This window comes from Pteronotus mesoamericanus, unplaced genomic scaffold (genome assembly GCF_021234165.1).
Source record: "Pteronotus mesoamericanus isolate MK-2021 breed Mesoamerican mustached bat unplaced genomic scaffold, CSHL_Meso_final scaffold_99, whole genome shotgun sequence".
NCBI lineage: Eukaryota > Metazoa > Chordata > Mammalia > Chiroptera > Mormoopidae > Pteronotus > Pteronotus mesoamericanus.
The window spans coordinates 3,255,498-3,326,958 of NW_026555330.1; the positions used below are offsets into that span (position 1 = coordinate 3,255,498).

General features: G+C 47.2%; 1 protein-coding gene and 1 long non-coding RNA gene across 2 annotated transcripts; one reads left to right on the forward strand and one right to left on the reverse strand.

Moving 5' to 3' along the window:
• Window positions 1-1,795: 1,795 nt before the first annotated feature.
• ATP1A1 (ATPase Na+/K+ transporting subunit alpha 1) lies at window positions 1,796-29,260 on the reverse strand. The gene is made up of 23 exons (XM_054564929.1): window positions 28,994-29,260; window positions 19,187-19,291; window positions 18,524-18,583; window positions 16,605-16,808; window positions 15,850-15,963; window positions 15,284-15,418; window positions 15,056-15,173; window positions 14,345-14,613; window positions 13,654-13,852; window positions 13,258-13,367; window positions 11,541-11,675; window positions 10,903-11,095; window positions 9,461-9,636; window positions 8,397-8,533; window positions 7,490-7,640; window positions 6,774-6,942; window positions 6,478-6,632; window positions 6,005-6,128; window positions 4,712-4,857; window positions 4,469-4,599; window positions 4,217-4,318; window positions 2,506-2,597; window positions 1,796-2,148 (listed from the first exon to the last, which is right to left on the reverse strand). The coding sequence occupies exons 1-23, from the start codon at window positions 29,003-29,005 to the stop codon at window positions 2,120-2,122; spliced, it is 3,066 nt and encodes a 1,021-aa protein (XP_054420904.1). The 5' UTR covers window positions 29,006-29,260; the 3' UTR covers window positions 1,796-2,119.
• A 291-nt stretch (window positions 29,261-29,551) lies between these two features.
• Window positions 29,552-35,558, forward strand: LOC129063675 (uncharacterized). The gene is made up of 3 exons (XR_008528398.1): window positions 29,552-29,627; window positions 34,259-34,326; window positions 35,223-35,558. It is a non-coding gene; the product is annotated as an uncharacterized LOC129063675 (long non-coding RNA).
• Window positions 35,559-71,461: the final 35,903 nt, after the last annotated feature.

Genomic DNA, 71,461 nt, shown 5'->3' on the forward strand with positions numbered 1-71,461 from the left:
CATGTCAGGAGAGTGCCAGCAGGGCCGTCGGGGGGGCATATTAGAGGGTGGCCTGGGGGTCCATTGCAGATGTGCAGGGGTAGAGAGCAGCGGGGTCCTACCCCTCAGTCGTTTCTGTAATGGTCCTGGGACGATCTTTAGCTACGACAGACAGGGCTCAAGTAGGAGTTTGTGTGTGAAGATGCAGAAATGAGAGCAAGGCTCCCTCTCTCTGGCTGCTTCTAGAAAGCTTGGAAAAATCGGCCCAGGAGGAGGCGGCCTGGTTTTGGTACCAGCTGTACCCAACGCTTATCTGGTTTCTCTAGATTGAATATTTGGCTATAGAGCTTTTTATTCAAAGCACTGTCAACAGAAAGAAGGCAGAAATGTTCTGCCCTCCCTCTGGGTGTTCCCGGAAACCTAGGCTATTTAGAGGTGCCTGGGAAGCCTGGCTGGGAAGCTATCTGGGGTCATCTCCAGAGCCTCCCATCCCACGCTGCCTTAGGTCAGGCAAAACCCACGACCTTAGTCACAGTAGTGTGTTCACTGGTCAGCTCGCCAGGGGCGCCAGAAAACAGGCACGGGGCGGTCTGGTTCGGGTCATCGCAGCGGAGTCGGTGAAGTGCAAGACGCCCCCAGGGAGGACCCAATTTCCACACATCTCCTGGCCCTCTGACCCTGAGGTCTTAGTGAAACTTCTATAGCTTCATCCTAGTTCCCTCACATTGGGCTGAACAAATTGGCTCTTTAACGAGGGCTTGCCTGAACATCTAGAGCTCATCCTGGAAGAGAGGGCCCGAGAAAAGAGGGCAAACCAGTGGGTCAGACTGAGAAGTCACGGCCCAGCTGGCTGGGACGGTGGCCGGCCAACATGTGGGAACTAGCCGCTCCCCTCCCATCTGCCTGGAAGTGACCAGCGCTCATGAGCTGCAGATGGTCACTCAGAGGCATGAGCAAGGAATTAAACCTTTTCAGAGCAAAAAAAAAAAAACCAAACCACCTGACCCCAGTCTCAGATCAGCTGGCATCTGATGATCACGGTTTGGTGCCAGAGGTAAGGCCGAGCGCCGGCCTGCAGCCGGGGCAGCCCGGAGGTGTGGGCAGCTCACAGCTCCCGGGACGGAGCACCGAGCGGCGAGACAGGGTGCTGTTCACACTCTGAGAGCTGGAGGCGTTCTCGGACTTGACCCTGAAGTAAACACGTCTCTGTCACCCTGAAGTGCCTTCTGGCACATAACTGCTTTCTGAGATGGAGCTATGTGATGCTAAATTAGGAACGAGTTAAGTGGAAGGGAGGTGCTTTGTGATGCGTACACAGAACAGGTGTGTAGACATGCATGGGTTTCTGCGGCTCAGACTAACTTTGGCCTGGAGACACTGGAAGCTGGTGTGGTGGCCAGAGCGAGACAGTGGGCGGGGCGGGGAAAGGGCCGCTTCTGCTGTTGTCTGCACTGAGCATCTGAAAATCCTTCTGGGGACACGTATTCCTGTTGAGGAGCAGAGGTTAAGGCAGCAGGGGGCGGAGGTACAGCCCACCACAGAGGGGGCCCACAGCGAGGTGGGTCGGGGGCTCAGGCACTCAAACCAAAGGCGCGCGGGCAGGAAGTGTCCTAGTGACTCAGGATCCCCCAGAGCGCTTGTTAAAACCAATGGCGGGGAGCTCCTGGGCCAGGGGCCCCAAGTTCACGGCGCTGAGCTCCCAGGCGAGCCGATGGGGCTGCTGGCCCAGGGACCCGGGGCCGGAGCCGCAGTGCCGCACCGATCCCACAGCGCCGTCTGGGCCACCGAAGTGAGGAGGGCACAAGACAGATTCCATTATAATAGCCATCTTTATTTGTAAAAATCCAGATATAAAATGTATTCTTTCAGTCTTTCCATGATATCCTTTTTACAAAAACAAAAAGGCACATAAAAACCTTCCCCGCTGTCATTCCCACAGACGGATGTTTGTCAGGCAGCCCTCCCCCCTCCCCCCCATATAGCTACATGCTTCATTCCAGGACGTCTCGCTTTCCCCCACATGCTTCGGTGCTTTCCTACCAGGGTAGAATTCCAAACTCCAAGACTGAAGTACACAAAGAGGGGGTGGGTGAGGGGTGCAGAGTGTGGCATGTTGCTCCACGGCGTGCAGGACGGGGCTCTAGTAGTAGGTTTCCTTCTCCACCCAGCCTGCGGGCAGCAAGGGAGACGGGGTGAGCTGCAGCGAGTCTTCCTCGCTCCAGGACCCCACTTCAACAAGAGACCTCAACAGAATTTATCAAACTGTTTTTAAGAATATTGTGTTAATTGGGAAGATGGGTTAGATTTCTGACAAAGTTTCCATTGCATATTTGGTTTATACTTGATTGGTTTTAAAACTTTAAGATTTAATTTTAAGGATGGAATTGTAACTGTCGTCCATTCGTCTGATGGCCTTGGCCACTCAGGAGCAGCAGAGGGAGCCCGGACACTTCACAGGAAATGTAACAAAAGCCCCCGGACCTATAGCCCACCCTACCCCCAAAACTAACAATGCCTCTGATTTACCTCCAGGGCTTCGCCTGATGATGAGTTTCCTGACTTCGTCATACACGAAGATGAGGAGAGAGTACGGGAAGGCACAGAACCACCAGGTAGGTCTGGAAAAGAGGCAGGTACCAATTTAACAGAACGCATACAGACACCCCGAACATGAGACTGTTGCTCTGTGTGCCACGGTCTAGAAAAGCAGAAGAGATCAGACTACAGACTTCATACAGGAATCCACGACCCAGCCTCAGTTGGGTTTGCGAAAGAATCAGTTTATTAGGCAAGTTCAGGTTTATATTTGGTTGACAATCCCTGGATTTTTCATTGACTGGACATTTTTCTTCCCTTTAAAGTATTTAAGAAGCTCAAGTCATCTGCGTGATGCTCTTTGAAGATAAAGAACTGCCAGCTGGGTCAAAACCAGCTGATGCACCCCCTGAGGTGAGTGAGGCAACCTGGGGACACTGAGCTGTGTGGTTCCGAGCGCCAGACCCAGGGAATGAACAAGCAGAGAGGCCCTAGCAGAGCAGAGGCCTGCGGGAGCCCAGCGTGGCGGCCACAGTCCCCAGGGGAGACAGGCTCCCCGCGCAGCCTCCAGTGGGGGGCCACGCTCTCTCCCCTACCGGCTTTCCGCGGAAGCGTGCGGAGGACTCTGTGCCTGGGCGGCACCTGGCAGTCACCCCTCCTGTCCTATGTGTCCCCCCTAGCAGCTAATGGTGTCCTCATTTGACTCAGGCACCAGAGTAACTAAACCCCCTTCCAACTGGGCAGAGCCCGGCAAGAGGTCCTGGGGCCTTACCCAGCGGCAGTGTGATTTCCCTGTTGGCCTGTTAGAGAGCTTGGATTCTCCTAGCTTCCTTGACAGACAGTGGCCCCAGGCCCCAGAATTCACTGGGGCATGGCTTACTCCTATTGTATGCCCCCTCTGAGCAGGGCGCTGGGGATTCAAAGCCAGAAACGGACTGCATGGCCCATGCCTCAAGAGTTACAATTTAGTGGAGAGCAGAAATGACGCGTAAGTAACACCACAGAAGAGGTGCAGTGGCATGCGCCCAGGAGGGCGAGAGCGCGTGGGGACAGGCACTATGGAAACCAGCCTTACCAGATCCACGGGTGGGGGGAGAGGGCAGAACTCGCCAGCCCTAAGAGTGGATGGGGACACAGACCCTGGCTGCCCCGAGCCCTCCCAAGAGGACGTCAGTGGGAGAGGTGATGGCGACAGGCCGGGCGAGAGCTAGTACAGGTGGCTCCGAGCGAGAGCGGGGAAGAACGGTGCTGTAAACCACAAGCGGGTGGTGTATGGGTCCCTACGCTCTGGGGCTTAGCTTATTTTGATCAAATTGCAGCTGCTAAAGCTCAATCAGTTAGCTGACACCACCACACCCACTCGGCATTTCAAAAAGCTCCTGGAGTTTGTGGTTAAGTCTGTATGTGATAATGCAAGTTCATCAGAAGTGCAAAGCTGCTGTTTAAGGCAAGTCAAGATGTGCATCTGGGTCCCCCACTCCAGGACACACCTAGTAGCTTCTAAAGACAGCTGGACCGTGGCAGGGCGGCAGAGGTGGCCCCGGAGGCTCGGCCGTCTCTGCGTTTGCTGGTCTGATTTGCTGATGAGCCAGCCTCTCCTACTTTTCCACCCAGAGGAATTCTTACACCCATCACCCTCAAGTTCTGCAAACAGCAGCTACTGATGCACGGGTACGGCAGGAGCAGGAGGAGATCGACTTACTTGAGGGGGTACATCCTTAGGGCAACACCCATTCCAGGGCAGTAGGAAAGGAAAGCAGCAAGGGCCGTCTCTTCGAAGAGGCCAAATATTAAGATCTTGTTCCTAAAATCAAGGGGGAGAAAAGACTTAAAATACAGAAAAGGACATGGTGCTCCCCAAACTACACTCCAAGAACTTTGCCACGTGCTGGGAGCTGGGCTTTTCACAAAGGGTTTGGAAATGAACCAGGACCCTGGAATGTCCCCTACTCACTTCATCCCCTGCTGGAAGACGGAGTTCCTCCTGGTCTTACAGATGACCAAGTCAGCCCACTGCACCACCACAATACTGACGAAGAAGGCTGTGTGGCAGGTAAACTCCACGATCTTCCTCTGCTCGTAGGTCTGAAACACAAAGGCGGACAGCTGAGCCCGGCCCTTTGCCCCTGTGGCTGACGGCTGGGTGGCCACCGGCCACCGTCCCGAGACTGGAGGAGCTGGGCGGAACCTCACTCACCCACTGCTGCCCGTAGCTGTCCTCCACGTCGTTGATCCAGCGGTCATCCCAGTCCACTCGGATGCCCAGCAGGTGAATCGGGAGGAAGCCATTCTCAGCCAGAATCACGAAGTACGTGAAGAACCCGCCCAGGGCCTGGATCATACCTGAGGTTGGAAAAACCACCAGCTGAATGCGAGAGCCTAGAGGGAGGCACCCCCCCCCACCCTTTGCCCGACGCTGCGGCAGGCCTGAGGGGCACAAAGGGAGGCCTTTGTCACCGGCTCATAAAGGTTCAGGGCTGTTGCCCGCTCATTCACCAGCTGTGACCAGTGGGCTGGAGGTCCCAGGGGCACACTCCTTGCCTGGTGGCCCCTCTACTTTGAGCCACTGTTTTAGAGCTTAAAGGGGTAAGACACCTGGGCCCTGCTCTTCAAAACCACTGCTGTTATCTGCTCCTCTGCTACCGAAAAATCGCTTCCCTACTTTTTAATCTCTGAAAAACTGATTCCCATCTCTCAAAAGTCGCAGCCTTTGCCAGCCACCGTGGAAGCAATGAATGTGGTGCTTGCAGGGCCGTCTCCCTGGCATCTGAGCCAGCCTCGCCCCTGCGTTCCTCAGGACAGAACTTCCCCACACACGCTGGACCTAGGCTTCCTTCTGCTCAAAATGAGGTCTTCCTGGCCAAGCCAGGATGGGCTCCCAGCCAAAGATGCCGTTGTCAGCAGCTGTTACATTAATCTGTGCCTTATTTCCGTAACACACAGATCTGTTCCACTTCCCCCAAGCGCCACAGCGAGGCAACCCACGAAGCCACAAGAGGCTCATGGTGGCTTAACCGGGTGCCCCTATAGGAGACTGGGCGGAGGATTTGGACCAAAGGCCTTTTCACTGCCCACTGCCTCGAGCTCCCACTCGCTGGTCAGACACCCCTGGTGGAGCTGAGATTAAGGACGGGGTGCGGGGGTGGGGGGGCGGCACGCAGGGTCACTGTTTGGTGGTGAACTACCAGCCATATCTTTAAACCTGTGTAGTATCTTCAAAGCCTATGTCTATCCGAGTTAGTGATGATGGACATGGTGTAGCCCCAGGAAGAGGCGCCTTGGAGGTAATGCAGTCCCTTGGCACGGGGCTCGGAGGCGAGGGGCAGCTGCCTCCTCAGGCAGAGCTGTACTCTGTGCAGGGAGCCTGGGCTGAACTGGAGTTCCCACACCAGTAACTGGGCAGCCAGTTCAGATTTCTTCTCGCGTGAAGGAGAATTTTAAGCTTCCCCCAGTCTCGCCAGCTCCCCGCTGGGGGCCGTGAGATGCTCACCAATCTGCCCGTAGGCCATGCTGATCAGCCGCTCGTTCACCAGTTTGTCCGTTTTGGGGTTTCTGGGCTGTCTCTTCATGATGTCACTCTCAGCTTGCTCGTAAGCCAGGGAGATGGCAGGAACCTGGAAAGGAAGGGCTTTAAAATTATCAAAAACCGGGACACTGACATTGGGACCCTTTGTTATAAAATCCTTGCCCTCCCTTTAAAAAATCTGTTTTTCATACCATGAGCTATTACAGCCCCCAGCCACCCCATCCACACAAAACACAGCAACATTAAGCAAGAGTCCCGTCTGAGCGGTAGTGTTGACAGTCGCCCTGAGAGTAAGTAACATTGCTTCTCTGAGGATGGCGACGGCTCCCGTGCATTCCTCTTCCTAACGGTGGTCACGTGGACCCTGGGAGCACAGTGCCGAGCACTGACGTCGCCCCTACACACTAGGCTCTTTGGACACTGTGAGATTCACTTACCATGTCCGTGCCCAAGTCAATGCAGAGGATGGTGACGGTCCCCAGTGGTAGTGGAATGTTTGCAATAATAAATATCAGGAAGGGGGTAATCTCTGGAATGTTACTGGTTAGGGTGTAGGCAATGGATTTCTTCAAGTTATCAAAGATCAGACGACCTAAGGAAACAAGATGTTTTACTGTCTAGCTTCAAGCGGGAGACTGAACACCGCACACGCCCACCCCACACTGCGCAGAAATGGATGCGGACGGGCAGCACCAGGACGAGCTTTTGGAGGACACCTGAAATGCGCTCTCACCTTCCTCCACTCCAGTCACAATTGAGGCAAAGTTGTCGTCTAAGAGAATCATGTCAGCAGCTTGCTTGGACACATCTGAGCCAGCAATCCCCATGGCAACCCCAATGTCCGCCTTCTTCAAAGCTGGAGAGTCATTCACACCATCGCCAGTCACAGCCACGATGGCACCCTGCCCGAAAGAGAAGGCGTGTGGGTGAGGACCATGGCATCCCAGGACGCAGGAGGGGCGCCGCGTGCCTCCACCGGCCTTTCCTCACCCCAGATGCCGATCCTTTCCCTCACAGCCGTCTCTGCCGAGAAGCTGCGCCCACACCGCAGCCTCGAGGCAGCACAGCACACGCTACCACCGCCTTTTAACGAGGGTCGCTCACAGGCAAGGTCTGGGTGAATGGCACGCTGGAAACCCCACTCTTTCATGCCCTCCCGCCCCACCCAGGACTCTTCCAGGGCCTCTCTCCTGGCCAGTGTAGACAGGGGCCTGGCCTGCTCGCTATTCAGCCACCGCTGAGACTCAGTCTCGGGGCCACGGCACAGTGCGTGTCTCTACTAAACCATCACCAAGGTGTCCTTTTCTCTGGGCCTGGTGCCCCTTACTGGCTCACGGGCACTGAGTCTGGGAAAAGCCTGGATGTGTTTCCACCGCAGCCGCTTTGCCTTTTGTGTGGGCCGGAGCTGCCCTCACCACGGCCGGCAGCCCGGCCTGGCTGCGCGCCCACCTGTCTCTGGCAGCCTTCTACGATGATGAGCTTCTGCTGAGGGGAGGTCCTGGCAAACACGATCTCGGTGTGGTGCTTCAAAATGTCATCCAGCTGCTCGGAGGTCATGTCCTTGAGGTCACTCCCGTGGATCACGCAGGCCTTGGCATCTCTAGGATAGGACCGGGGAAAAGGGTCACCCATCACTTCTCCAGCATGATGCTTATCCCCAAGTGGGGACGTTGTTATACGAGGCAGAACATTCCGTAAACAGTGCAAAGCTGGGGTGGGGGGGGGGGCGGGGAATGGGGATTTCCCCCAACATTTGAAAGCTACATTTGAAAGTATTTTGTGGGTTACAAAGCATTTTCATATATATCATTTCATTCAAGACTCACAACCACCTGTGGGGCAGACCTGTCTGTTGTCTTCCTTCCCCCATTTTTATGAAAGACAATGTGGCCAAGTTTTAGACAGGGGCAGAGCTGATGACAGACCAAACCCTCCCCTAACCCCTGGAGTAGGGTGTCTGTTTCCATTTCTGTTTTACTTTATTGCCAGATTTTCCCCTTCTTGACCTAAAAGGTACCTGGGCAATCGTGCCTTCCCCATTTTATTTCGTTCAGTGGACACCTGGAAATGACAAGGTGCTGGGGAGCCGAGCTCGGTGGCTGACTGCAGTGTGCGCAGCCCGAATCTCAGCTTCCCAGCCCTACAAAGCGGAACTAATCCCTACCGCCCAGGTTACAGTATCAAGTGCCTAGAACAGTAGGCCCCACCTAAGCGTTGGTGACTGTAACTTGCTACAGTTGCTTTTTGGAGCCGGAGGGGCATCCTCTACCCTACACTACAGAGCCAGGCTGATGATCTTCAATCCCCGCCATTTGCACATCCAAGGCCGACTATGGCTTTGAGCGTCCTGCCTTACCTGGGGTTCACCTGGTTTACTGGGATGTTGAGGCGGGCAGCAATGTCCTCTACGGTCTCGTTGCCCTCTGAGATGATGCCCACACCTTTGGCAATGGCTTTGGCTGTGATTGGATGGTCTCCGGTGACCATGATGACCTGCAACAAGGAAGAAGACAATTTACTGCATGTGGCTGCTGAGCAGGTGTCCGGAAGGGGCCTGTAAGTAGGAAAACGTTACTGTTGAGGACGATTCAGCTTGGAAAAATCAAAAGGAACACAAACAGAAACACATGTCCACAGAAAGAAAATACAAAGCCAATACCAGATTTTATCTGGTACATGATCACGTAGAATACACAATACTTTTCCTTTCACACAGTCATAAAATTACTCAAATTTACCCAGACCAGTGAAAAATGATAGAAGTCCAATGCTGATGAGGCTGCAGGGTAAAGGTGCCACACGCACCTGGTCAGCATCCTCCAAGTGACCCAATTTGGGGGGGAGAGCAACACATAACAAGAATTTCAAGTTGTTACTACTCTCTTCGATGCAGTGCTTATATTGAAAATACACTTAGAAGAATATAATTAGTGATGGGGGAATAATTTTTAGGGTTTTCCAGGGCAGTATTATTCATGAGAATAAAAAAGAAACAAACCAAACACCCAGCAAGAAGGAAGACTAAATGAACCACCCAGTATTAAGATGCTTGAATAGTAACCCACAGCCTAAAAAAAAAAAAAAAGAAAAAAAGAAAAAAAGAAAAACCATTTAATTAAACATGCAGAAGGCATGCTATTTTTTGTATGAAGCATATTTAGAATGCAACTATTTCAAAATTTAAAACCTTACCAAGTTTTCTGTTCTTTATTTGCTCACATCTTTCCCCAAAAAGAATTTTTAAGAAAATCCCTCATCTGTTAACACCCATTTTAATACCATTTAGTTTTTTTTTTTTCTGGAGGAAACGAAGGTTTTGGGGGAAAGGCTATCCAGGCGAGAGACCCAGCAGCGGCGAGGCCCCGAGGGGCAGCATCTCTAAGTCAGGGCCCCGGGCACCAGGAAGCAGCCCCAGCCTACCTTGATCCCAGCGCTGCGACACTTGCCCACGGCATCAGGGACGGCAGCCCGTGGAGGGTCAATCATGGAGATGAGCCCGACGAAGCAGAGGTTTTCCACGGGGAAATTCACATCATCGGTGTCAAACTGGAACCCTTCGGGGAACTGCTCATCCGGCAGGTAGAGGTGGCAGAAACCTGCGAGGCGGGTGGGCGGGCAGCCTGTGAGCACTGTGGGCGGAGGCGCAGCCGGCCGCTCACGCCGTCCACCTCTGAGTGTTTCGTTTGGACTATTTTTAAGTCTAGTTTTGTAACAGAATGAAAACTTTGTTTAACACATACAAATGAGAGTCATTGAAAGAAAAAAACACGCAGAAGACTATCACAAACCTCAAAGGAAGAGGAATTTAACATGGAGAGGACAGGGATGCCATGAACTCTGAGCACCAGGACCCAGGGTCTTAGACCTGCCCGCTCTGTTCTGAGATTTGGCGAATTGCATAATGATTTGTCCCGGCTTCCTTCTCCGAACAATCGAGGCCACATCTCTGCTCACTACCCATTTAAAGAGACGATGTTACTGAGCGCTGGTGCCAGCCATGGTGCCAGCTGCTTTGAAGGTAAGTGCAGCTCAGACATGCTATGGCCCAAGGGGTTTATCATCCAGAGTCACGATGTTCAGGATGGTCCTTTCCTTTCGATATTGTCTGAAGGTGACAACATACTTTAAAAGTGGTCTAAGGTGCTGTGAGGGTTCTTGGGAGGTGCTTCTACTTTGGGGTGGTGGATGGAGGTGGAGAAACAAAATACTTAAGAGTACACAGTGACCTTTCAGCTGGACAGAGACGTGGAGACACCTCACGTGGAGGGGGCAGGGGTGAACCGGAGTATGGGGCCAGGCCAGCAGGTCGACGTCATCTAAGCTAAGCTACCTGTCAACCTACCAAATCTTATACATGCCACTTTCCCAGTCACACTCCACAATGGGTGAAAGCACTTTTAATCCGCAGTGGCTCACAGTACCCCAGGGCAACAACTGATTGTTCATCTGATTTATGAACTGATGGCCCATGGTCTATGTAAATGGGCAACCCTTCTGTGGCCATCAGGAAATGGCTTATTCTAAACGCCCTAGGAATTCACTGTAATTTTGCTAAGTTTCCAGATCATGGACATAGCACAAAGGTTGGATGGATAGTAAAACTTTTCTCCCCGCACCTTGCCTTTATTTTGGCAAAGAGAACTGACCAGCATGAGACCAAAGGTCTAAGTATGAGTCAGAAGCGAACCAGCTGGAGTTTGCGGCCCATGGTCCAATACACCAAACGTCTCTCTGGCACTTGCTGTTTTCACAACAGGGGCAGGTGAAGCAGGAGGAGGACTGCTCGGGGGAGGCTTACAGGGAGGCCGACACGGCCGAGAGGCCGACTCGGTGACTTGCTCTGTGCCCGGGGCCCCACGTACCCAGCACGCGCTCGCCCAGGCCGCCCAGCTCCAGGTAGGCATTCTGGAAGGCATCCTTCATCTCCTCGTCCAGAGGCTGCTCCTTGCCGTGCAGCAGGATGGAGCTGCAGCGGTCCAGGATCCTTTCCGGGGCGCCTTTCATCACCAGCAGGTGCCGGGGCTCCGACGTGTTGGGGTTCTTATGGATAGACAACTGGAAAGGGTTGTTCGGATATAAGTGGGTATGGCCCGTCCGGAGGAGCACAGCGCTCCCTTACCCTTCAGCATGTGTCACAGAAAAAAACCAAGGCCCCTTGTTTCTGAACTTGGAAGTGCCTCACGCCTTGGGACATACTGTGAATTCTATGGAAAAACCAACCTATCATATTCATAAATTCCTGACATGTTCATACCCAAAATGTTCCCAAAGAAAATGTTTCAAAGGAGGCTTCATTTATCCTGCTGATACTCCAATAAATTAGGATTTTCTATATGTAATCAAGGGTAAAATTCAAAGTTAAAGCTTTCTTTAAAATAAAAATTCCGAATGACTCCTCCTCAGAAGGCATTTATGCCTGTAAAATTCCCCAAGGGAGGCCAGTCCTGCCGCTGGTGCTCTTTCGTCCCCCTGCCCCCCCGCCGGGCCCCACTCTGCGGACCTGGTACTTGTTGGTGGAGTTGAAGGGGATTTCCACGATCTTGGCGTATCTCTCCCTCATCTCCTTCACGGAGCCGCAGCACAGCTCGATGCACTTCAAGAGCGCCGACTCAGAGGCGTCGCCTGCCACGGCCCTCTGTGAACCAAGCGACATCTGTTAGTTCCCCCACAGGGCTCCCCGGAAGCATTGCTGCAAATTAGGGAATAACGGCCAGGAATGCACTCCGCTTGCGTCAGAGGCAGGGACGGCAGGGCAGGACCGACAGTGCGGACAGTCACCCGGTCCCCACGGCCCTTCACTTGCCAACCCACCTCCGCATTGGCTTCAGGTAAAAGAAGGGCGTCTGAAGGTGTCACCTACCCTTGGGAGAAGCAAGACACACCCTTCCAACCTACTTTAGCCTATTTTTTGTCTTCCTCTCTCAAAAAGTCTCAAAGCCAACACTATTCCTAGACATGTATTTCTGGCTATGAATCTCAAAATACCTAGTGAGAAAGTAAACATTGACAGTGGTCTTCATCGCCCTACAATTTACAAGAAAACGCCTGAGGTTCTCAGCAGTGGGAACAAACTGTCTGCACCGGGCGCAAAGCAGCGACTCTGTATTCTAAACCCAACTGTGGAAAAATATCTGGGCCTGGAGCATGCGAGCGGGAAGGCGTCCTGGCTGCAGCAGAGATACCGTCAGCCAGCGCTTCAGTTAAAATCCACGTCAGGCAGCGCATGCTCAGAATGCCACGAACACGGCCCCAAGCCCTGAGAGACCTAGAATACATCTCAAGATACCTTTCTGGGGCTTTTACATCACGAAAGATTTGATGCTTGTGAGTCCCTGTGCTCACAGCCTGCAGCATTTCTGCTGAGGCACAGAGCAGGCGCCTCAAGTTTCATCCTAAGATAACAACACCCTCCGTCTATCAATGACAACACAATCTCCTTGAAAGAATAAAGGAGCCAGCCCCGCTGGCACGACAGAAGCCACCTCAGTCCCCTTTCCGCCCCTTTCTCTTTGACGGTTGGGTCTCTACATGGACCTACCATAGGCAGCCTGGCCAAGGACAAGCTAGCCCCAGGGCCTCCCTTGTCCCTTGTCCCAAGAGACAAGAAAGGCTCTTTCTTGTCCCCAAGGACCTTGTGCAGCTCATGGCCTTTCTGACATTGTCTTCACTGGGCAACACAGTGAAACCTCATGAGGTTGAGCTTATTTTTGCATCATTAGTAAGCAAGCTAAGAACAAATAAGATAAGAGAAATAGCTGAGCTATTTTAAGAAAATAAATGGCTTAAGGGATTTACTGGAATCTACTGTATCCTAACGTGCAAATGCGATTATGGAGTCACACAAGTAGCCCTCACCATCTGCTAGGTTAGGTGACAGCACATGAAATCAGAGTAGTACAACTGCATTTTATTAATCAGGTTCCCCCCAAAGATCACCGCCCCACTCCTCCCACCCTTCTCTGGTCAGCTTTGACTGTAGATTTGCTTTTTTCCATACTGTATGGACTACGGTACTGTAAGCACTTCAGGATCTCCAGATGATACAAGTTACACACAGCAAAGCCCCACACAGACCATCCCAGTGTCCTACAAGCGTCGGACTTACAGATCACAGAGGTCATGTGCTTTTTAATAAGATCACTCGCATGGTGGTTCTTGTGTGCTACCTACACCCCCCCGCCCTCCACCCCAAGGCCAAAAGGAACTCCTGGGCTTACCTTAAGGATGGGGAGGTTTTCTTGGTTAGCCTGAAACACGGCCCTGTTACAAAGGCCTGCGATTCTGGAGAGAGCGAGCCAGGTGGCCGAAGACTTGTCGAATGAGACACCTGAAGGAAGTCAAGATAGGAAAATAATGCATTAACATTGTATTCAAGTCCCATAAAAAGGGCAAACGACACATCTCACTTTCCAATTAATGAAACAAGTCGGGTTTGGGGAATTTTTCAACCACATTTGTATGGCAAATGCAGTTTTTAAGATGCAAAACAAAACTAAATAAATAAAAATAGTAAAACCTACACCCTTGACTCCTTACCAATAAAAAAAAAAAAAAAAAGAAAAGTAATATGAACGACTGAAGCCCAACGTTGGGGGAGGGGTCTCTGGTCTTACCACTCTGATTCTCTGTCGTGTCGGCTTCATGGATCTGATTGTCAAACCACATGTGGGCCACTGTCATCCGGTTCTGAGTGAGGGTTCCAGTTTTATCTGAGCAGATGGTGGACGTGGACCCCAGGGTCTCCACGGCTTCCAAGTTCTTCACGAGGCAGTTTTTCCTCGCCATGCGTTTGGCAGTGAGGGTGAGGCACACCTAGAAGACGTCAGGAACCAGATCACTCCCAGCTCAGCCGGGGTGGGAGGCTAGGCAAACTCCACTACAAGCAGTTTGTCTAAAATTCACTCTCCAGTCTTCCTCTGAAGTCTGAAGAAATAATGGTTACATGCATAGGGGGCATTCCCTCCCCCAAATAAGCACTATATTAAGGAAAGTGAAAATCCAAGATTTAGCACTTTTGATTTCCCCCACCCAACCCCAAGCTCTCCTTTCTCTGCTACGCTCTTCTGGATTATGTGATAATACAAGAACAAAAGCCATGCTTCTGGGTTTACTATCTTCCATATAAAAGCACAGCAAGGCCCTCCCACTGCCTAACCCTGCCATGTGGCTCTGAAGAAAATCTATATAAACACACAAGAAAACCTAAGTTGGTGGTTCCCCAGGAGAGGGGAGCGGAGGAGTCCTACATGCATCCAGGCTGACTCCACTCACTCTGCACAAGCCCTGCTACCCCCAGCCTCTTACCGTCACGGTGGCCAGCAGACCTTCGGGCACGTTGGCTACAATGATACCGATGAGGAAGATGACGGCCTCCAGCCAAGTGTATTCAAGGATCAGCGAAAGGATGAAGAAGGACACCCCCAGAAACACAGCCACCCCCGTGATGATGTGGATAAAATGTTCGATTTCTGCAGCAATGGGAGTCTGGCCGCCTTCCAGCCCCGAGGCCAGTGTGGCGATTCTCCCCATCACGGTGCGGTCCCCAGTGTACACGACAATGCCGCGGGCAGTACCTTAAAAGGGGGCGAGGGGATGGTACCAAATGTTAACAAAGAAGGCCGAGCCTGCAGTTAGTTACCTGGCATGGTTAAAAAATAAGGCGCAAACAGACATCAAGGGCTAGCTCTTCGGTGCTCTGTGCTGTTTGTTTGAAACCGCAGAGCCTTTGGCAAAGGGATTCCCTCCATTGGCAGGAAGTGGCTCCCAGCGCCAAGCTGAAGGAGTGCAGCCACAGAAGGGGCTGGAGGGGAGGGAAGGGGAAACCAGCCACAAGGTTTCCCAGGTTCCCTGCCAGCAGGTGAGCCACTTCTGCCCTCTGCCCGACCGAAGTGGTCAGATGCCCAGTCAATAAAATGAGAAGGGAAATTATCGTGTCTACGATTTTTTTTTTGGTTTTGTTGTTAATGATTAAGACAAATGCCATGCCGCGCTGAATAATGCCTTCAAATGGTCTACCTTCAACGCAGTTGGTTGAAAAGAAGGCAATGTTCCTTGTCTCCAAGGGGTTCTCGTTTGTGAAATCCGGAGACCTGGTCTGGGGTTCTGATTCACCGGTGAGTGAGGAGTTATCCACCTGCCGGTGAGAGGAGGAGTGAGTGCCGTGTGAGCGCGCCGGCCTCGGCCCAGGCTGCCGGGCCGCTCAGCTCCCGCTGCCCCACCGGCGGGGGCGCTGTGCCAACCTACCTTGCAGCCGTTCGCAGATATGATTCTGAGATCCGCAGGGATCCGATCCCCGCCTTTCACTTCCACCAAATCCCCGACGACGACATCTTCTGCATTTATGCTCATTTTTTCCCCATTTCGAATCACCAGGGCTTGCTTTGGAGGGGAAAGTTACACCATTAAATCAAGACAAAAATAGATACCAACACAGAGGTAGTGTCCGCGCACACAAACAAAAACAAGCTACAAAGTGATCTGCAATCCTAATTATCTGAATGCATAGCAAAGATATTGTTAATTTTTATGTGTATGAACAGAAATATTATTCATCTTTTTATTTGTGCAAGTTACAAAAGCTTGCTTGACAGTGAGCTAAGCCACCGCCCTCTCATCCCTATCACATGTGCCCTCAGAGGGAGGACAGTCACTTTCTGGGCTGCAGGAAAAGGTCTCGTTTGGGGTAGGAGGTGAAGGCAACCCTCTCGCTGACCGAGCCACTGAACTCTTGGAAAACCCTGAGCTTCACACTAGTTTCTGTTCTCAAGGCTGTCAAGTCACCCGAGGGGAAAGGGCAAAACAGCAGGTACCTGTGGAACCATGTTTTTGAAGGATTCCATGATCTTTGAACTTTTAGCTTCTTGATAGTAGGAGAAACAACCAGTTATGATGACGACAGCGGACAGCACCACACCAAGGTACAGCTGAGAGGGGACACACAGGTTAGGACCGCACAGCTCTGGGTAAAGCACTGGGAACATTCAGTTAATTTTTGACAGAATAAAACAGATTTTCAACGGAGTCCAAGGCTTCAGAAACACAAAACTCATGTCTTTGTATCTTTCTGAAGAGCAGGTACAGGAGAGCCCAAAATGGAGTCACACAGGACACTTGGCTGGTAAGACTTTTGGAAATGTTCTAGATAACTCATTTTCTCCTGCTTTACTAAAACAAAGATGTTTTGGAACAACATGTGACTTTTGAAAAATGGCTACCAAACATCTCGAGACACGTGTCATGTGCCACTATTAAAAGCTGCAGTTTGTCATCTAACGAATGGCAGCCAGACTTGGGCCAGGACCTGAGCAGAGCTACCGATTCACAGCAGCAATGTGCAGGGTGGACGTCCAGCCCGCAAGAGCACCCACAATCGAGAATGGGAGAAGCAAAGAGAAACCTTGATCGAAGAATGGGTGGGTTTGAAGGCAAGAGTTGCTGACATTACTCTTCCCCGGTGTTAAAAACCATCAAGAAACTAGAGGTAATTGGAAAAAAAAAAAAAGGGCAGTAAAGACCAAGAGGATACCTATGCATACCCAATAATCCACATGAATAGAGAACTCACATTATCATTCTGAGGTTCCTCTTCCGTGGCAGCTTGGATGCCATAAGCCAAGAAACAAAGGATTGCTCCAATCCACAGTAACATTGAGAATCCCCCGAACAGCTGCCGACAGAATTTTACCCACTCGGGGGTGGTGGGAGGGGGGGTGAGGGCGTTGGGGCCGTCGCGAGCCAGGATCTCAGCAGCACGAGCACTGGTCAAGCCCTGAAAAGTAGAGGAATACAAATAAGACAAACTGCTCCAGTGCTTAACAAGGTAATGCACTCACCCAAAAGCTGGAAAGCTGCCGTAAAGGGTTTTGGAGGAATGTTCCCCAAGCCCAGATAAAACCAATTCTGACGGCGACCCCCAATAACAGCCTGCATTGTCTTCCGAACCCAACACCCAGAACTGAAATTGTTTTTAAAATTGATCCATGGACAAATTTGAATCCAGTCTGGTCTCTTCTAAGATGTAGATAATGGATTCCCACTAAACTGCATTTTTACCAAAACACTACCTATTTTAACTAATTGATTCAGTTTTGCAAATTAAGAACTTGGAATTTTCTGTATATTGAATTTGTCAGGGAGGAAAAAAAAAACCCTGTATAAACATCAAAGGAGGGAAAAAGATGTCCATAGGAACCCAACCTATTACTGTGTTAACAGCCCAGTTTTAAATATAGAACTTTGTCCTTCAGATGATATTAAAACAATGGTCTAGCAGGGAAGGGTTCACGTATAGGCATACTTTAGCTACCCCACCCACCCCACCCCAGCAGCTGTCATCTGTGAACTATTCACTGGGCAGGTCCACTTTATTTTCTACATGGGCCTTAACACCAAGATTACTGACAGCAGACAGTAGACCCAGTTTCTAACACAGGGGAAAACGGATACTTTCGTACTATTGAAATACCAAGTCAGAAAGAAAAGACATCCAATTGCCCAAAGTGTCTGTCAATATTTACATAGTTTGGACTCGTGTTATTTTTACTATTTGAGTTAACTAGGGAGCATGGGGAAAGAGTCGTAAGGGAAAATGACAATTTTCCCTTTTTGTTTAGGATCCGCCCTTCTCTGCCTCCCGTTCATGTGACTGTTCACGTGACCAGGGCGGAACAAAAACCACCTCAGGACATCTGAGTACTATCTGTGTCTGGTGCTTTAATCTAATTAATGTTGAATTCTCACGATAAGTCTTTTTGGGGTATTAATCTCATTTTACAAGCAGAGAGGCAGATCCACAGCATTTGAGTACACTGACCTAAGGTCGCAGGGGACACATTTCAGAGGAACCGAATGAAAACAAGTTGAGGGACCCACGTGACGCGCTCCGAGCCTGCCTGACAGCGCCTGTGGGCCAGGCCTCCCTGTCAAGGCTGCGCCTCAGCTCGGCACCCAGGCCAGCATGCCTCCTTAGAACTTGGTAATTTATTGAGACAACACCTACTTTATGGAAAGGTTTTCCTGAATGGTGTTTAAAAAAACAAACAAACAAAAAAAAACAAACAAAAAACGGCTTCAAATAAATGACCATGGTCCTGACATACATACATCGATGAGCTGGCTGGTAAAGCGCCAGAATTTGAATTGCTGGAGGAGTCAACTCAGTCTACCCACGTGTAGGAGAGGAGAGGGACGACCCGCAGTGGCAAGGCTGGGGCAACCCCGGCTCTGGGGCTCTCCCGCTGCGAGCCCCAGGGCTCCCGCCTAGGGGACCTCATCTACTGTAAAACGGGGGAAACAAGGGCACTTCCAAAGTTTCAGAGGAAGCAACATTTTTTTAAAAAGTATATAAAAGACCAAGCTGTGCGCACGGTACTTAGTAGATACTCAGATGGTGGCTGTCCTTATGCTCCTCCTGGAGTCCCCAGGGCCAGGCCTGTGATGGGGTGGGAAATGGATTCTGTACAAAAACATTTCAAATAAACATACTCGGTTCAAGTCTGTTCCATATTTGCGATGAAGTTCGTCAAGGCTAAGTTTATGGTCATCCTAAGGAAAAGCAGAAACAAACGAAAAAACCAATTAAACATGGTACTATTAAAAAAGATTTTTAAAAAGCATTACCCCTATCGTTAGGCTCAGTAAACAAGCACTGCTTCAGTGCAGGTGTTGGAGTGCTTTTCATCGCAGCCGCATGGCCCGGCAGCCCCAGGGCTACCCGCTGAGGGGCTCCTCCCCCGGCGATGGCCAGGTGCAGGGCCTGCGGCGCACCATCCGCCTCGGGGCGCTGGCAGTCCTCCCTGCCTTCTCTGACGACCAGGCAGAATCTAGACGGACTGCGTCTGTGGGAGCCTCCACAGCCCGGAGAGGCTGGAGGTTCCCAAAGCCAAAGGCCCATGACATCGACCACAGTTCCTCCGGTTATGCCACAGCGGTTGAATGACTTTTCCAACCCTCTGACAGCTTTTACACGAAAATTCTCCGTATCAATTTCTCTAATTTGGTAAGCTCTGTGCAAGTGCAATGATCGCTTTACTTGAAAATAAAGCGAGTGTCTGACTGGGGAGGGAGGGGTGAATTGTACATGCGAAAGGTCAGGTGCAGGCACTTCAGAAGTTGAGAACAGAGCCGCTCCTCCTCCTAAGCACTCACCATAGAAACTTCTTTCTTCAGTTCATCCATATCCCTCTCTTTCTTGACCTTTTTTTTGTCGCCATGCTCTGAAACGGCCGCAGGCTCATATTTATCACGTCCAACCTACGGGAGAAAGGGGGAAAGATGCGGTCAGATACGGAAAGCGTCTTGAAACCCAAGACTGGGGGCAGGGGATCCCAGCCGTTTTCAGGACAGTCAGCATTCTGGACAGTCACCGGGATGATAGGATCCTCATGGAAATTTTTGTACCAGATTGCTCCATGCTTAGCAAAGCAATGTACTATTAGTATGTAGTATTAAGGCCGCCATTATACGCTCAAGACACGCCGTCCGCACCCCTGGGCAAGAAGACCAGGTCACAGTAGAGGCCTCTGAAGGACCCCGCACTCACTTCCACGGGGTGAACAGGGAGCGCGCTGCGCCGTCAAAATCTCTACACCGCTGTCTTCCTTCCATCTTCCCCACTGGAAGGATGAAGCCATCTTTCCATTACTGACCCAGAACATCTGCCTTTGCCTCCTGAGTCAGACAGACCTGCTTTTAAAAGCCTGGCCTCCACCGCTTCCCAGCTGTGTATCCTTGGTTCAGTCACTAATTCTTCAGTTTCAACTCTTCTATAGCATGGAGGTGATAATTAAGCTCACTTCATCTAGTGTTTGGGAGAGGACTCAATGACATAACATGTTTAAATACTAGTTACTTTTACTGAAATTCTAAGCTTTGCAAAGAAGTCTTTAAGAACCAAATTTAAATATCTTTAGGGTCCATGTAAGATCTTCTCATTACAAAGTCAGACCGAGAGTCCTTAATACTCTTTAAATGAAAGAGCAAAAAAAGGGGTCCCCACTCCAACTCACAGCCTGGGGGGGGGAACCCAAATGAAAGTCACTGGAAATGTTTTGACATAAGCAGGATGTAGGAAAAGCATGCGCATTATCACAGAATTCACAGGATCCACCTACGCCTCTTGAAAACTGGAACAATTTTTAGAGAAAATGTTGATTCTATAGTTCAAAGTTAGATTGTTCCACACTCCCAGCCCACTTAAAATGCTTGGGCTTATCTACACAAAGCTCGACCCGGTGCTGCAAAGCCCAGTCCGCGACCCAGGCCTTCGCCCCAGACACGCCCCCACCATCAATACCACCGACGAAGGGCAAAGAAAGGAGGTGTCCGTAATGCTCTTAAAATGGACGGTCTCTGCTATTATCACTTTGTGGCTCTCCCTTACTCGTTTCGAACTTCCAGAACTACACGGCCAGCTGCTGTGCTGACTTGCCAATGCAGGTTATTACAAAGCCATAGTAGAGGTATATTTCCAGTCACAGCTGATATTGTTGCAAGTAAATGCAATATTCACCTGGACTTTCAAATACCCTCTTAAGACCCTGCAGCGAAATCCTGCCCCCAATCTGTTGGCACTGCCCACCTGCAGAGGCGGGTCTGTCGCCCACACGGCTTGTGCAGCTTCTGCAGCCTTGTCTGCAGTGTCCCTCAACTATGAGCGCCTTCCAGCAGAGCACAATTCTTTAGTTTCTGCCTTATCTGCTAAGAACGAAGCAGGTCTAAAGATAGCCAGCATTCTTGACATTCTCTCCACTGTGGAGCAACTACCCAAGTTAGTCCTCTGTGCACACAGCCCCTGGTGCCAGCTGAGAGCAGACAGACAGACACAAAGGACAAGGCTTCCGCCCGGGAGGAGCCACTGTCTAAAACGGAATGTTCTTCATGTATTTAACGGGAAAGCACAACGCTGGAAAATCATGTTCAAGCCACTGGCTCGGGAGTTCTAAGACGGTGTGGTCAAGTTTGTATTGGTTTCTAAAATACGGCTCACAAATCCTCTTCATGTAAGTGGAGCATCATTAAAATATATTTAATTTAAATATATGAAAATCAGAGTTAAAATCCCTCTGCCTCACCATCTGTATGCTTTGATTATTCGTAGACTTTCCATATTTTCTGCTCCAAAAAGGGGGGAGCGAATGATTGGAGCAGCCAGGCCCTGGACACACACCAAAGTCTCATCCCCATTTATAAAATAAATACAGTATCTTGCCTGCAGCTTCACAGGTACCAGTGGTTACGTCAGCTGAGAGTCAAGATTCCCTAGTAACCCACTCCTTCGTCACTTCGTGCTGTACAAGGCATCGCTTCAAATAAAGACATTTGTGAAAGAGATATGGGAAGTTATTAACCTGAGGGTTTTCCCCCTCCTTCAAGATGTTCATTTTTTCACTAAAAAACATTTGTCCAGAAGACCAGGTGGCTTATACAATTCTTCCCAATAGCAGTTGAACAGTAGCTGATCTTTATGGGGAGCAAGTATTACTTAAGTGCTTCTCAATCTCGATCATTACAGTTTCAAAGCAGCAGAATTTCTGTGTATGTGCCTTTGTGGGCGTGGGTACGTGTGGGGTTAAAAATGAGTAGGATGACAATTTGATAATTATTTCTTTTAAAAGCATTTTGGAAGAACAAAGGTCATGGCGGGGGCGGGGGGCCCTGATAAATACAGTTTCCCCAACAACCACAATGGCCTCCCTGCTCCCTGAATTCCTACTTTGTCAGGTAGGAAACTCAGTTCACCTGTCCCACTCCCTCAGGGGCTGGGTGACTGACCCCCAAGCTCGCCCTGCTCCATGGGAGGGCCCCCGTGGGGCAGGCTTGTGGCTCTAAGGAAGGGCACGATGGAAGTTCAACGTCACACCTTTCTCAGAAGGGCCACTTGTGAAAATGAAGAAGTTGGCTCTGGCTTTTTTTTTTCTTTTTCCATTCTAATTTAGGAAGTAGGAGGTCACAACAAGGGCAGGGGCTCTCCCAGTGTGACCAGCTTAAAATGGGTCATTACTTAGTCCTGTGATTCCCAGGGATTCCATCTTCTTGCGGATTCACTCTCCCGAGTTTGCTGCCGTTTGAGCTGCGTGGCGGGAAAGGGTGCCCAGGACAGGAGAAGTGAAAATTCCTGCCAGGCGGGGCCGAGGTGAAGCCACATAAGAAGGTTCACTCATTAAAAAAAACGTAAACGGGACCCTTACAACGAGTGAGGCATCCCTACCCCTTCCTCCTCTTCAGCAATTAACAACTGAAAGGGGGTACAGTGGGGGACAGATACGACAGGTCCAGAAGACAAGCTCCAAACTGTAAAGAGGCACACACAACAAAAGCGCACTGAGGGTCGGGAGAGAAGGTTCCCTCCCCGAGGTAAGCCCCTTCTGCATAAGTTGAAGCTGCCACCCAAGCCTTCATGCCCAGCTCCGCTCTGGGCCTCCAACAGAGCGTCCTGGGCTTTCCCCGCTGCGTGCGCTATGGAGGCTCTGGCCTCCATATCCATCCTGTCTATCAACACCGTGCCTTGGGTCAGCAGGGAGCTCAGAGGCCTTCAGCCTTCCAAAATCCCAGCTGAGAAAGTACAGCGGGTTCTGGGAAGCTAGGCTGTCCACGCCCTTTTGACAGTCCTTTAAATTCGTCCCCCAGTCGTTCTGACTCTGCCTGCCAGCTACAGGACCTGGAACAGCCAGCCTCAGTCTCCTCATCCCTAAAATGGAGTAACACTTGGTGTAACTACGACAGAATCTAGAGAAGGCATTCTGACTTGACTGTCTGACTGCTCAAGACATCCAGTCTGAGAACAAAACACCTAGAAACTGCACTGTTTCCAAAACCCACAATCAAAAATTCTGGGTGAGTAAGAAAGGCCACGGGCAGGTCCAAGTAACTGCCTCAAATGCAGCCCATTTCAAAGCTGGCCCAGAGGGCCCTAGAAGTGGCACCTCTGAGCCCGGCTGGGCCAGTCTTGCCTTAGCAGGGAAGTTGGGGGCATGAGCCCGCCGGTGGCCCAGAGGCAGTGGTCTGGGCTACAACCACCCTTTCTGTAAGCGGTGGTGGGGTTCCTATCTTCCCGGGATCAGACATTATTAAATCAGCAGCAAACACAATTCTCTCTGTCAAGGTACTCTGCAAAGTGCTACAAAAAGGTTATAACGGGGTTTTAATTAACAAATAAATTACTGCCATTCCTTACTACGAAAATTCCTTTAAACCGCCCCCCCCCCAAAAAAACCAACAAAACCTCACTGAATATTTTTTATTTTATCTTATCAATTAAAATCTACAGAACATGTACGAAATGATCACACCCAGTTCATTAAACCTCCAGTTGTTCCTAAATGACTAGGTGGGTAGTTTATGTACAAGGAATTTCCTGGCCAGGTATCCGAGGACGAGATGGCTGGGCTGGGAGGACACGGACTGCCACCGACTGCGGTGAAGGACAGCTGTTCTCCGCACAGCTGACCCGACGGACCACCTCGCCTTCAGAGTTCTCTCACTGCCGGAGCAGGTCACGGAGGCCAAAGCGGCGGGTCTTGTGAGCCTGGCCCAGTACCTCCGAACCTGGGCCACCGCCCAGCAGCCAGCAGTGGGCACGGGTTCCGGCACTAGCCAGTGGGCTCCCTCGGCCCCAAATCAAAGAGTCTTGGCCTTTCTCTCCCCATCTGCCTGTGTGTAAATTTTCCACCAGCCTGCCAGCCCACCCTACCAGCAAGTTAGTATACATCGTCCACGACTGGAAAGAATTCTAAAATTTCTAAAGAACCAATGTACTTTAGACTTCCTTCCTTTTCAAACTTGTGCTGTTTTTCCAATTAAAAAAAACAAAACAAACCAACCCTTCTTTTCAATGGGGCACTCTAGTTCCGCATTAGGCACCTGGGCCATTGGGAGTTAAAACCTCCTGCCTGTTCCGTCCACCCACGCGCTGCCCTCCTCAACCCTTTCCCATGTTGCCAGTTTGAGAGACAGAGGCAACTGGCAGGAGTGTTGCAAGTGGCCTGAATCAATTCCCAGGAAGCCCTGATCACTCCCTGCAGGTAGGGGAGAAAGTCACCCAGCTGCCAGGCCCTGGGGAACTGTCATGTCAGTTGAAACAATGAAACAAATATGGCACCACGGAAGCCTCCAGAGGAGGATGAAAGAACACGAGCTAACCCCTGAAGTGCTCCCGGGCACTGGGGCACTGCCCACACGGTGACGGCAGACCCATGACACGGGACTTTTCACTCTGATTACCAGGCCCCCAAACTCAAGTCCCAAAGACAAACGCAGTACAGCCACCAAGGGCCGAGTTTTCCGATCACCAGGTCACCAACAGAAGCTATCTAATAGCTATTACTAAATGGGGTTTGAATAAAACCAGATACAAAGATAATTCATGTTCAGATATAATTCACTGTAAAGTGAACTAAGGAATGAGGCCTATTGGCCAAAATTCCCTACGCTCAGGGTCCAAATGAAACCAGAGAGAAAACTGCAGGGTGGGTGAGGGGGGTGGGGGAGCGGGGCGCCCTAGTCTCACTGACAAAATTGGCTCTTCCAAACATCAGTCCAATAAATGTGAAGAACTCCTTGTGGATTCCTGACAACAGATTTCAGCACAACTAATGAGGTGAGTCATATGCGAAGAACAGTCTCTCTCTGATTCCAGCCAAAGAATACACTTCCTCTCACACGCTCAATTCATGGCAACGTGAGAAAGTTCAAACCTGACTTGGTTACTCTCCTTTTCCAAAAATGTCAAAAGGAAGGAGAGTTAAAAAATAAAAAACCCCAGAGAGTGGACTCTCAAATTCTCTTTACGTCACATTCCGGCTTCCTGGACATGCATTTTCAGCATCACCCAGAACTGGACAGCTCTGGCAGGGGTGAGGGCACTCTCTGCCCGGCGTTTGGCCGGCCAAACACAGCCGCTCTGATTACTGCGAGCCCATCTGATCTGACACTCGTGTTTCTTCTTGGGGCCTGCTGCCTGGCACAGGGCCCCAGGCAGCTAGACGGAGGCGCCACGCGTGTTCTTACTCCTTCCCATCCCTGGGGGCTGGAAAGCCCATTTTATTCTGCAGGACTTCAACAAAGACTTTAAAAACATAAAGGACTTTAAAGTGAAAGTAGACGCTATTAAATCGGAGGAGATCTGCAATGTCAGATGACACTTCCACTTGGCTTTCCTTCGGAGGGTAATAGCATTTCTCATGATTTTGAATCCTTCTATGTCTTCCAGGGGAAAGAGCACAAGGCTAACGTGAAAACCCACAGCTGGTAAAGGCTTGATCTCCCAGTGCCCACTCCAAGCCCCAACGACAACCACTATACACACGTGCCCTGCACGCTCTCTGAACAGAACGGAGGTGGCTCTGCTTGGTCCGCAGGTGTGTATTCTGCCTAAGGTCCCCCCCCCTTTTTTTTTTTTAAAAACCTCTTTGTTTTTAATTGAATAAAACTAATTTTACTTACTTTTCCACACTAAAATCCTTCAAAAATTTCACTAAGGCCTATTTCTTTTTTCTTATATTTGGATATACTTAAAACATAGCCTGACTTGCACAGACACTTCTCTGTTAATTTGTTGCTAAAATAATCAGAAAATGATTTAGGACAGTCCCGGGACAAAACATGGTTGTGTACCAAGTCTGCTGTGCTCCATAATGTTGAATTCTTTTTTGATTTTTAAATGCAATTTAGGAACACTTCCAGAGGCCTGCATACTTAAGTTTCAGCCTTCACCTGGATAAACATTTTCCTGGATTTTTTTTTTAAACCTCCATTTTTTTTTGGGGGGGGGGGGGCTGTCAGGGTGAGCCTACTCTCAGTCAGACTCTCAGATTTATGATGCAGACCTCCCCCCTTCTCTCCCCTCCCACCCAAAGGTGAGTCACTGGTGTGTTACAAACTTAGGGGCACAGAGCACTACAAACTAACAAACACTAAGTTACCAAAAGAGGATACACCCTCAGAACCCGGTACAAAAAGAGCAGAGTGAGCGGGAGCTGTCACACTCGCACTGAACGCTTCCCGGGCAGAGGGTATGACGCAACCTGGACCCCTCCTCTGCCCCAGTGCTAGTCCCCAGTTCCTCCCGGCCGAGGGCTGCACTCGCTGGCGGCCAGGCCTGGGCACCTTTCCACGCTGAGGACTCTGCCTTACAATGTTTTCAGTCTAAAGTACTAGCTTTACAGCCGCCAGAGATTTAGTCACACCTTCAAGTTGAGCTCCAAAAGGGCAGCTGATAATGTTACCATACAACCAGGATTTCTGCTGACACGCGTATCCCTTGTGTAACCTTCACCTGGACCTCCCCCCCCCCCCCCCCCTTTTAAATCACTACTCACAGGCTCTGATTTCTTTCCTGGGTAAGTAACTAAGTTAATATTCAAACAATGGAGAACTGCAGTGAAGGGCCGGTGGCATCCTCCCCCACCTCGGCGGCCCCCCCACCAACCTTTTGTGAACTTGAGAAGGAGAGGTTCTGTGTACCTTTGACTAAACAGTTGTGGGTGGTAGGCCTAGCTGCAGATTAAGCCAAGTCACTGGCAAAAACACCCAAAATGAAAAAAAAAAAAAAAAGACAAAATCCTATTTCATCCAGGAATGATTCAGCTGTTCTTTCATTTTCCTAGCAAGAGCTTAGGAACTTGATTTTTAAGGAGAAATAAAATCACCTGAAACTCCATCAAAATCTAGGCCCCCAGTGGTAGTGGGACGAGGAGGGGAAGAAATTAACAATGACCTTAAAAATTAGCTGCCAGCACAGGCTTCCTGGCTAACCAATTATCAGCAGGGCTTTAGTCACCACTCCACCCACATTTTAATCCTCATGTGGAAAAATCCCAACGTTTCAGCATAAAATAGCCTTCTGAACATTTGGACTATCACAGTTAAGTCCCTGGGGGCAAAAAGGGTAATTTTATCCCAGGAGAATCATCACACACACCTCCCCTTTAATGTTCAGATTATCAGAGTATCCAAAATACTAAATGCAGCCCAGAAAATTAGCAGCGCATCATCTTGTGTTACTCAGCTGTAATTCCATGTTGTGTCTGCTGGCCACCAGACATTTTATTAGGATCCGTAAAGCATCCTGGCTGACCCTCTACAACGGATATGTATTCCTGTCTTTACCACTACTGCACACGTATGTGGTTATGAAAGAGACACAGGTAGACGGACATAACTTAGTCACTCAACCAGCTCTCTAGTCCATTCAGTGTCACAAATACCCCAGTTTCATTCGAAGAATGACTTTAAGAGTTCCGCACGTAAGGCAATGTTAAGAAGTGAGTGTCTGTTCAGGCTGGGGAGGCCGCCGGCTGTTCAGGAATTAGGGACATCTGGTGTGTCACTAATGAACCATTTGACCTTGAGCAAGTCACTTCACCTTCCTAGGCCTCAGGTCCTGTCTCTGATATCCACACCCTCCCACATCAGTCATGTCTGGCTCAGGAAAGAAACTTTTATTTGAGGGGGCTGGAGACAGAAAGGAGCTTTGAAGAGCTTGTTGAGAGCAATGACCGAGGGTTTGATGGTAAGGTACAAACACAGGCCACTAACCCACTTTCCACCGTGGGGAGTAACAGGCTGGCACTCAGCTCTTGGCCTTCAGCTACTTGATGGGGCCAGCCCTCCACGTTTTGTGCTTTTAAGAGATACAAGTTGGGCATTCTCACGTCTCCCTCCCAGGTCTTCCGAGCTGTTCAATCACCTCCTTCAAAACCCATTTAGAGTCAGGAAGCACCCTTCCCCTTCCACCATCGTTCACTAAGAACCTTCGAAGACCTACCTGGGAGTGCAGGCCCCGGAGACAAGGGAGCGGATTCTCTCCTACCCGTATTCTCATGACCTAGTCATTCTATCCCCTGAATTGCTACCCTGGGGGTTACTTTGTATAAACTTTTCTCAACTAGACTTTGGCCCGGTTGGGATCGGGGACCCCGTCTTCTGCCAGAGCTGCGGGTGATCACAGCTCCGAGTTACAGAAAGGCAGGAACGAGACGCGCACGCTCTTCCCCTGCTCAGAGCCCCCTCCTTTCTTCGGGAACGGCTCTACCGCCTACTGCCCGCCACCTCCAGTACTTTTTCGGGTTTATTGCACTCAGAGGCCGTGGTGGGTCAGCCTGCCCCCTTTCCAGGTTCAATGCTCCAAAAACTACACACCCCTCCCCAAGGTAGTTGCTCCGGGGCTCATCCTGTGTTTACGGAAAGTCTCCCAGTCAAGCTCTCAAAAGTATACCTTAAAGGCCATCTTAGGGCGGTGAAGACACACCCTTGCTGGCACCAGCCCGCACGACCGGCTCCGCAGTAAGGGGAAGCCAGTTTTCTCCTTTGGGGGAGGACGGCAGCCTCCGCGGGGAGCCGGCTAAGCCCAGAGCCTCCGCGAGAAAGAGCCTCGGACCCCCAGGCCGCCCCTGCGTCGGAAGCCCGCGTAGGAAACCCCCGTCGGCGCCGGGGGCCGCGTCGGGAACAGCGGCCGGCGAGGGGCCGGGCAGAGCGCCCCAGGGGAAGGGGAGGAGCACGCCCGGCCTCCGGGCACGGAGGGCGGAGGCAAAGAGGAAGGCGAAAGATGGGAGGTGAGGGGCGGCGGAGGGCGGGTGGGAAGCGGTCTCGGGGATGCCGCCGGTCGGCGGCTCCATCCCCGAGCGCCCTCCTCCCGGCCCTGCGGCTCCGAGAGCGGCCTCCGAGAGCCCCCGGTCGCTGCGCGCTCGGTCCGCGGGGCCCGCAGCCCCTCTCCCGGGTCCGCGCTCCCTCCCCCCGCTCGCCGTCCCCCGTAGCTGCGCTCCCTGCATTGCCCGAGTGCGTCGTCTCTTAAGCCTCGCCGCTCAGCCAGCCCGTGCCGCGCCGCTTCCTCCTCCTCCGCCGCCGCCGCCCCCCCGCTGGCTGCCTGCGGTCTTCCTCCCTACTTCCTACCCTCCCTCCTCCTCCTCGGCCTCCGACGCTCCCCGAGCCCCGGGCCTCCTTTCACCCGACACTCACCCCTTTCCCCATGGTGGCGGTGGTCGGTGCCCGGCGCCGGGTCCTGCCGCTTGAAGATCAGAGAAAAGAAGAGAGCAGCTCCCGGCCGAGCAAGCGCGACCAGGGAAGAAGCGAGGACGGAGGTAGGGCTGCCGCGGGGCGGGAGGGAGGGAGGACGGCCGGCGGTCGGGCAGATACCGCCGCCGCCGCCGGGGCTGCTACCGCTGCTGCTGCCACGTGTCTACCTCCTCCCGCCACAGCTCCGCGCCCCAGACCCGCCGCTGCTTCGGCCCGCGCCTCCTCCTCACTTCCTAAAATATGCAACCTGCGTGCTGGCCCCGCCCACGCCGCGGTACGTCACCGTTACCGGAGCAACCCGACACCCGCCAATGGCCAGGCCCCGCCCCTTCCCCAGATCCCACCCCCAGGGCCGGAGCGCGCCGGCTGGGGCCTGTCCGGGCTCCAGGCAGAAGGGCGCCGCGCTCCGGGCGCGCGTGCCCACATCACGGGAGGCCGTGGCCGCGCCGCTGTGGGGCGCGCAGGCTGGCTGGCCAGCAGGGACTCGGCGGCCGTGGAACTCTCGCGCCCCTCCTCCTGCTGCCCTGCGTGACCGCCCTGCTTTGTATACGGCACGGAAGGTCCGCGGTGGGTGCGGGTACGTTTTCGGAACTGGGCTCCGAATCTCCGGGAACCCGGACAGAAACCTTGCGCGGAGGGGCCTTTCCAGTGCATCGGGGAGCTCAGGGACGCGCCGAAGTGGGGTTGAGGGTCGGGTGTTACTGCAGCCAGCGACTGCCGGAGGGACTCCGCCTCCCTGCGGAATCCTGGCCCCGAGCCCACCTGCGTGTGGCTTCCCTATCCTCTTGGTGGCCTCCCCAGTGCTTCGTCTGGTCTGAGATCCCCGTTATCCACTTTCTGCTCGGCCCCAAGAGTAATGGGTCTGAGCTGGCCTTGCCAGAGGTCCCAAGCGCCACCCCAAATGACAAACCAAAAGGCGTCCAGTGAATTCATTCAGGCTACTACTGGGAATGAAACCTTCTTGCCCAGTCTGGGAACTGGCCTTTTAGAAGAGCAAAACTTGCAACTTGAAGCATGCATATGGGGCTGGCTCTAGGTTCTAACGCCTGTCTGCTGTCTCTCCATGGCTCTCGCCTGGCACAGCAGCGCCCCTTCCAGGGCAGCCTTGGGTGCTCTGAGGCCTGGAGTGTGATGAGCCCCCAGGAACCCCACAGAGAGCCCTGGCTGGCTGCGCGTGTGACTTACCTCCCATTATAGCTTCTGCTTCTTAGCAGAGACTGCAGTGTGTAAAGGTCTCCAACATTTAGAAAGCAAAGTATTATTATTATTATTATTATTATTATTATTAACAATGCTTTCAGGAAGTCAGCTATACTCTGGGAAAGTACAAGATTCCCAGGAGAAAGTTACTCCACCTCTCTGGGAAATACTACAAGATACAAAGAAAATATTAACTTCCTAAGCAAGTAACAGCTGGCCTTATCGACTCTAAGTATTCATTCAACATGAACAAATAAAGAGGGGAAGCTTGAAAGAAATGAGGGAGGAGGAAAGGAAAGAAAAACTTGCAATTGTGTTAGCAGTTAGAATATTAGGGTAATTCTTATTCCTCCTTAGAAGAAACTTTCTTCCTCTTGCCCAAAAGTGCATTGTTAAGGGCTAGTGCCTTCTGCAATCCTCAAGCTTGGTTAAATCAGTCCACACAGCGAGGAGCAAAGGAATTGTAACCTGAACTCAAATTCACGACAGCTAGGGGAAAGAGCCCCCAAATCCAGAACCGGGTTCCTAACACTGCTAATTCAACAAAAGACGTTCACAGAGTATTATCAGGGCTCTATATTCAAGTGTCTAGAAAATTCTTTCTTTACAGCCCCCATAACTACTAACCTGTAGGAAGCTTTTGCTTGCTAAAAATTTCTTAGTCTGTTTAAGATTCACCATCCCATGGGCCCTGGTCTGAATGGGAAAAGTGCAGCAAGAACCACTACCAAACGTAGAAAGCAAAACTGAACAATGTAGATTTCTTCTGCCAGCTGATCTCCTTTTTCTCCATAAGTAAACTAATCATGTTTCATTCAACAATATTACCCTGATAGATCAAGGCATTGATTGCCCTTTGTCTCTAGAGCTATTTATTTGGCAGCTGAAGACCTTTGAAGGTCCTCCTTAGGACCTTCAAAGTTCCATCTGTATAAATGAAGTCATCTTCCCTGAAATCTATGTTTTTGCCTTTGCTTTCACATAGCACTTTTACATATAAAATCCCTTTGGATTCTCCTAAGTCTGGAAGGTAAAGGGCTTTGGCTACATTCTTCAGATTGGGGACTTTCTTCTCACAAGACCGCGCAGGTAGTGATTGGGGAAGCCTGCCTTGAAATTGCAAAATGGAAACCACCTTCCTACTTCTAAAGTTTGGTCTCAGAGAAGAGCGCCAAAGAAGTTGGGGTGGCGGATTAGCAATCACTTTCCGCGTTGCTGTCCCCATAAATACAGAGGCTTCCCCTGTTCCTCTCCTCTCCTACAACCAAGATGACTGCAGCTAAAGACGTTTCTTCTTGTTTCCATCCATTAGTCTACTGTGTGAATCCTCATCTGGCAGAGAACCATTATTTGATAGAGATGCCCTACAGAGGTCAACAAACCCTTGCTCTGACCCATCTGACCCCACCCCCAAAAGCAAACGTGTTCATTTTCAAGGTCTTTGATAATGCCATTTCCCACATCAGTCCTATGGGAAGAAACCTATGCAACAAGAACATTTCAGCCTGTTAGACAGGGCCTTGCTATTGCTCCTCTAAAGCTGATGCTTTTTCTAAACACTATACCTAAGGGCTGTGGTCTGGGCGCTTCTGGGCAGTCCTCAGGGGTGTTTTTAGGAGCAAGGGTTATTGCCTGGAGTTGAGGGCTAATTATAAGAGGTGAAGGGGAAAAAATATGGTAAAGAATCAGGAGTTGGCCAAGTGTTTATGGGAAAGAGTGATGGGAAAAAAAGAAAAACAAAAAACGCTGCCTGGCTGTAATAAGCAGCCCTGGACAAGTCTATGGAATTAAGATGCAGGGACGGCATGGCTGGGACTAAGGTGCACACGTCTCAAGCGCAAGAGAGCTACTTTGGAACTGGGCAACCAAAGGGGGAAAGTCCTTTCGCTGGGGAAGATTTCTTCCCCCCTTGTTCAGGGAGGTTTCCGAATGGAAACTTGGGGGTCAAATGCATCTCTCTTTTGACAATGAAGAAACCAAGACCAAGGAGTGATGGGCACTGGGTAGTCCCAGGAGGGCGGCGGAGCTTTTGCCACCTTCTTGACCTCCCGGAGCAGTGCAGGGGGCAAAGGGTACTTCTAGGACAGAGGGTAGGGTAAGTTCTGCTTCTCTATTCTATCCACCTCCTGTCAGCTCTTTGTAAGCTCCTAGCTTGGGGCACAACTAAAGGATTGGCCTCAAGACCTTCGGTAGCATTTACAGACCCCAAGCCTGCCAAGTGTGGATGGCTTCGAGGAGGGTTTGACGCAGCCACGGAGGGTTGGCCCAGTCACTGTGAATAGTCAGCAGATGTAAGAAAAATATGATGCAAGCCAGTATTTTGAGCCAAGAACGCTAGCACTTTGAATAAGTACTTGCTGAATTGAATAAACACACCATTGCAATTAAGGACTTGAAAATATGAGTTGGAGCCTACACCAAGTTAGCATTTTCCATAGGAAGCAAAACTTGGGGGTTCAAAGTTTTGGTTCCTATGGAAGCAAAAGAGAGAAGTCTTCTGGCCCAGCGCTAGCATGGAAACAATCTCCAGCACGCATCTTTATCTTCCATTCCCTAGCTGCCTCGGAAAGCCACCGAGCCTCCATTCTCACCGAATTACAGCCGGTGCTTCTCACCTAAGTTCTCCCTAGCCAGTGTGTATCTTGCCATCACAAATCTGTCTTCCTGTCCAACAGCAGACATAGGGCATTTTTAAAAATTAATTAATTTTTATCCTCACCTGGGGATATGTTTTTTAAATTGATTTGAGAGAGAGAGAGAGAAAGAGGCATCAGTGCAAGAGAAACATCAATCGGTTGCCTTCCCTACATGCCCCAACTAGGGATTGAACCCACAACCTAGGTATGTACCCTGACCGGGAGTTGAACCCACCACCTTTTACTCTATGGGATGATGCTCCAGCCAGCTGAGCCACCTGGCCAGCGCCTGACATAGGTCCTTAAAAGCACAGGTCTAGGCACACCACTGACCATCAAAAATCTGTCAGCTGAATAATTTTGACTCCTGTTAACTTTTCCTCTAGGCTCCATATTCTACGCATCTCTTAGTTCCCCTTTAATGCTCTTTAGTGCTCTTCTACAATAAATATACTTTGTTAATGATTTGAAGCCCTCGAGTTTAGAAAAGTCCCAGAGGCAACTGGTGCCTGTCCTGTGGGCTACGGTCCACCACCCAGAGTCAAGTCCTCAGTCCTCAGCATCCCTTCGCGCAGCTGACACGTACATAGTTTGCTTTTATCAACAGCAGCCTTAGTAAATAAAACAATTATAAAGGATTCTTCCTTAGTTGTTTCCCATGGGATTGACTTCGGGTCCTGAAATCAAGAGCCAGGACTGGGTCTTCTCGCTCTCTCTCCCCCATATACTTCTTCTAGTCCCTCACCCTAATCCCAAACACTATGACATGTTACAATATCCTGGCATGTGAAAACTCTGCGGTTTGTTTCCTTCAAATCAATAAACACCAGGATGCGAAGGAAACAAAAATCAAATGGCAACAAAGAAGGAATCGAGACTGAAAAATATTCTATTGCCAGAGCACCATCCGCACCAAGACAGTAGAGACGTGGCTTCGGGCTGGCTCACAACCCAGTGCAGGTGAGCCTGGCACCGAGGAGGTGGCAGGAGATAACTGTCATCTAACCCTTCTGGCTCGAGGGGAATGCAGCCATGAGCACTAAGGAAATGAGTGCTACCATTGGAGTGGATAGATTTGCTATTCTTGGCTTTTCAACCTTCCTGGGAAAACAATTGAGTAAGTTCTGGGGAAGCTGGTCCCACGGAGAACAGCACTCTCCCATAGATGGCTTTGCACTGAAACTGGGTTTTGGGGACTGCACTGATTTCCCTTCAGTAGGGTGGAAAGTCGCGTTAAGAGGAGGGCATACAAAACCATCAAAAAGTGGTTTGGTTCATTTACAAAAGTTTGGGAGTTTTTATAACAGCAGTAGAAAAGTAACCAAAAAGTAGGTCAGGCACAAAAATAGTAACCAGCTCAATTCATTTCTAGCAGCTTAGGTTTTACTCTGGAGTCTGCCATTTGGGTTGGCTGGTGATCTTTGCAAGTGGACCCTACAGGTAAGCCCCTAAGAAAGTTTCCCTCTCTTTCCCCTTTTAGCAAGAACCCTCTCTAACCCCTCCCTCTGGTACTCCACAACATTTAACCAAAGTTGGAGCTAGTTCATGCAGAAAACCCAGAGCAGCCATTTTTGGGCACACACTCCGAGCCTAGCACCATGCTTGATGCTGGCGTATAAAGATGACCAAGACACAGTTCTACTCTTAAACAGTTCACCGTCTGGCTTAAAAGAGCGACTTGCAAAGAGTAACACCGCAAGAGATGCTGCACCTATGAAGCATATCATGGGGGCGTGAAGGAAGCCGTGGCCGTCTCTGCCTGCAGACCTGGAAAGGCTTCCCTGGCTGGCTCCTGAGGGATGGATGGGAATTCGTTAAGGGGAGGAGAAAGGGGCAGAGACGGAGACAGAGAGGTGTGAGGGCAAGCAGTAGCACGAGAAAACTTTCAGGATATCAGCACCCTTAGCCTACGGGAGGACTGGCCAGTTGCCGAAAATGGAGCAGGGGCTGTGAGAGAGACGGCAGCAGCAGGTCGGCCCGGAGAGGCGAGCGGGGTCCAGATTGTGGAGGACTTGGATGCCATTCTCACGGCTTGGACTGGGTCCCGCAGGCCAGAGGGAGACACGGCGGGGTTTGAAGCAGGGAGGTGGCATGACCAGGTCTGTGCTTTGGAAAGTTTTCTCTGGCAGTGCCCGCCCCCTGGGATAAGCCTCCGCAGTCAGTCATTTGTCAAAGCTTCTCTGATTATATTAGCGAGTGCAGATTCTCCAGGCACCTCTGTCTTGCCCCCTACGTTTGAGGAGATGGCGTACTCATTTCATTTTTGGGTGTGTACGCATGTATGCATGTTTTACTTCCCATTATAATCCCAATTACTCACTACTTCCCCCCAACAGAGGCTTTCAGATGGCTGCATCGGATGAAAAACTGGGGTTTGGACATAATTGTACCACCTGTTAACATCTGACGACCTGACCCTGGAAGAGAGTTCAGTTTGCTGGGCAGGTTCAGGCATTTCCCTGGTTTTCCTAATATTTTTGACTAAACTGAATTCCAAATACACCAAAGACTGCTGGCTTCCATTTCTCTCAGAGACCAGTTCCTGATGCGGGTCCGCTGATGGCAGAAAAGCTAAGCCGCCTGCCTCCCAGTTCCCAATGCAAAGACTGAAACTATGGGGGCTAGAGGAAACAGTCAAAGGCCAAATGAATGAATAATGTGGCTTCAACTGTCCAGATGAAGTAAAAGATGTCCTTATGTAAACAAATCTCAGCTCTTTTTTTGAATAATGTGGCTTCAATTGTTCAGATAGTTTAGGTAAAAGATATCCTTGTGTAAACAAATGTCAGCTCTCTCTTTTTTCTTTTTTTGACAAGTCCCTGGTGGAGAGGGCGGTGGAGGGAGTTAGGGCAGTGGCGGAGGGGTGGTAGAGAGGGTGAGGGGGCTGGTGGAGGGGGCGAGGGGGGTGGTGGAGGGGGTGATAGACTGGCCATGAGGCCAGAGGTGTTGGACCCAAAACAGATCATCAAATAACAGGACCCCAACCAAACACCTCCTTCAAGCCACATCATTTTCCTTGCTCAAGTGAAACTTTGGAGTCTCTGTTGTCAGGAACTATGCCCCCAGGCTGCTAGGAGGGTCCATTGACATGATACACCTGAAGAACTTAAAACATTGCCTGCCACCTAGTAACTGTTCAAAAAGTATAAAGACTTGTCTTGACTTCAAACGCCTACTCAGCCTGGAAGAAACAAGGCCCAAGGAAGGATGAAGGCAGTTCTGGAAAATTTGTCGAGAGAAGAAGGGAGACCAGAGTCTACCGAATGCTGCCTCCCACCGGCCCCCCGCCCCGGTGCCTCCTTTATCCATCAGCAGCCTGTCTGGGACACAGCCCGCGGGCGCGGGACCAGTAACCAGAGTGCGGGAGGGGAGCCGGTCGGGGTCGGTGGACACTCCACCTGTCTAACCCCATCTGGTAAGCGCCAAGCCACAGCTGGGGACCAGGGAAATAAAGCCACTGAAACATGGCAGTGCCAGCCCAGCCCAGGGATGTTCACCTTCAGAATTAAAAGTCTGAATATCCATGCTTCCAAAAAAAAAAAAAAAAAATCAAAACCGAAAAGAAAGACACCATCTGCTAAAGCAATGCCTAATTAGAGAAGGAGAGTTCTTAACGGCTTCCTAAGAACAGACCCAAGAGGAGGCTGGGTTTCAGGGCCACACTCCTGTTCCTGGAATAAGCAGCCGAGTCAGCCAGACGTCCCGCTGCCGGCCGGAGGCCAGGGATCCACTTCCCTCTGATGCTTCTAATACAACCCAGCAGTGCTCAGCCTCCATGTATTCTCTTCCCCCTCTCATTTTCATAATGGGAACAAAAAGAGGGGGGTGATGTTAAAGTTTTGAACTAAGAAGCAGTGGCCATCTGGGTAATTGAATTTTGCTTGAAGCGGGTCACCTGGTTCACGTCATTGGCTCCTGGCAGGTATGGAAGTGTCAGTTAAGGTCCTGCACCAACTCCCGAACACCGGCTCGCAGTTCATGCGCAGTGCAGAAACCTTAATTTCTAAATAGCAAACGCTGTTTTATATCAGGTTAGCGCAATGCATGGGAGATTCCTTAGGCTGCAGAACAGTTAGAATCATAGTGGTAATGCTGGTCTTGTCCATTCCTAGCCACATGTTAAAAATACAAAAAGCAAAAAGCCAGGTCCCTTTGGCTTCCTGTTTGGACATCCATGTCATAAAAATGTGTGACTGAAACCACCTTGCTCTCCTACGGGATTCAGGAGGCTGAGTGTTTCCGGCTCCTCAAATAATGGAGAGAGGGGTGGGCGGCCCAGCAGGAATCTAGGGCCCTGCCTGTGGGCCAGATGCCACACCCCACCCTTCTCTGCAGCTTTCTCAGTTGTCAGCCATTCCTGTTCCCCAAAGTGAGACACCATTAAGTTGGAGCCCTTGTCCCCAACCTCAGGCCCTGCATACTAAGAGAAAAGGAGCTGAGCAGGGACCAGGAGCTTTGCATTCAACTGCCCGCCGGGGCTGCCTGAACCGAGTGCATTTTCCATTTACATGCACACACAGCACTGGTGTCAGGTGGAAGGCTTAGCAAGGTCATGATCTAGGAAGGAACGGAACTGCTGAGAGCTTGGGTGGTCTAAAGCAAGTCCCTGTACTTACCTCTGAGTCCATTTTCCGCGCATCTGAAATGTCTACCACAGAACTGAGTGCAGTTAGGAGTCTTGCTCCCCCAGCATTTGATTCTGAGTTGGGAGGGGAGCGAAGGATGGGACAGAAGTCTGGCTCATAGGCAGTCTGGGTTTTACAAAGGACACTGAGCTTATGGAATGAGAATTCTACACTGGAAGTAACCTGGCCTGACCTCCTCTTTTCCAGAGCGGCGTTGAGGCTGAGCGGTATTCATGCTTCTGCAGCATCAGGGAGCCCCTGCTTAATTCCGAAGGAAGACCCCAAGTCCTGTGTCCTTCTACTGCATCATGCCGTTGGTTTCCTTAGCTTTAGGACCACTAGGAAAGAATCAAACCTGAGAAGAGAAATGTTTTGCTTCCAAGGATTACCTAAAACATGTCATTTAAAGGACCAGGGCTTTTAAAATAAAATTTTCCATGATGCCCTGTGTACTCACATAGATTCATCCTTAAAGTCCCTCTTGTCACACTTTTCTCAAGGGAGCTGTATCTGAACATGCGTGCACGCGCACTCACTCACTAGTGGTTTGAATTTGAGAGAATTCAAGGGTACCTCTTCCTTTTTCAAATGGTGTCAAGGTAAAATTAAATAAAAAAAATGTTACAAGCTCAGGAAGACCCCCCTCCCCTCGCCCCCGGTTTCTTTGCTGGGAAGCCTCTTCTTTCCTCAGTGACAGTCCCCTGGGCCCCATCACGCCTGTACTCCTCTCCCTGGCCATCTTGGCTCTGCCATCCTCAGACATGTCTCCTCTCTCTTTCTGAGCGGGGTGTGGAGGGCAGTGGCTTGGAGCCAGGCCTGGGTTTGGAGCTGGGCTGAGGCTTGAGCAGATAAGGCGGGGGGAGGGGGGGCGGGGGGCGGGGGGCGGGGGTCGTGGTGGCCAAAGATGCAACAGTAGCCTGTTCCAGCTCCCAGCAGGCTCACTTCTCTCTTTCTTAATCCAATGAAGGGGCACTTGCCTAAATTTGAAAAGGTGCCATAAGATTATTTAATATACAATATCCTGTCCTAAAGCAGTTAAATTCACCCACCAATTTTCTCTTCTAAACCAGTTTCTGTCTAATAGGACTCCTGCGATATTGATCTAGAATCACTAATACCTTACAGCCTCTGAAGAATTATTGTGTCTTTCCTCTCCTCTTTCTTGCCACATGGACAGTGTGTCAAATCTCCTTGTTCCTTCGCCTACTCTTGTTTCTCTCTCTGCTGTCACAACCTTCACATCTCTGCCCTGGCAGAGAGCAGCGTCTCCTCCTGGCTCCTCTGAAAACTCCCCTCAGACAAGGCTCTATCTTCAAACATCTGGATCCGTGCTTACTGTGCAGAAACCAGATCCCCATGTTCTGGAACAGGGTGATGGGGGTGGGGAGTACCGATCCAGCTGCAGTAGCAAGAAGGCTGGAGGGGCCGTGAGCCACAGTGCCCCTAGCGGGGAGGACCCTTGGCCTAGCAGCAAACTGTCCCTTTTGCAATGCGGTGATCACGGTTTCTTGGGTGACCTCATGTCCCTTTTCAAGGCTGCTTTTCGTACCATAAATCATATCCCATTGGTAATCAAAGTAGGGTTGTATAGAACTCTACTGTGATTTCTCCCTGGGTTGTTGCCCACAGCCTCTAAAAACATCAAGAGCCCCGGCCGGTGTGGCTCCGTTTGTTGGAGCATCATCCCATGGACTGAAAGGTTATAGGTTCGATTCCTAGGGAAGGCACATACCTAGGTTGCAGGTTCAGTCTCCGGTTGGGATGTGTGCAAAACTCAACCAATCCATGTTTCTCTCTCTTTCTCCCCTTCCTCTCTCTTTAAAAAACAATGAAAATAGGTCCTCAGGTGAAGATTTTTAAAAGTCAAGGAAACAAGTCTGGGAAAGTACTGAAAATGTTTTCTGAGGTTGGGAATGAGTGGCTGATACCCATTATCACCACTTCTATCCACCACAACAGAGGTCCTGGGACCAGGTGGTCAGCCAGTGCCCTCCAGCAACATCCTTCTCCGCCCAGCGGTGGGCCACTCCCATTAGTCAGCTTCCTGCTCCTCCATCACTGGTGGTTCTGCATGTTCCTAGGGCAGCCATACTGTCTCCAAAGAGGTCTGAATCCCAGTCTTGGCAGGGGGAAAGGGACTCTTTTAAGTTCCCAAGTCCCTTCGCTTATTCACCAACCCTCTGCTCCAGAGGTAGTGCTGTGTTTGGCAGCTACCCCTTTCTTACCCTTAAAATCATCTAACCTTTTAAGTAGGCATCCATCTTTACACTAGTTGTACTAGTTAACAAGCTTTTATAGTAAATTCTCCCTGTTGAAATTACTGGTCTGGTTTCTGTCTCTAACCTGGACCCAGACTGATACAAGACCTAAATAAACGCAGGAATAAATACCATTCATGGATTAGAGGATTCGATATTGCAAAGAAATCATTCTCCTTAAATTGAGCCATCGATTTAAGAAACAGTCTCTCCTAGGTGCTTCTTTTGAGGGTAGCGGGGGACTGGACACATATAAAATGTCCAACAATGCTCGATCGTCACTGCAGTACATTTCTAGAACTCACCTGGAAAATCCTAAATCTGATCTTACCCATGTGATCTGTGTTATAATTGGTTATTACATTCTTGACCAAAAACTAAGCATCAAATAATCACAGATACTAAATATGTCATAGAGACAAACATTCAAATTTTAAATTAGTATTTCTCAACCCTGGTTGAGCATTAGAATTATCAAAGGAGATTTTTAAAAATACCAATGCCTGGACCCCACTGGGGGTCAGTTAAAGTCAAATCTTTATAGGTGAGCCTACGTAAAACGTGGAGGGGCAGCTTTCTCCCAGACAGAAGTACTGTCAGAGGCCATTGTTCCTTTTCTAGACCTTCTCCCCACAGAACCAGCAAGCGGGCACCATATCTAGTCTCCATCACTCTGGCTCACACTCTTTGCACCACTCTGGTGATTCCCTGAGACCCTACCACACCCAACTTTCAGACCCACCCAAGCCATTTCCAGTGGCTTTTCCATTCCGACAGCTCATGCCTCAGACCTTCCTAAAATCTCTCAGACAAGCAGCTTCTGGCCTTGGTGTGACTTATATCTCTTGCTGAGTGGCCCCAGGCTTGGCACTAGTCACAGGTGGCCTTGGTTCACAGCTTGGCCTCATCTGGGCACCTCCAAGCCCAGCACAGGTAGAAGCCATCTGCGGATCTCTTTGTAGCTCATGCCAGGTAGCTGTGGGCAGAGCACAGGTGGAGGCTGACCTTGGCCTGTGCCTCCCAGGAGGCCTAAGAGCCAGCACACCCAGTGAACAGCTTCAAACCACATTGAAGCACCACCCAGCCTCTTCCACAAGGGACACACTCGAGGGGCAGACACCAGAGCCCCACTGAAGTAAGTTTTTCCCTGTGGGCCCACTACAAGGCTCCACTACAACAGGAGGGTATACACAGCTCACACAAGAGGGTGGGGGTGCACCTGGGAGTGCCAGCTTGGGTGAATAGGGAGGCTGTGCCACTAGGCTCTACAGAACATTTACTCCATGAAGGCACGCTATCAAGCCTAGAAGATGTAGCAGCTCTACCTAATACATAGAAACAAACACAGGGAGGCAGCCAAAATGAGGTGGCAAAGAAACAGGTACCAAACAAAAGAAGAGAACAAAACTCCAGAAAAAGAATTAAACTAAATGGAGACAAGCAACCTACTAGATGCAGATTTCAGAACACTGGTTATAAGGATGCTCAATGAACTTAGTCGAAGAGTAGGTGAACTTAGTGAGAACTTCAACAGAGAAATAGGAAACATAAAAAGACAACTAGAAACCATAAAAAAGACCAGTCAAAAATGAAAAATACATTATAGGGAATCAACAGTGGAGTAGATGAAGCAGAGGATCAAATCACAGATTTGGAATATAAGAAAATGGAAAACACCCAATCAGAACAACAGCAACAACAACAAAAAGAATCCAAGAAAAGTGAAGATAGTATAAGGAGCCTCTGGGACAACATTAAGCATACTAACATTTATATCATGGGAGTGCTGGAAGGAGAAGAGAGAGAGAGATTGAAAACCTATGTGAAAAGATAATGATGGAAAACTTCCCTAAACTGGTGACAGAAATTACAAGTCCAGGAAGCACAGAGAGTTCCAAAGAAGATAAATCCAGAGTGGCCCACACCAAGATATATCATAATTAAAATGCCAAAGGTTAAAGACAAAGAAAAAAATCTTAAAAGCAGCAGGAGAAAAGCAGTTAGTTACCTACAAGGGAACGCCCATGAGACTGTCACCTTATTTCTCAATAAAAACTTTGTAGGCCCGAATAGATTGGCAAGAAATATTCAAAGTGAAGAAAAGAAAGGACTTAAAACCAAGATTACTCTACCCAGCAATACTGTCATTTACAGTCGAAGGACAGATAAAGAGCTGTCCTTCATGCAAAAGCTAAAGGAGTTCATTATCACCAAACCAGCATTACATGAAATGTTAAAAGGGTTTTCTTTAAGAAGAAGGAAAAAAAGATAAAAAATATAAATGATAAAATGGCAATCAATGCATACTTATCAACAATTGAATCTAAAAAACAAAACAAACAAACAAGGAGATCAGAAAGAGACTCATAGATACAGAGAATATTTTGATGGTTGCCAGATTGAAGGGGGATTGGGAGGATGGTGAAAGAGATGAAGGGATTAAGAAGTACAAATTTAGCAGTTCCAGAATAGTCACGGGGATGTAAAGTACAGCATGGGGAATGTAGTCAATAATATTGTAATAACTGTATGGTGTCAGATGGGTACTAGATTTATTAGAATGATCACTTAGTAAGTTACATAATGTCTAATCACTGGGTTGTATACCTTGAAACTAATATAATATATGTCCACTGTAATTGAAAAAAATTATTTAAAATAATAAAAATAAAAAAGGCAAAAAAGTAAATCACAAAATTTATTGATTCTCCCAATGGAAAGGTAGAGACCCCACATTGATGAATGAGTCATCTCACATGGTAATAAGATATATATTGCATACACTGTCCACAGTTCTGAATCAGAGCTAGTGCTCTCAAAGTACAATGTTCTAAGGCTGACATTTGCTGAGCTAATGAGTATTTAGAAGGACACCATGACAAGTGCAATAACTCCATATCGGGAAACTGGCCAGGAGTCTTTGGAAAAGAATAGACATAGTTCCTGCTCTTAAGAAATGGTCAAGGAGTGAAGAGCACAATATTTCTGAAGTCAGGCTTCCACTAATTTAGAAATATGGAATGTTGTCCTTTGCAGACAATAGCATTGGTAATCTGAAATGATCTCAACCAGACCGATCAGGTTATTTATAAATCATGATAATCCAGAAATACATATCAGGCTTCTTCCCCTCTCGCGGCGAAAGGCTGGAGAGAGCCAACCCCGGGAAGGGAACCATGGCTCACTCTCAGGGTCTCCTCCAGGTGCAGCAAGTGCAGACAGGAAGACAGCCCCTGAGAGCCAGCCACCAAGAGGCTCTGAGCAGAGACCAGCCTGTGCGTTTGTCACCAGGTTCATGTAAGTGAGGCTGGGGACAACTCTAATGGGTTGGTTCCTACTTGAGATTCCAATTCTTTGTTATAAATTATGTGATTTGAGGCAAAACATTTTTGACACCTCAGTATACATCCACTTTAAAATGAAAAAATAGCCCTGGCAGGGTGGCTCAGTAGGGTGGAGTGTCGTCCTGTGCACCAAAACTTTGTAGGTTTGATTCCCAGTCACAGCACATACCTAGTTCATGAGTTCTGTCCCCATGTGGGAGACAACTGATCAATGTCTGCCTCTCATATTGATGTTTCACTCTCTCTCCCCCCCTCCCTCTCTCTGTAAAAATCAATAAACATATCCTCACATGAGGATATTTAAAAAAGAAAAAAGAAAAAATAGTGTCTATTTCCTACCTACTTCAAAAGATACCTTAAAGACAAATTAAACTATATTGAAAAGATATCTAAGCATTTTTATAACTTTTTTCTGATAATTAGACTGACATTCATTGAAGAGAATTTGGAAATTACAGAGTTATATAAAATAAGGGAGAAAAATAAAACTCACCCATAATCACTCTCATAATTCTACAACCATTATTTTATTTTAAAAGATTTTATTTATTTTTAGGAAGAGGGGAAGGGAGGGAGAAAGAAAGGGAGAGAAATATCAATGTGAGAGAGAAACATCCATCAGTTGCCTCTCATGTGTGCCCTGACCAGGGACCAAACCCACAACCAAGGCATGTGCCCTGACTGGAAATGAAACCAGTGACTTTTCGGTTTGCAGGCCAGTGGTCAATCCAATGAGCCACACTAGCCAGGGGCATATCCATGTCTTAAAAGTACAATTTAAAATACAATTTAATGGCTGCAAAATATTTCATTGTATGACAATACCATGATTTTTTTATTCATGGTAAGATAGTATGAATATTTTTAAAACAAAAGGGAAAGTTAATAATCCAATAAATTTTGGTTACCATTATTTATAACAGTACATTTGGAAATTTTAAAAATATACAGATAACAGTTGGAAACAATCTCAGAGCACAGAAAATGAGATTTAAAAAACAATCAAGAACAATTTTATTTTTAAAGGTCAATTTGTTTACAAGGGACACAGATAACATGCAATCATGGCCTATAACTACATTTCCATTGACTCCTGAGTGGTAATTTTATCTTTAACACCCCCTACTGGTTTGCTTCATAGTTTAATGGTATCATTTAAAAAAAAAAAAAGAATTATGATTTCATTAGACATCTGTGACCTTTCCAGTCCTACCTTCTTCATTCTTTCCCTCAAGACATAAGTGAGAGGGGTAGGAGCAAAGAAAAAAACAGAACAGATTTTTAAATTATATAATTCCCTCACTCCCACCCCCAACTGTCCCTACTAGTGAACAGAAGCTGGGGAAGCCCAAGAGAATAAGAAGGAGCTACCTTCAAACTGTCTTTTGAGAACTTTGAAACTTGTTGCATTACTCAGTCATTTCAAGACCATTGCCACAGGCTCTATATCTCAGATTACTCTTTATCAGAAAGATAAACTCAGGAATGTGTCGGTTCACTGAAACCAGGGGTTAAGTCAGGTCAGGAACAGTGTGTGTTTATTCTTTTTATTGCTAGAATTCCATGAAAATCAATTCGAAGTGCTCATCGAGATGCCACTTAGCTGAGCAGTGTTGGCACCATCAAAGCGTTTTATAGCATCTTCCATCCAGCAACTTCCCGTTCTGCCACAAAGGTCAGATGATGCCCATGTGTGATACAAGGAAACAAGGCGTGTGCACCGAGTGTCCAGTCAGCGCATGGTACCAATTTAGACACGTGAACAAGGCAGACCAGGTCCCTGTTTCCTATGGATTTTCTAGCTGAGTGGAAAAGATGAACGATAACAAAGCAGAAGGATTCCAATTTGTTTCAGTTATACTTTCAAATGTGCAGTATTTGCATTGGACTACAGATAGCTCTAGGTACCATTCGGGATTCTTCTCAAATTATCTCTTTGCAGAAGAAGAGTATCTCACCATGCACAGCAGCTTCCTCCTCTGCCAAAATGATCAGACTCTGGGTAAGTGTGTCACAGGCTGCTTTAGGATATCCAGGGCCGGCCGTGGTCTTCAGGGGATGGGAGCCTTTCACCCACAACTTTAAAAAAAACTCTGATGAAAACACCTGGTATCTGGAGACAAGCTCATAAACCCTCTTTCATGTCCGGGGCTGGAGTAAGTTTGGTGTTAATTTTTAATCACTGGGAACAGTTTTTAGTGTTCACTGTGATTGCTCTTCTTTTGACTAGAGCTGATATCGATTTAAGTATTTCTTGCCTTTAGATTCAAATAGCAGGTATTGTTTTCACATGCCAAGACACCTCTATTTCCTCTGAATTTTTGTGACAATTTCCTTAGTCCTGTGTTAGGAATGAGAAAGGTGAGGCTCAGAGGGATTAGGGACCTGTTCAGAGTCAGGCAGAGGAGGACTGCACTCCAGGCTTCTGTTTCAAGTGCACTGTGGGCCCCTTGGCCCGTACCTGTCTCCTTCTGTCTGTGTGCACAGAGCACAGAGCTAGGTCTAAAGGAAACTGGAATGAGCAGATGGCCGTCTTCATGAAGATTACAATCTTCCTGGGGTCACTATCACTGATGAAACAGGTTAAAGACCCTGAATGGGTACTTGAGTATACAGATATTAAATGTGGTTATAGATAAGAGGGGGAAATCCCTTAGGTGTTGGCTCCCTCTTCTCAAATACAACCTTGAAGAGACCACAGAAGTACAAATCGAAAATACAGTATTAATTTATGAAATTATATGAGGTCTGTCCGGAAAAAGTCCAGCCATTGTTAGTATAACCAGAATGGTTTGCGTGACATCGATGAAACCTGGCAGCCAAGGAGAGTGGACTGGAATGCACATGCATGAACAGTGACGACGTCACTGTACTAGTCTGCGGGGGCGGTAGATGCTACTGAATGAACATGTGTACTGTGTCGCCATTGCATTCAAAATGACTGAGTGAGTAGAGCAACGAATCTGCATTAAATTTTGCATTGTTTGAACATTCCTCTGTGGAAACTATGCAGAATTCAGAAGGCTTTCAGGGATGATGCAATGAGGGCAGCACAAATAAAAATGTGGCACCAATACTTCAAAGACGGTCAAGAATCTGTTGAAAGTGATCCATGTTCCAGAAGGCCTGCAACAAGCAGAACACCTTGTTGAGAATGTTGAACGTGTATGGGCTGCAATCAACAAAGATCAGTGATTGACAGTGAGAGAACTAGAAACTGATCTGGGATTCCAAACACTACTGTGTCTGAGATTTTGACGTAGGATCAATGAGACCATCAATGCGATTCAAGAAAATACAACAGGACAGCTGATGGCCATTCCAACAAAGGATTTTGCAGAGTGTTTAGAACAGTGGAAGAGACGCTGGGAGAATTGTGTGAGGTCCCAAGGAGGCTGAGGTGTCATTGTCCTATGTACAATGTTTCTTACATCTTGTATCTTCTTCAATAAATGTCTCTATTTTTCATAGTACATGGTTGAATACTTTCCGGACATACCTTGTATATGTAAGATATCAGTTACTAAGCAACAAAAGTTATCTAGTATTATTCCAATAAAAATTGTACAGGACCTCTACTGAGAAAAAAAAAATAGCTCTATTGCTTTGTTAAAAGAAAAAAGAAAAGACCTAAATGCAATAGCGGGGCAATTTAATAGTGCTGTGATGTTCGTGGTCCCCAGATAACTTTATATTTCATTATAAGTCCAATAAAAACTGCAGCAGGAATTTCTGGGATTGTAATAAAGTGATTTAGAATTTTATATGGAAGAATAAAGACTCTCGGATAACTAAGGGACTTTGCAAGAGAAGAAAACCATTCTGCCTGAAAATGAGACAGTTGAGAAAGACATAATAACTAAAGTTATAAAGCTTAGGTGCAGAGCAAGCAAAGGGATGGAAGGGAAGAATAAAAAACACCAAAACAAAACTATGTGTCTATGAGAAGTATATGATGAAGACAACGAGTGCACAGTGAAAGGATAGACTATTTAACATTTTTTGGAGAAAATGGTCTTAATATATTGTGAAAAATGAATTTGAATCTCTATCTCAATCCATTAAAAAACACTTCAAAAGGCATAAATTTCACCATGTAAAGGTAAACATGATAAAGCTAACAGAAGAAAATATTCAAGAAGAGCTGTTTGCCCTCAGATGATAGAGAAATTGTTAAATCCAACCTTAGAAGCTCAAGATGTCTGGAGAGAAATTGATTAATTTGACAATAATAAAAAATGAAAGTCTTGGGTTCAATGAAGGATATCACAGATAAAGTTAACAGGGACAGGTGGCTGGCGACAGTCTAGAAGATATTTGCAATACTTAAAACTATAAGGCATAAACAGCCAGAATGTACAGGGAATTAATGAAAGTCAGCAATAAAAAGATGGACACAAATGATAGGGGAAAAAGGCCAATGGATATGCACAGGCATCTCACAGAACAGGAGTCCTCAGTGACTAATAGTCTTAGGAGGAGATAGAATTTCAGCCTGCCCAGCAATCAGAGACAAGCCCAATAAAGCACCACTGAGAATGCACTTCACCTCATCAGATTGGCAAAAATCCTAAAGTCTGACAATATCAATCGCTGGTGAGAATGAGTTCAAACAAAACATTTGTACACTGGTGTGGAAAGGTAAACTCCTACAGCTCTTCTAGGGAACAACCCTACAGGTTTTTGTTTTAGTCCTCACCTGAGGATGTATTTATTGATTTTAAAGAGAGGAAAAGAAAGAGAGGAAGAGAGAGAGAGGAAGAGAGAGAGAGAGAGAAAGAAACATCAATTAGTTGCCTCGCATATGCACCCTGACTGGGGATCGAACCTGCAACCTAGGTATGTGTCTTGGCCGGGGATCAAACCTGCAAACTTTTGGTGTGTGGGATGATACTCCAACCCACTGAGCCACCCAGCCAGGGCACAACCTGGCAATTTTCATTAAAGTTGTTTATGTATGGTCCTATTATCCTATGACTCAGCAATCTGCCTCCTGGGTGCATGTCTCAGAGATACTGTCCATAAAGAGAAACTACAAATTTCTCTTTATGGGCAGTTTCTCTGAGCTGCATAAAGAACAGTGTGTCCAAGAAATTTACATGGATGCTCAGGACAGGTTTCAGAGGCAGCCTGAGGGTCCATTCTGAAGTGCAAGGGAAGTACGCTTCGTGCACGCATTTGCTAGAGAAGTATGCGGCGTGCAGGAAGCACGTGGACATGTCCCAAAAACATAGCGTTGGAAGATGAAAGTAAGAATCAAAATGAGACTTCAAGCACAACATTATTTATGTAATTTAAAAACAGACGTATAAACACTTAAAAAAAATAAACACACATTTCTCTAAACAACAAGTTGGCCTGAAAGACGTTTATTGCACCAGAGTGGATGCTGGAGAAGGGAGGGAGGGGGGACCGGGAGGGAGGGGGAGCAGGAGACAATGAAACAGACAGGCCCTGCGCAAACCAAGGGGGGTTTGCTATGAATTGAGAATGAATGACTCCATTCTGTGTGGGGCCTCAGGGAAGGGAGAGGGGCAGGGTGGTTTGGGGAGACCCAGAGACTGTTCAAGGAAGAGGTGAATGGGTTGTGGGTAAAGTAATTAGTGCTTCAAGTGAAAATAAACCACTTCCAGCATTTCCAGAAAAAAAAAAAAATTCACACTGAGAGTGAAATTAGAAAGACTCTATAATGTAATAGAACACCCTACATGTGATGTGTTTTCATTTCAACGGCTTGAGTATGTTTCCTCTTCTCATCAATCTTGTTTTTAAAACATAAATTCACTACTGGCCACTACTAGGAATCAAAGTTTAATGGTAGTGCTTACTTTTAACAGCCTTTCACGTACTAAAGATATGCTCCTGTGCTGATTATGAAAAATAAAAAATACAGAGCTTTGTAGGTCTTCTACATTAGTTTTATTTTTGAGGTGTTTTTTTTAAAAAACAAATTTCATGCACTGTAACTGAGTTTTTGTAGTGCTCATGGAAAAGTGCAAATTTATTTTGATTCTGAAAAGACAAAAAAAAAAAAACCATAATGACTAAAACAATCTCACTTCTTGGATATTCTGACATCAAAATTGATGGTACTAGGTAGGTGAAGTAAGATGACAGACTTAAAATAAAAGATTATCTTTACAGGTGACAATATGGCATCTAAACTGACAAGATAAAATTCAACAGGGATAAATGTTAGCTCTAGCATCTAAACTCAATAAAATCACCTGCCCAGATAGAACATGGGAGAAACGCAGTCCACAATAATCAATGAGAGCAGGATCTGGGGTGTTTAGTTGACCACAGGCTTAATCTAAGGCTGTGGTATAATATGGCCACTAAAAAAAGTCAGCCCAGCCTCTTGCGTGCATTTGTAGAAGCGCAGGGTGTAGGCCGCAGGCAACCAGATTTCTCACACTCTGTGCTGATGAGATGGCATGCGGATGATCATGTCCAATGCTAGAGAGCAAAATAATTTTTTAAAATATTTTCATTTGCTGTAAAGATCATATATGTTGAAAAATATATACAAAACACCACTGAAAACATATGAGAAAAATGCTTAATACTATTAGTCGTTAGAAAATGCAAATCAAAACCATAGTGAAATGTCACTTCATGCCCACTAGAATAGCTATAATAAAAAAGATGGACGATAGCAAGTGTTGTCAAGAATGGAGAGAAAATGAAGCATCCTTAAACTGTTGGTGAAAATGTAAAATGGAACGGCTACTTTGGAAAAACATTTTCGTAATTTCTTAAAAAGTCAAACGTGAACCTATTATATGACCCAGGAGTTTCATTCCTAGGTATCTGTCCAAGAGAAATAAAAATATACGTCCACACCAAAACTTGTTTGCAGATGCACAGAGCAATATTATTTGCAGGACTCAAAAAAATAAAAGAAACTACCCATTGTCTATCAACTGATAAGTAGGTTATTTTACAAGGTAACTATGTGAGGTGATGGATGTGTTAACTAACCTGAGTGAGGCAATCACTTCACAAAGTGCGCGTACATCGAATCCTCTTGTATACTTTATATGCTATTTTATTTGTCAATTATACCTCAGAAAAGCTGAAAAATTATTTTTTTTAAAGACTGATGAATGGATAAATAGTATAGCATTATTCAAATAATGGAATACTGTTTGCAATAAAAATGACCAAAGTACCAGTATATGTTACAACACAGCCAAACGTCAAAAACATTATGTTCAGTGAAAGAAGCCAGACAGAAAATACCACATAGTGTATAATTTCATTTATACAAAAATTCTAAAAATAGGAAAATATACAGAGGCAGACAGTAGATTATATTTGCCTAGGGATGGAGGAGGAAATTGAAAAAGACAAAAAATAAATGTTAATCATAAAAACTCAAGAAACATAAAAACTTAAGAGTAAATGAACCATAACAAAGAAAACAAGTGAAAATTCTATCATTCAGAAATAATCACAGTCAACACTTGGGAAATATTATTCCAGATACCTCTTTATTCACATTACGAAGAGATAAAAGTTTGCACAGTGGTATCATACCATATGTACTGTTTTTTGTTGTTGTTAAACTATTAAATCAGATATTGCTTGAATTTAGTGGAATAGGTGTGATTTCTTAAGAGATGAATAAGAAAGGAAGTTCTTTTTTAAAAAAATATTTTTTTAAATTTATTTTTAGGGAGAGGGGAAGGAAGAAAAAGAGGGAGAGAAACATCAATGTGTGGTTGCCTCTCACGCATCCCACACGGGGACCTGGCCCACAACCCAGGCATGTGCTCTGAGGGGGAATTGAACTGGCAACCCTTTGGTTCACAGATTGGCACTCAATCCACCGAGCCACACCAGCCAGGGCAAAAGGAGGTCCTTGAGTCAGAGTATTTGAGTTTGTATTCTTGCACTGCCACTTGCTGGCTATGAAACTCTGGCAAGTTCTTTAACCTCCCTAAGCCTCAGTCCCCTTATTTACACCTAACATAGGTAATAATATCTATGTTATAGGTTTGTCATAAGCATTAATGGAATAATTAGTGTAAAGAGATTAGCATAGTAGTTGGCACAGAGCAAGCATTTTACAATGCTGATTTACAATGATTATTATCTTAATATCATTAAGGCATGAAGAATAGGAAGCCCAGGATGATAAAATCCAAAACCATACCATTCAAAGAATGGTTAATGGTCACTGGAATAGTTCACCTGGAAAGATGGATAAGGGAAACTACCGTGACTCTGTGTTTGAAGGTCAACAGTAAACCCAAAAGATAACATGTAAACAGCAATTATAACAAAGATGGAGTGATGTGGTAGAATGAATAATGCCTCCTCCCTGGAAGATGCCTACATACTAACCACCAGACATGTGGAAATGTTTTCTTACATGGCAAAATGAATTTTGCAGATATGATTGAATTAAGGATTATTGTGGACTATCCTGTTTGGCCAACTTAAATCATAAGGGTCTTTATAAGAAGGAGGAGGCAGGAGGGTCAGGAGATGTGATGACAAGGAGAGGAGATGGGGGGGGGGGGGGGAGGCATGGAGCAGAGGGAGAGAGAGAGAGAAAGAGATTTGAAAATGCTGCACTACCGACCATGAAGACAGAGGAAGCGGCCAGAAGCCAAAGAATACAGGCAGCCTCCAGAAGTTGGAATGAGCTGGGAAATGGATTCTCCCATAGAGCCTCCAATAGGAATGGAGTTCTGTGTAAGATACTAAATGTGTTGCGTAAGCCACTAATTCATGGTAATCTGTTTTCAGAGGCAATAGGAAACTAACAAAAGAGGTTTACTAATATCAAGCAAAATAGACTTTAAAGTAAAAAAATGTTACTAGGGATGAAGTAGGACTTTTTTTAATATACATTTTTTTATCCTCACCCCAGGATACTCCGTTATTGCTTTTTAGAGTGAGAGAAGGGGAGAGAGAGAAACATCACAAGAGAGAGAAGCATTGACTAGCCACCTCCTGCACATACCTGGACCAGGGGTTGCAAACGCCTGGACTGGGGATTGAACTTGCAACCCAGGCATGTGCCCCAACAGGGAACTGAACTGAAACCCTTTGACCATAGGACAATACTCCAACCAACTGAGCCACACTGGCTAGTGTGGGACATTTTATAATGAAAAAAGTAGAATCCATTAGAAAGATGTGACAATAATAAATATATATGCTCCTAACAGCAGAGCCCCAAATTACGTGAAGCAAAAACTGACATAATTGAAAAAAGAAGTACATAACTGAACAATCATAGTTAGAAACTTCACTACCCCACTTTTAATAATAGATAGAATACCTGTGCAGGTGATCAACAGGAAATAGAAGACATGAACATTATAAAACAACTAGACCTATTAGATCTCTACAGAACACTCTACCCAATAAGCACAGAATACACTTTCTTAGGTGCACATGGAACGGTCTCCAGGAGAGGCCATATGTTAGACCATAAAACAAATCACAAAAAACTTAAGCAGATTGACGTCATATAAAATATGTTCTCCAATCACAATGAAATGAAATTAGAAATCACTAATAGAAAGAAATTTGGGAAATTCGCAAATATGTGGAAATTAAATATGTGTACATCCTGTATATATGGGAGAGACCAAGGAAAACTGAGTAACTAACCACAATGCTGATACCACCAGCTTAAACAGCATCCTGAACTGAAGACAAAAGATGTTGGGGTAGGTGGAGTCTGTTATGGGAGGTGACCGGGAAAAGCACAATAAACAAGGGTAAGGTTGTTATGCATATTTAAGTCATGGTCTTCTGCACAGATAGGAGTTTCAGAGATAAGGTCAGCCCCTTCTACCAGGTACCCATGAGGGAAGACACCCTCACAAATGAAGATTTTCCTTACAACTATAAATGTATGTTACAAGGTGTAGCTTCTACTTGATTGGCTGAGCTGCTCTCATGTCTGCTGTTTCTTAAAATTAACCAGCCTGCCAAAGAGATGTATTGGGGGGTGACAAAGTCTGTTTGCCTACAGCTCCTAGGCCATACGCTGGTATAAAGTGCTGCTGCACTGAACGCTGTAGGCAACTATAATACAATGGTAAGTATTTGTGTAATGCATTGCACTACAAGGACGGTAGGACAGCGACGATGCTACTAGGTGACAGGAAGTTTTCAGCTCCCTTATAATCTCATGGGACCACTGTCCTTGACTGTTTGTCATCGACTGACAAGTAACTCTTATGCAACACATGATTGTATTAGAGAAGATAAACAAAACCAAATAAAAATTAGTTCTTTGAAAAGATGAAAAGAATTAGCAAACCTTTAGCCAGACTAACCAGAGAGGGGGTGGTGCAGAGAAGACTGCAGTTACTGAAACGAAGAAAGAAAGAACAGAGAGACTATCGCTACCAACCTGACAGGAATACAATGGAGTATAAGGAAATATAATGAACAATTGTGTGCCAAAACTTAGATAATCTAGATTAAATGAGCGAATTCCTAGAAAGACATAACGTAAACTACCAAAAATGACTCATGAAGAAGTAGAAAATCTGAATAGAACTATAACAAGAGATCAAAGCAGTTAGAAAACAAAACAGAATACAAAAACCGTGGCAACTTCTTACGAAGAAAAACCTCAACCTAATTGGCTTCATTGGTGAATTACACCAAAGGTTTAAAGAAGAATTAACACCAATACTTCATACATTCCTCCAAAAAACAGAAGAGGAGGGGGTATTCCCCAACTCATTCTATGAGGTCATTACGTAGATACTGAAACCAGACAAAATCAATACAAAAAAAGAAAACTGCATATCAATATATTTTATAAATATAGAAGTAGAAATCATCAATAAAATATCAGCAAACAAAATCCAGCAACTTAAAAAGAATTCTACATCATTAGCAAATGGAATTTACCCCAGGTATGCAAATTCAACTTATCACACACAAAATATTAATTTAATAAACTAGATTAACAGAATAAAGTGTACATGATCCTCTCAATAAATGCTGGACAAGCAATTTACAAAAAAAAACCCCATTTCATGACAAAAACACTCAGCATACTAGGAATAGAAGAACATTCCTCAACCTAATAAAAAGCATCTATGAAATACCCATAACTAATATTACACTTAACTGCAAAAGATTGAATACTTTCCTCTAAGATCAGGAATAAAATAAGAATGTCTCTTCTCCCCACTTCCACTAATGTAATGAGGTTTAAGCAAGGCCAGTTAGGCAAGATGAAAATATGAAAGGTATCCAGATTGGAAGGAAGAAATAAAACAATTTTTATTTGCAGATATTGTAATTTTGTATGTAAGAAACCCAAGGGATCCACAAAAATTCTATTATAACTAAAAAATGATGGTGCAGGTATAACGTTGATATACAAAAGTGAATTGCATTTCTTTTTTTAAAATTTTATTTATTTATTTTTAGAAGGGGGGAAGAGGGGAAGAGAAACATCAATGTGGGAGCGAAACATCAATTGGTTGCTTCTCATACATGCCCCAAATGGGGACCAAACCTGCAACTTAGGCATGTGCCCTGACTGGGAATCGAACTGATGACCTTTTGCTTTGCAGAATGATGCCCAACCAACTAAGCCACACCAGTCAGCATGTGAATTGTGTTTTTATGCAGTAACAATGAATAATTCTAAAAATGAAAGTAAAAAAAATTCCATTTACAACAACATCAGAAGAAGAAAATACATAGGAATGAAATGAACACAAAGAATATAAGATATAAATACGTGGAAAGGCACCACAAGTTGATGGATTGCAAGACAATACTGTTAAGATGACAATACTCCCAAGACTGATTTATAGGTTCAGCATATTCCCATTCAAGATCCCAGATGCCTTTGTGTTTTTTGTTGCTGTTGCTGTTATTGTATTGTTTTGCAGATATGGACTAACTGACGCTAAACTTCATATGGAAATGCTAGGGCAAGGGACTGAGAATATCCAAAGTGAAATATCCATTGTTCTTCTTGAAAAAGAAGAACAAAGTTGTACACTCACACTTCATTTCAAAACTTACTGCAAAACTATAATAACCAACACAGTCTGGTAATTAATGCCAGTGTATCTGCATAGGTCGATGGAGTAGAATTGAAAGTCCAAAAGTAAACTTCATGTTTATGGTCAGTTGATTTTCATCATCGGTGCCAAGATAATTCAATATTTTTTTAAAAAATGTTTTCAAAAAAATGTTTCCAAGAAATGATGCTGGGACAACTTAATAGCCACATGCAAAAGAATGAAGCGGGGCCCTTACCTTATACCACACGAACATTAACTCAAAGTGGGTTGCAGAACTAATGGTGAGAAATGAAGTCATAAAACTCTTAGAAGAAAACATAAATATAAATGTTCATGGCCTTGGGTTAGCCAAAGATTTCTTGGCTATGATTCCAAAAGAATAAACAACAAATGAAAAAATGGGTAAGTTGGATTTCATCAAAATAAAAGCTTCGGTGCTTCAAAGGGAACCAGAAAGTGAAATGAAAACCCACAGAATGGGAGAAAAATACTTGTAAATCATTTATCCGATAAGGGATCTGTATCTAGAATATATAAATAAGTCTTACAATTCAGAACTATGAAGACTAATATCCCAATTAAATATGGGCAAAGGATTTGAATAGACAATTCTTCAAAGAGGAAGATATACAAATGGCCAAAAAGTACATGAAAGATTCTTATCATCATTAGTCATTAGGGAAGTGCAAATCAAAACCACAAGATACCGCTTTACATCTACTATGACTGCTATAATAAAAAGGACATGAAATAATTTTTGGTGAGAATGAGGAGAAAGTAGATCCCTCACACGCTGCAGATTGGAAGGTAAAATGGCGCAGCCACTTTGGAAAACAGTCTGGTAGTTCCTCAAATATATAAACAGAGTTACCATATGACTTGGCAATTTCACTCCTAGATATATATCTCCCAAATTAAAACATAGCTGCACAAAAACTTGAACATAGATGTTCACAGCAACCTTATTACTTATCGTAGCCCAAAGTAGAAATAACCCAGATGTTTATCATTTGGTAAGTGAATGAATAAGATATGACCTATCCATAATGGACTATTATTTGACTCTAAAATGGAATGAAGTAGGGATACATGCTACAACATGAATAAACCTTGAAAACATTATGCTAAGTGAAAGAAGTTGCTCAAAGAAGAGCACGTATAAGTTCGCTTATGGGAAAAGTCCAGAATAGGCAAATCTATAGAAACTGCAAATAGAGTAGCAGGTGTCTAGGACTAGGAGTGGGCTGTGAGGGTTAGGGGGAACTAATAAGTGATTGTTAGAGAATATGGTGTTTCCTCCTGGGATGATAAAGATGTTCTAAAACTGATGCCAGTGATGGTTGCACAACTCTCTTAATAGAGTAAAACCCATTTAATTGTACACCGTTAAAAAAGGAAAATAAAGCTTTTAGTTAAAAAATAAAAGTAGAACCAAGAGGTTGAAGTCATAAACTTACGTTATTTCACTTTAAGAAAGAACTTTCCAGTAACTAGATCTACCTGAAAATGGAATGGGCTGCCTGTGAGTTGGCAAGCCTGTGAGGGTATAAGTAATAAATAGTCAGGCGGAAGTTGATGACCATCTGCTAAGAATGTCAACCGTCCTTTCCAGATGCACATGGTCCTAGAGTTGGCTACAGAGCCCTTGGCCCAGAGACGCATCTAAGCCAATAAAGCTGCGGTCAGGATGCTCCCAGCCTCCCCCAGGGCTCTAGAAACTCAGTCTCACTGGGGAATTCTGGGAGACTATGTAGCCTGTGCCTTAGAGTTATCCCAACTGAACGATGAAGAAGCTGAGTCAGCCCTGGCTAGTGTGGCTCAGTGGACTGAGCACCAGCCTGTGAATCAAAAGGTCACCAGGTCGATTCCCAGTCAGGGCACGTGCCTGAGATGCATGTCAGGTCCTCAGCCAATTATCTCTTACACATTGATGTTTCTCTCCCTCTCTTTCTCTCTAAAAGTAATATAAAATCTTTAAAAAAAATTTTTTTTTAAAAGAACCAACCTCCTGTCCATCCCTGGTTGAGGGCTGCTTGTAGGTCCCAGGATCTAGGGCATTTGCTCTCTGGCAATTCCAGCCTGTCCTTTGTAAGGGCCAAGTCTATTCCCAAGTCTACTCCTGTGACCAAAAGAAGGCAGGGAGTTGCAGCTGTTCACGTAAGCTGTCTTCAGGTGGAGAGTGAACGTCAGGGGCCAGGATCGCTACAACATCCCAGTTCTAGCTGGAGTCCAGGTTTCTAATCTGGGCATCAGCCCCATGAAGGCAACGAGTCACTGGGTTTCTCCCTCTGTATCCATTTGCAGGGAGTTGGGACTCTCGTGGAGAGTCCAACAACCCTGCTCTCTGCCTTTTACCCTCCAAAGGCATCTCCAACCCGACGGGTCCAACACTGGACGTGTTACCTCCTCCTCCAAGCCTCCTCTTCTGTACCTGCTGTGGATGGAGATGGTCACTTACACCCCCAGCCCAGAAATCTTCCTTGACTTTCTTTAACCCCAACACCCAATCCATCTCCACACTTGCCAGAGCTACCTCCCACCTCTCTGCACTTTTCTCAATCTGCTGTGTTTTCAAAACTGGGTGATATATTTAAATGGGAACACAACTACTCAGGAAAGGGACCTTAAATGATTTTCTTGGTGGCGGCCACGCTGAGTGTCTGTGGCTCAGTGACTGCAGCCATCGCCTCTGTTTTTCTCTGCAGCTGGGCCGGGAGCCTCTCGAGCACAGGCACCGCACCTCCGTTTTCCCCACCTCATGGGCCTGTGCCCCGGGCTGGGCACCCACGTCTCAGTGACGCTGGACTGCCCCCCGCAGGGCCACCTCGTCCATTAGGCATGGTGGGCGCTGTGGCCTCGACCCACAATCCCTTCAGGGGTCCACACAATGCTTTAATTTCTTTTAAACTCAGAAAAAAATAAACACAGCATAATAAAAATAATAAATGCACATATTAATGAATCCGACCTGGATTTCGTTTGTCTTTATACCAGCACCGTTGTCAAATAAAACTGCTACTATTTTTTCTTTTTTTTTTTTTTTGTGGACAAAGGGGCCCACGTCAGTGATGGCGCTGCCCCCGGCCCTCAGCTCTGCAGCCACCTGCTCGCTATGAAGGCAGACACTTCGGGACACGTCAGGGGTTGCATGACCGCTATTCCTTTTCCTTTGGGCTTGACGGGAGAGCTGGAGAGCTGTGTATTCTTCCCGGTCCGACCTCCCTTGAAGACTCCAGGACAAAAATAGCCCCAAGGCCTTTTGGGCTGGTTGAGCTGAAGATAAGTTTAAATTTAAGAGGCTCTTAACTCCAAACATGGGCGATAAGATGAAAAAAGAAATCCAGACAGTCTACTTTAGTTCTATTCCAGTTAAACTTTTATTTCAAAGAACTATTTAAAGGACCTGACATATGTGAAACACAAAACTCTTTAAAAAAAAAAAAACCTTCAGGGATATGACAAAGAGCCTGGAATGAGACCTTCTCCTTCCCACAGCATTGGATATCCTGTGAGCTCCGAGGTACCGGCTTCGCAGGGGGACGGATCTGTTCAGTCTGCCCTGGGGCCATCTGCGATACAAATTTGTTTCCTGGACTCCCTGCAACTTGCCAGCTGCAAGCATTTGCCCAGCAAATCAGGTTAAGATGAACAAAGGCAGCCTCGGAGGGGGATGTCTCACAGGGCACTGCAGGCCAAGGGGTGTGTGTGATCTGCGGTGGGAAAGGATGGGGTGGAACAGGTTGGGGAGGCAGAAAGTTGTTGCTAGGCAACCAGTCCTGGTGCCTTTGTAAATGTGGATCTATTTTGTTTGAAGCAGCAGCTGGCAGCCCCCACCTTCTTTTATCTTTCTCCTCCTCCTATCCTTGCCAAGAACACAAGCCTAGCTATAGCTCTTAGGTCCTGGGAGGACGGATGGAGGAGGGAAGCCGGTTCGGGCTCTAGAAAACACATGTGCCCGAGGAGGCAAGTGACCTGCCATGACGGCCTAGAACTGATAAAACCTGGATGCTCATCGGTACTAACCAAACTCTCACGCAAGGTTATTTAATCTCTCTGGCTTTCAGATTTCTTGGCTGTAAAACTAAGGCCCTATAACTCTTTTGCAGGAATGCTATGAAGATTAGGGAGAATGTCTGGAAGGACCGGAGCATAGCAGAGGCTCGCTGATCAGTGGCAGAGCGGTGTGAGCAGGGCTCCAGCACTAGACTGCCGAGTCCTCGCCCCGGCTCTGCCTTGGCTGAGCTGCAAGGCCTCGGGCTGCTTCCTAACCTTTCCATGCTCTTGTTTTGTTCTCATCTGTGAAATGGGGGGGTGATGATAATACCTAATGCAGTGGTTGTGAGGATTAAACGCATTAGTAATGCAAAGTGTTTAGAATCGCGCCGGGCCCATAGTAAGCACTCAGTTCACATCAACGATGATTTATAACGCTGGATGCAGCGTGTCTGAGCGCGTCTGCAGAGCAGGTGCTGGAAGAGCAGATCTGCTGAGCTCATTTTTAAAGGGCTTTCTGGCTGGCAAAGAAGGGTGCGGGGGAGGTTGTTGCTTTGGTACCTCGAGCAGTGCACTGTGGAAAAGTCCAGACTCTGATGAACTGTGCCACCCTGGGCAAGCTACTTAAGCCCTTGTAGCTAGAAGACACCATTTTGTAAGATGAATAAAACAAGGATACCTACCCTAAGATAAATGAGGGTTAAATGAGGTAAGTTGTCAGGTGCTAAGCATAATGCCTGGCCCAGAGTAAACAGTCAAAACTCAGTGGCTAATATTTCTAGAAACAGAGACAAAGACGAGAGGGAATAGCATGGGGTCTGTGTTCATTCCAACGGAGTCACGTTAGGAAAAGGGCTGCAGATGGAAGCTGGAGAAAGTCTTAGTTTTTGTTTTAGTTTTTGTTTTTAACAGGATTCTGTCTTGGGGTGTGAGATGGATGAGCAAAGGCAGCAGCAAAGATGACCAAGAGTGACCTTCCTTTTTTGGTGCGGTTCACCACAACCGGCCGTCTTGGACTGTGAGAGTCAATTCAGGGCATTGGAGGGCAGCGTTTCTGGCACAGAGGCTGGCGTTCTCACAGTGAGGGGGGTGCAGAAATGGGGTGAAGCTCCCCAAGAGGAAGACCTCGGTGAGGAGGAGGGAGAAGGCGCGCAGTGATGGGGGTCTAGGGAAGCAGATGGGGACTAGGCCAGTGATTGCTTTCGTGATGGCTGCTATGAGGACCCCATATGCTGAAGCTGAAGGACATCTGGGTGATGTGAACTTAGCAAATGCTCTGAGAGTTAAGAGGAAAAAACCTCACTGAAAACCAGGGCTATTTTGCATAATTTCAGGAATAAACTTGGACTTTCTAAAATAGTGGACTAACACAAGAAGAGAAGAAGCAGCAATCATCTATATTTGTATGGGAGGGAAGCCTAAGAAAAGGCCCAAGTGGAGTGAATTTACATAGTTTGGAGTGATTGGTAGAGGTAAGTTTATGGAAAATTTTGAATCCTTACCTCAAAAGTTTAAACTTTGTTCTAGAGGCAGTGGAATGTGTTGAATAGTTTTGAGCAGGAGGATGACAAGAAAGAAGTCGTGGGGAGAAGGAGATCTGGCATGAGAAGACTTGGGTTTGGGTCACGACTTGTTGTGGCCTTGCAATAAAGAACAAGCCATTAACTTTCCTGAGACATAAGACGAGGATAATAGTATATTCTTTCAGAGCAGTGTTAGGATCAAAGGTGTGCTGTGATGTGACACCAAGAGCAAAGGCAACAAAAGCAAAAATAAACAAGTGGGACTACAACAAGCTAAATGCTTCTGCACAGCAAAGGAAGCAATCGACAAAATTAAAAGGCAGTCTACTGAGTGGGAGAAAATATTTGCCAATAGAATATTTGATAAAGGGTTAATATGCAAACTATATAAAGAATTCTTACGGCCTCATAGCAAAAACAAGCAAACAAAAGCTTTGATTAAAAAATGGGCAGGAGACCTGAATAGACATGTCTCCAAGGAAGACATACAGATGGTCAGCAGATGTATGAAAAGGTGCTTAATATCACTAATCATCAGAGAAATGCAAATCAAAACCATGTAAGATATCATCTCATACCTGTCAGAATGACTTATCCAAAAGGCAAGAAATAACAAGTGTTGGTGAGGATGTGGAGAAAAGGGAATCTTTGCGTACTGTTAATGGGATCATAGAGCGCTGCAGCCACTGTGGAAGCTAGGATGGGGTTTCCTCGTAAAGTAAAAAAGAAGATCTACCATGTGATTCAACAGTCCCACTTCTGGGTATTTATCCAAAGAAAACCAAACACTAATTTGAAAATATATACGCACCCCTATGTTCTCTGCTGCATTATTTATAACAGCCAAGATACAGAAGCAACCTAAGTGTCCACCGATATTTGAATGGGTAAAGAAAATGTCACACACACACACACACACACACACACACACACACACACACACAGAGGAATAATTATTCAGACATAAACAGGATGAAATCTTGCCATTTGCAACAAGATGGATGGACACTGAGGGCATTATGCTAAGGGAAATAAGTCAGGTAGAGAAAGACAAATACTGTACGATCTCACTTACATGTGGAATCTAAAAAGAAAAACAAGCCAACCTCAAAACAAGGCTCGGAGACAGAGAGAACAGATCGGTGGTTGCCAGAGGCAGGAGTGGAGGGTAGGTGACACAGGCAAAGGGTTCAAAAGGTACAAGGTGATAAGGTTTATGGGGATGCAATGTTCAGCATGGCCATTATAGCTAATCAATCTGGGCTGCATATTTGAAAGTTGCTAAGAGAGTAGATCTTTTCAAAAAAAAAAAATGTGTGCTCTATAAACTGTACTCTTCTGAGCCTGCCCTCTGGCTTTTCCATGTCTTGACTCAGCTTCCTGAGGTGCATTGTCCTCTGGGCTTCTCTGTCACTTGGACATTGGCACACGTTAGGCAACTGTTAGCTGCAAAACCCAGCCATCCCTTGAGCTCTCCTGAATAATCTTTAACTATCTCGAACAATAAGGAAATTAATTGGCTCACCATAACCAGAGTTGAGAGGTGGGGTAGATTCTAGGACTGGCTTCGTTGCCACGCTGGGTACAGTGGCTGCAGCAGCCCGCGGGACCACGTCTGCGCATAAGGAGGTCTAGAGGGAGAGAAACGGGATGACTTCAGGGATGTTCCTGGGAGGGGGGGGGGAGATATTCTCAGAACCTCCCCCAAACTCTCTTTACAGCTTCTTTTCCCAAAGTGGTCACATACATTAGTTGGGGGGTGGACTTACCTTGAGATCAATGGTTCTCAAGTGGGGTGATTTTGCTCCCCATCCCTCCCCCCATACCAAAGACATTTGGCAATATCTAGAGACATAGTTGATTGTCATGGGTTGGGGAAAGGGAAAGCATATGGCATGAAATGCATTTGGTAGAGGCCAGGGATACTTCTAAACATCCTACAATGGATAGGACATCTCCCCGTCCTACCCCCCACGACTCCCCCAAAATTATCCAGGCCAAAATGTCAACAGTGTCAAAGTTGAGAAACCCTGTTTTAGACTGATCGGCCCTGTGCTTGGAGCTTGGAATGCAGGTAATCAGATCACGAATGCAGGTGTGGATGAGGAGTGCCGACCTGAACACAGAGATTCCTTTAGGAAAGGGAGGGGGGAAATGGATTTTGATGCATCAACCAACATGTGCACTGCGACTTTGCTCAGTCAGAGCACTTACCTCATTGTGTGGCTGTTGTTTATTTATCTTGTGTTAGTCTCTGTAGCTGTATAACAAACTGTCACAAACTTAGTGTTGTAAAACAACGCTGATTTCTTACCCCCCAGTTCCTGTGGGTCCGAGGGCTGGGCACGATGTGGCTGAGTGCTGCACTCGGGGTCTGCTGGCAGGGGCTCCAGGTCCTCTTCCAAGCTCATCCTTGTGGGTGAACTCACCTCCTTGTGGCTGTAGGACTGAGGTTTCCGTTTCCTTGCTGGCTTGTCAGCTGGGGGCAGCTCTCAGCTCCTAGAGGCCCCAGTATTTCTTACCATGTGGCCTCCTCTACTTTCCAGCCAGCAAAGGTGCATAGAGTCCTTCACATGCTTTGAACTCTACTTTTGAAGTGCCCATGTGATCACATCAGGCCCAGCCAGATAATTTCTCCATCTTAAATTTAACTAATCTGGACCCTTAATTACATTGACCAAATCCCTTCACAACAGTACCTACACTGGTGTTTGAATTAATTACTGGGAGAAGATGTAACTTTGTGTTCCTGGCTTTCAGCAGAGTGCCTGGAAAATATGTTTTCTCAATAGCTATCATCTGAACAAATAAAAAAAGTTAAATCCATTTATTTCCTTTTTTGACAGTATTACTAGATGGGTCACTTGGGAGTGTTATGAACAGAGACCTATTAACCCTGGTGTTAGAAGGTACCTATAGTCATAGAGGGATTGTTAATTATTCCAGGAATCCACACTTTCACAGATGAAATCCACATTTCATCAGATCAAGATCTCCCTAGTTCCCAGCACTGTAGCCTTGACAATGCAGACTAATTTTTTGCATTGCCTTTTTGGCAGAGCTGGCAAGCTGCTGACTCATATTAAATCGGTAGTTCTCTTCAAGCTTTCCTGCAATAGCTGATGTTGTACCAGGTCTCTCTCATCTTGTACCTGGGCAGGGTTCTACACTGCTTGCTTCCTACTCATTTTCAGGTCATGGCTTCTGTCCTATCATTTCCGCCTGTTGGAGACCTTTGGAAATTCAGATTTTACTGTCCAACTTCTTGGCTCTCCTGTCTAACTCTATAATACTTTAAAATATAATAAGCACATTTTCTTTGTCCAAATAGTTTACAGTAGTGTTAAATGAGGCAAGGCCAAATTTTCAAAGCCCTGAGGGATGTTACTTCTTTTGAGTTGACAACAATGATTTAGTCAACACTCTGCATTAGGGTTGCTCAACTTCTGATGAATCCACTCTTACTTTTCTTTCTCCATCATAACTATAAGCATATTATGAAAGACTTAAGTGTTTGATGAAACCTACGCTATACAGAATAATACCATTCAATTATACTCCTAGGAATAAATAAGCATCTTTTGCAATCTGGTATATACGCACGTTAGGAAATTCTCTTCTAAATTCTCAGATACCCCATGCCATGGAGTACTTCATATTGTTCTTGTGCAGAGTCATATGTACCCTTTAACCCACAGCTTTTATTGATTGCCATCTAATATTTTCTCAGTAACAGATGATTCTAGTAGCCTTTACTGTTGATCTACAAGCTGGCAAACATTTCTGTCTCCTTGTCTCTGTGGCTGATGGGAATTTGCAGCTGGGAGAAGAGGCAGCTGTCCTGACTTGTGAGATTAAAGGCTGGGCTGCGGGGTGGGAGTAAGTGACATGACCCCTTGTTGAAGTGATTCTCAGTGAGGCGCCTGGTTATTCCCCATGTTTTTCTAATTGATCAATTATTTCCATTTGTGGTGGCCCCAAACTCTCCTTACTCATCACCCTTTAAGGAAGTCAAAATTCTTTTGTTCACAGGAAAAGGTCAGGTTCCTTGAATGAGAGTTTTCTATTAGCCCATAGCATTTTCTTGGATGAAGGACTGGATATTCCGGGCCCTCTAAATGGTCCAGTGATACCTTAGGGAGGGAGCTGCACTTTACAAGTTCTTGGAAGGTCTGTGAACTTAGGGAACAGAGAAAGAGAGCAGGGGAATATTTAGTTGTGGTAGCCAGCCTTCAAGACAGCCTTCAGTGGTCTCTGCCTTCTGGTCTTCATGTTCTAGAGTATTCCCCTCCCATGCTGTGCAAAGGTCAGTCTGTGTGACCATACACTCTAGGGATAGCATGGCCACTTCTAAGATGACGCTGTGAAAGTCATCACAGCTTCCATCTTGGTCGCTCTGCCTCTTTGACTCATCACTGGAGGGGAAGCCAGCTGCAGCGCTCTGAGCAGCCGGCTGTGTGATGAGGAACTGAGGCCTCTCCCCACCAGCCAGTGAGGAACCGAGCTCTCTTGCCAACAGCTAGCTGCCCAAGGGACTTGTAAGGGGACCCTGCAGTCCTGGTTGAGCCTTCGGGTCACAGCAGCCCTGGCAGCATCCTGGTGGCAGCCTCTTAAGGCACCCTGACCGGAAGCATCCAGCCAAGACACTGCCAGCTTCCTGATTCTTAGAAGCTATAAAGATAATAATTTTGGTTGTTCCGAGGTAATTTGTTATACAGCAATAGCAAACTTACACACTAGGAGATGCTGAATGAGATAACAGGGCTTTCCTAAGGAAAGTGAACCAAATGCTAAATTCTTAGAAAACAGTGAAAAACTAGTTAATAAATTTCTAAGAACAGAACACTGGAGGATATTGTTATCAATCATGCATAGATAGATCTTTTACCATTTTTTTAAAAAGGTCAAAAATAACACTTGTTCTTTGTTAAAGCACGCACAGAGATTCATAAAGTAAAAAGTGTAAGTATCTTTTCTGTCTTTCCTATTTTCCTTCTCAGATCCAACTGCTGCTATTACTTTGGTTGTTATCCTTCTAGCTCCTTTTCCAGACAATTATAATCACATACACAGATACACACACACACACACACACACACACACACACACACTTATAAAACCAGGTGCGTTTGTGTATGTGTGTGCTATTTAACAAATGTCTTTATTGTTTAAGAATATACCATAGCTTCCTCCCATGCCAGTAGACTGGGCTCCCATCTAATTCTCCTAAAAGATACATTGTAGCCCACAGAGTGGTATTCTATACTTTAAATGTGATTTCATCTGTAGTAATTGGTACTGTTTTATTCATTGTTGTATTCATTTGCCATTACACGCAAGACCACAGTAAGCACCCTTGAGCACACGGACAGATATTTCCGTAGGTTAGATTTGCAGAAGTGGACCTGAGCGTGGCGAGGCGGGCAGACTTAGCTTCCTGATGGGTGCTACCTAACTGCCTTTCACAGGTGCTGGGCTTCCCCCCACTTTCTGCATCTTATCTGTGCCCTGAGCAGAGTGAGAGGGAGCTCTTGTCATCCATGCCTGGTGCTCATTTTCAAATTTTGGGGCTGCCCCCCGACCCAGGCAGGGGGATACAGAGGATAAGCAGGAAACTCACTGCTGGACAGCGGCACTTTGAATTCTGGTTTCCTGCCCGATGCACCTGCTACCACTTAGTCTTCCGAGCCCTCTGGCTGTCCCATGTTCAGGCTTGACAGTGGCATTCAGCGGGAGGGATAGGGTGGAATGTGAACCCTCCATTTCATCCAGAACTGGACCCTCGCCTTTCCCCTTGACACCTGTGAACGCTGCCCTCTCCCTTGGGTGCACTCCCTCCAGTGAGAGCAGGTCCCAGCCAGACAGAGGCCCATCGCGGTGACGCAGCATTCCTAACGCACACCGCTCACCGTCTCTTCCTACCTGTGTTCTTGGGCTTTCACTGGAAGAGACACATCGAGGCCAGTCAGTCTAGAAATTGAGAGAGAACATTTAATATAATGTTTTATAAGCCACAGAAGCATCTGTCGAGAATGAGTGAATCTCCCTGGGAAATGACACCGTGGAAGCATTTCATTATACCTGAACGCGTTAGCGCGTCTCCTATAACTAACTATTGCCATTCTAGTAGAAGCTAGTTTCACTCACTGAAGAACTGAGGAGAATCTTTAGATGGCACAGTGTAAATCTGTCCCCTTGCCCACCTACGTGTGTGCCTTCCCTTGGGGACTCTTTCTTATATGAGACTCCTTAGGGTCATGCGGGAAAGTTCTAAGTTACGGCTGAGTTCAAAGCCCACTGACTGCATTGCAACGGAAGCGTCCCTTCTTTTCTCTGTATTCTGAGAAATGCTGACACTTTACACACAGGCTTTCTCCTTTTTTGCTTAATATTGCAGCTCTGGGTTGGGGGACTGGATGAAAGAGGAGAAGGATTAAGAAGTACACATTGGTGGTTACGTAATCGTCATGGGGGTGTCAAGTGCAGCACGGGGGACAGTCAATAATATCATGGTAACTGCGCGGCGCTGGGTGGGTCCTGGAAATATGGGGGGGTGGGGGCGCTTCGTAAGGTATGTGACTGTCTAACCACATTGCAGTGCACCTGAAACCAAAGCAAAATAATATTTAAAGTTTACAAATAAACAAATAAATAGCGACCAGGCCAAAAAGAAAAAAAACCCCACCGCAGCTCTGTCCCCTAATCTGAGCAACTTGTCGTCTTCGCCATCTGCCTATTTTTTGTCCTGTTGCTTGTGACTGGATTCTGGCAAAATACAGGGTTTTAAAAAACTCCTTTTCGTAGGAAAAATACCTTCTAAACTAAAAGCAGAGGCCTCCCCCTGGGTTGGGATATGTCTTCTGTGCGCCCTGTAGTCAGTGCTGCTCAATTCTCATCCAATTATCATGGAAGCCAGAGCTTATCAAGCATGAAGATACTTATGAATCATCCGAGGATCTTGTTAAAACACTGATTCTGATTCCGTTGGTCTGGGAGGGGGGCTGCGATTCTGCACTTCTCATGCCCTCCCCTGAGACAGTGATGCCGCTGGGGCTGCTGACAGCACTTTTACAGCGAAGCGGAGGCAACAGAGAGCAGCTGTCATTGGCGCGGGAAGAGCTTTACTGATAATGACAGCAGTGTCTCCAAAAGCAGACATGGGAATGCCACAGAGTTTGAAAACTGTTGCTAAGGTTTTCTGGCCACTGTCTCAGGTCGGGCTTCCCTGGCGAGCAGGCTCTCAGATGGCGACTGAATGCAGGTGTATACGGCAGGTCCATGAATAACATCATTTCGTTACAATATGGATGAGATGCCGTAGGAACTTCGATCTTGTTTAGGTCAAGTAACCTTTGGTGAAATAGGTTTCATTATATGAAGTTTCGCTGTAGTTCCAAGAACCTGTCAATGATGTTAAGTGAGGATTGACTGTATTAAGAAGTGCTCTTGGGAATTCCACCCCGGCAAGAGCAGAGGCAGCAACTGGCGGTGCTGGAGGCAGTCCTGCCAGGGCTCCCTGAGCCCCGCCTCCAACCCCCCCAAAGAGCCTGGGAGCAGGGTTGCTGCCTTGCAGTTGTCCTGAGTTGAGGTGAAGGGGTCAGGCGTCCCGATGTAGGCTGCCCTGGGGGCGGAGGCGGGGGCAGGGTGTCACCGGGGGCAAGGGGACTCTCTTTGGCGAGACACTCCCAGCACCAGCACTGGGCAGGCAGCTGAGGCCGTTGTGGGTGGCACTTCTGGCAGCTGAAGGGCCAGCTGGGTGAGTGTCAGGTTGCGCAGCCAGGCCTGGACCCTGGTCTCCAGTTCCTCTCTCACTGATGGGTTGGGTTGAGCCCTCCTCTTCATTTGAATGCCGATTGACACACCCCAAATGTAGTCGTTTCTGCATACTTTGGCCTGAAAAGCCACCCACCGTTGTCACCTGGTGTCAAGTCAAGCCTCCAGGTGGGCGGCTTGCATTTCTAAGAATTTGCAGGCCAGATTTTCCAGCATTGGAAAGGGTCCCATTTAACATTTCCTTGGAGATCCCTGCCAAATCTAGGGCTCTGGTAGTTGTAAGAAAACCTCCATCTGAGGTGCAGGGAGGGACATGAGGCCTGAAAATGAACAGACTTCCCTTCCTAAGGAAAGTGAGGGGCTTAAGACAGAGGTCCCCAACCTTTTTGGCACTGCGGACTGGTTTCGTGGAAGACAATTTTTCCACAGACAGCGGAGGGGTGTGGAGACAGGGGCAAGCAAAGCTTTGCTCACTTGCTCCCTTGCCTGCCGCTCACCTCCTGCTGTGTGGCCTGGTTCCGAACAGGCCACAGACTGGTACCAGTCCATGGCCCGGGGGTTGGGGACCCCTGGCTTAAGGTGTTTGTAGGAGGAATTAAGAGACAGAGTAAGACTACAAAAGTCCACAAGCTGTTTAATGATTTCATCCTGTGCCCCACTGATTGTTTCACGTGAACTTTAACCTCTACCACATATAGTTTGTACCCTGAGAATCCTTCACACTCTAGTAAAAATAGCTGCACCCTTGCATGGCTCCTGCGCTGGATGGCTGCAGGGAACAGGGCTGGGAATTCTGGGTAAGGGCAGGGGGAAGGACCCTGAATCCATGGGCTGCAGTATCTGGGGCCACCCCGCCATTTGAATATTCTAGACATCAATGGCAGAGAGCTGCCGACCACCATGGTGAACAAGGTGCCGCAACAAAGACAGCCATCACTGCCACATGCTTCTGCCCGTCTCTTCCCCCTGAGCTGGACTGTGATGTCTGGGGACAAAGCCTCCTGCCTGGGGGAGGTTCCGCAGCTGGAACATCGGGAAACCCAGGCCCTGGGTGTGGGCGCTGGGAAAGAACCTGAACCTGGGAAGCGGGCCCGGGGCCTGGGCAGGAGCTCTGCACAAAGGTGGGCACAAGAATAAAAGGCCACACGCATCCCATGACAGAGCGGAGGCGGCTCGCTTGGCCGGGGGCGGGGGACCCTATTGTGTCACCGCTGGACGCAGGCTGATGCCAAACAGTGGTTGGGGCAGGGTTGTCCAGGAGGTGAGAGCTCTGGTTCCCACCCTCCCCCCGTTTCCTTCAGCTCGTGAGGTGCAAGAGGAATAAAGAAAAATCAAGCCTGGGGTACAATTTCTCCTTTGAGGCCATGGTGGCCCCCAAAACCAAAGGCACTGGTGGTTGCTTTCTACTCATTCTAGCTCCATGCCCTGTCTCCAGAATTTCCCAGAGGCTGTGTGTTCAGAGATGAGAATGGAAATGGTATCTGAGGGCCCTGGGAAGGGCCATGCTGAATTATTTGCAAACTCACTGAGGCGTCTTGTAAGGGCTGGGTTGGCAGAAAATCACCACATGCAGGTAGATGACGCACCAAGATGAATCTGACAGAGAGAAGAGCTACATCTCTGCCCCTGGCCGATCTTCTCCTGTCTTCACCCTATTTCCTTAAAAATATTCTCCTGATAGCCTAACGCCCACAGCAAAACACCTACCCAGGGGAAGTACACAGCAGCCTCCCGACCCAGGCAAAGTCATGCCGATCGCTGAGTGGGTAGAACTACATCCCAGCCCATCAAGTGTGCCAGGCCTTGGACTGACACAGATATTTCTTCCAGAAGAAAAGGAGAGAGCAGGAGGTAGCAAAGAATTCTGACATGCTGATCCTGCACCAGGAACCTTGCACAGAGGCTGGCTCCTCTACTGATCCTCTCCTGTTCTCTCTCACTGGATGACTTCAGGTTACTTCTCGAAAGGAAGGAAGAGAGGAATTTACTGAGAAGCAACCATATGCTTTATATACTAATCCAAAACAGTGCTTACAGCCACCCAATAGGATAGGATTTTTGTTTTTTCTTTTTTAATATAATGGAGCGGGGGGCGGGGGAGCCGGAAACTCAGACAGAAGAGCTCTGGGTGACAGGGTTGGGATTTTCAGCGCAGTGCTGTCTGCCACCCAGACCCGTGGCTCTCCCCACTGTCTGCACACGGCATCGCCAAAGGAAGCTTGGAAATTGCTGGTGCCTGGGTTCCACCCCCAGTCCACTAAATCAGAATTCCTGGAGGTGTAGCCCAACATGGGTATGTTAAAAAAAAATCTCCCTGATTCTAATACGCCTGAGGATGAGAATCTCTGGGCTACCCCAGGTGCCTCCTTTGCCCGTGTCCTGGCCTTCCCTCTACTCTCTTTGGCTTTTCAGAGATACTCCTGTCCCGCCAGCTTGTCCACAGAGGCCCTGAGAATCATTCCCTTCCTAACAAACGTGCACAGGGCGGAACTGATGCCGGCTTTCCTCATTAGCTGCAATCCACCTGTGTCTGACGGATGCCTTGTAAGTTGCACCGTCAGCAAAGCAGCAATTACGGGAGGCGTTTACTAACTGCCTTGCTGTTTGACAGGCGGTGGTGGGGAGAGCATCGTATTTGGAGCCGTACAGGTGGGGGCTCTTGTCTCTAGACAGAAACGAGGGCTTCCCAGCTAGCCCTGGGATCGGAAGGAGGTTCCTTTACCCACCTGGACCTCAATTTCCTTTCTTGTGGAAAGAATGTGGGGCAGGATTTTATAATATCTGACATGCCTTCCATTAGCTACCACGTGGATCATGACAGGTTACTTTCTCAAAACCCTGTGATATCCATCTGTAAGATGGCTGTGTCATTTAAATAGGAACTTTACCTTAAATGGGCTTTTATCTCCTTATAAAAGCAAAAGTTATGGAATCACAAGAGACTGCTTCCCTAAATAAAAATCGAGGCCAAGCTCTGTCTCTTCTACCACCCTTTTAAGAACCATCTGAGTCAATTGAGTGAGTCTAATG

Excerpts from the sequence above, each read along its gene's own strand:
- ATP1A1 (XM_054564929.1), bottom strand. Across the intron at positions 16,809-18,523 it reads ATGGAACAGACTTGAACCGA|GGCTTGACCAGTGCTCGTGC; the intron begins GTATGTTTATTT and ends TCTACTTTTCAG. Across the intron at positions 11,096-11,540 it reads ACTCCACCAACAAGTACCAG|TTGTCTATCCATAAGAACCC; the intron begins GTCCGCAGAGTG and ends AACCCTTTCCAG.